Source organism: Pithys albifrons, chromosome 1, assembly GCF_047495875.1.
Source record: "Pithys albifrons albifrons isolate INPA30051 chromosome 1, PitAlb_v1, whole genome shotgun sequence".
Lineage (NCBI taxonomy): Eukaryota > Metazoa > Chordata > Aves > Passeriformes > Thamnophilidae > Pithys > Pithys albifrons.
The window spans coordinates 117,501,668-117,570,682 of NC_092458.1; the positions used below are offsets into that span (position 1 = coordinate 117,501,668).

At 48.3% G+C, this 69,015-nt stretch overlaps 2 protein-coding genes and 2 long non-coding RNA genes across 9 annotated transcripts; 1 reads left to right on the plus strand and 3 right to left on the minus strand.

Annotated features, from left to right (window-relative positions):
- Positions 1–1,425: 1,425 nt before the first annotated feature.
- On the minus strand, positions 1,426–5,770 carry LOC139680591 (uncharacterized). Its single transcript, XR_011699380.1, has 4 exons — positions 5,706–5,770; positions 4,791–4,903; positions 3,276–3,395; positions 1,426–1,448 (listed from the first exon to the last, which is right to left on the minus strand). It is a non-coding gene; the product is annotated as an uncharacterized lncRNA (long non-coding RNA).
- A 2,043-nt stretch (positions 5,771–7,813) lies between these two features.
- LOC139680595 (uncharacterized) lies at positions 7,814–11,803 on the minus strand. Its single transcript, XR_011699381.1, has 4 exons — positions 11,683–11,803; positions 9,849–9,942; positions 8,777–9,034; positions 7,814–7,904 (listed from the first exon to the last, which is right to left on the minus strand). It is a non-coding gene; the product is annotated as an uncharacterized lncRNA (long non-coding RNA).
- Positions 11,804–11,932: 129 nt separating this feature from the next.
- THAP12 (THAP domain containing 12) lies at positions 11,933–18,655 on the minus strand. 3 transcript variants are annotated; one of them, XM_071573377.1, is made up of 6 exons: positions 18,360–18,655; positions 16,816–16,936; positions 15,469–15,576; positions 15,086–15,122; positions 14,301–14,785; positions 11,933–13,907 (listed from the first exon to the last, which is right to left on the minus strand). In XM_071573377.1, the coding sequence occupies exons 1-6, from the start codon at positions 18,446–18,448 to the stop codon at positions 12,837–12,839; spliced, it is 1,911 nt and encodes a 636-aa protein (XP_071429478.1). In that variant the 5' UTR covers positions 18,449–18,655; the 3' UTR covers positions 11,933–12,836. The 3 variants fall into 3 exon arrangements, with proteins under 3 accessions (XP_071429478.1, XP_071429468.1, XP_071429459.1); XM_071573367.1 differs by having other exon boundaries at positions 13,980–14,785; positions 18,360–18,654; XM_071573358.1 differs by having other exon boundaries at positions 11,933–14,785; positions 18,360–18,654.
- Positions 18,656–22,729: 4,074 nt separating this feature from the next.
- Positions 22,730–59,569, plus strand: EMSY (EMSY transcriptional repressor, BRCA2 interacting). Of its 4 annotated transcripts, XM_071565021.1 has the most exons (22): positions 22,730–22,860; positions 23,653–23,761; positions 27,240–27,339; positions 27,970–28,044; positions 29,994–30,169; positions 31,327–31,479; positions 34,742–35,001; positions 35,244–35,384; positions 38,827–39,079; positions 40,985–41,239; positions 43,513–43,662; positions 45,017–45,190; positions 45,879–46,015; positions 47,509–47,682; positions 48,561–48,759; positions 49,986–50,150; positions 50,415–50,570; positions 52,152–52,211; positions 53,279–53,415; positions 54,514–55,077; positions 56,048–56,389; positions 57,931–59,569. In XM_071565021.1, the coding sequence occupies exons 2-22, from the start codon at positions 23,692–23,694 to the stop codon at positions 58,123–58,125; spliced, it is 3,936 nt and encodes a 1,311-aa protein (XP_071421122.1). In that variant the 5' UTR covers positions 22,730–22,860; positions 23,653–23,691; the 3' UTR covers positions 58,126–59,569. The 4 variants fall into 4 exon arrangements, with proteins under 4 accessions (XP_071421122.1, XP_071421130.1, XP_071421138.1 ...); XM_071565029.1 differs by lacking the exon at positions 35,244–35,384; XM_071565037.1 differs by lacking the exon at positions 31,327–31,479.
- Positions 59,570–69,015: the final 9,446 nt, after the last annotated feature.

Sequence of the window (69,015 nt, forward strand, 5' to 3'; positions counted from 1 at the left end):
CTCTCCAGCCCAGCCCTGGGGGAGGCAGCAGCTGATGCAACACAGCCACAGAATGTTCTCAGCTGGAAGGGACCCACGAGGGTCATGGAGCCACAGAGGCTGCCCACAGGTACCTCTCCATCACACTCAGCAGCACAAGGCAAGCTGAGCCCTGAAGGGGAAGGCAGTTAAAGCAGGTCTGGGGAGGTCTAGGCTGCAAAGATGCAGCGTGTCCTTCCCTTAACACAGTGGTTTGATTCCCTTCATTATGTTTTTTTGCAGCCTTGGAGGGGAGCAAACAAGCTTGCTGACCTGATGAATGTGGTGGGATTCTTGGGGTGGTCCTGTGCAAGGCCAGGAGTGGCACTCAATGATCCCTGTGGGTCCCTTCCAGCTGGGGATAGTCTGTGATTCCAGGATTTTATGCCTGTGTTCCCAAGTGTTGTGTTGAGTGGGCAAAGCAAACAAAGACCCTCCCAGGGCTCTGCACCCCTGATGTCACCACCTCTCGAGGATGCACCAGAGGGGACAGGAGCCCTTGTGTTGTCCTGCAGATCCTTTTACTTTTTTGATCCTTCTCCACTGAGTTACAGTGAAGGCTTCCTGTTTGTGGGTCTGCTGAGATGAGATACCCACACATCTCCCTCACTTCAAGCAAGGGAGATCCAAAATGAAGAGAAATTTGGATTTTGTGGGACCTTGGCCAAGAAACTCTTCCAAGTGCAACGGCACCAATCTGTTTGAAGCGTGTAAAGCAGCACTAACAAGGAGAGGAAGAAGGTTTAACCTTTGTTCCAGAAGCCATAAATCACCATCCAGAGGGTGAAAAATGAGTAGCAAGTCTACAGCTGTAAAATCCACACACTGTGCTAGGCTGAGAAAACAGCAACGTTGGAAGTAGCAAATTCTCAGAGTCCAGAAGGAGCTCAGTGGCTTTCCAGAGGCATTAAAGTGTCCCCAAAGCCTCTTTGGCAGCTTTAGTGAGCTGCCTTTCATCCCTGAGGGCAGGAAAGGGGCATGTTTTCCCCATGGTGTCCCCCCACTCCTGTCAGCTCAGAGGAAGGCAGAGGCTCCAGCCCAGCTCCTCGACACACAGGAAAAGTGAGAGCCCATGAGGATGTGCCTTTGCTCCCATCCTGCACATGTCCTGCCCACCATCATCAGTGCAAAGCAGTTTCTCTCCTGATCTCTTGGTTACAGAGCCACACTGTCCTCTGGGATGTTCCTGCTACCCGTAATGTGGTCCATGATTTAATGCCAGTTGGAAGCCCCCATAAAGTCTCTGCCAACTTCAGGGGAGGCTTTTAACAAGGGACAACATGGTCCATACTGCGATTCCAGTCTGTTGCTTGCAGCTTGTGGGAAACAGCAGATCAGCCTGTCCTGCAGCACTGAAGGGCTCTGGCACTTCCCCAGGTTTGGCTCTCCAAAGATGGTTTTGTTGGAGTTGCACTTCCCTGTCACAGATGCTCAGGGGAGGGAGAGGAGAAGGACAGGAGGTGCCTTAAACATTTCAGGAATGGTTTGACTGGGTGACAAGAAGGACTGCACTTCATGAACCATCAGAGGCTGGGGAGGACAGAGCTGGAGAGGGCAAGGGGAGGGAGAAAGGCCTGCCAGTGGGATAGGGAAGGCTGGCAGGTGGACAAACATCCAGCACCCCACACTGGGCACAGGGGTGGTTCCATGGCTTTCCCTGTCTGTGGCAGCCACTCTTCAGCTGACTGAAACTGTATTTGTCAGGGCTGTTTCCTAAGATAACGTGATGGTTTATACACCACTCACTCCCGAGTGCCCTGTATGGAGCTCAGGAAAGGCACAAAGACCCTCAGCGGTTCCCAGGTGTGTATGTGTTGTGGGAACATCCAAACTGGGTGCAAAGGGAGCAGCCACTGTGCCACTGCAACACAGAAGGTGTTTAACCACTTCAGGTCCACGCCAGAGTGGAATGGCACAGACTGGGAGTACCCCTGGGAGCAGCTCCACTGACAGGACATGGCTCTGTCCCACACAGGCCGTTTTGTGACCCTGCCCACAGTGACATCAAAGGTTATCTCAGTTTCAAGCTCTGGCACAAAGATCTTGCCAACCATCACCTCCAACCCAGGCCATGCTCATGTTCTTCCAGCAAGATGTGCTGGAACCTCCCCACACCTCTCACAGGCTGGTTTTATTAGTCCAGGCACGTGCAAACATTCTTCTTTTTCATTTTTTTTAACCCCATGTCCTACATGGTTTTGAACCTGAAAGGGAAGGACTTCTCAGCTTCCCAGGTTTGGATTTGCCCCTCTGGATTTAGGGCTGTATCTCTTAATAAAAACAAAATGCTGAAGTCCAATCTGACAAATTAAAGCAAAGATTTACCAAAGGAAAATATGCTTACAAAGTAAATATAAATTAAATTAACTGGTTCCTATTATCACTTCTATTGGAGCCTGCAAGTGCAATCTGGTGCTGAAGTAATTAATTGGGTGTGAAGTAGCTACTGTGCCAAAACTTCCTTGTAGGGAGCAAAACTCGCAGCCCTTCTGGCCTGGCTGTACCTGCAGCGTCTTGGCTTTGTTTTTGCAGAGGGGAACGAATCTCAGGGCCAAGCTCTGCAATCAAACACTCAGATAAATGCCTTGCTTGGTGTTTTCCTCACTTGCTGTGTGCTCTCCTGGCAGGGTGGTTACCACTCCAGGCGTTTCCCCCCCGGGTCAGGTGGGGATTGCCTTTGGAAGGGGAGTCAGCAGGCAGGTTTAGCACTGCTGGGATTGCAGGCACTTCTGGTTGTGGTTTGCTGTGCCTTAATATAGTCTGGAGTTTAATTGCGCTGTTTTTCCCCTGCCTGCCCTGGTTGTGCAATAAAGGAGCTTTGTGTGGCTGCTGGTGGAGAGAATTGGGAGTGGTGCCGAGGGGAGGATGCTGTGATGGCACAGGGCTGTCCTCAGCAGCAGCAGAGCCACCACTCCTGCCCTTTCATTTCATTTTGCCAGGATTTGCTCATGCAAGCTGGGAATTAGCTCAGGCAGCCCCTCTGGATCACAAACAGCCCAGGCTCCAGCCCTGCCAAGATTCTGAGTTCCTGACATGTCCTGAGAGGATGCTCAGCTGCTGCAACTGCAGCAAACAGAAGACATGAGGTTTCTTCCCACCTCCTGCACTTTGAGCCCCTGGGTGTTTCTCCCCATGCCTCTCCTCAGCCTCCCGTGGCACTTTCCAGCTACTGTCACCTGCCACTTCAGGCAAGTCCCTGTTCCTCAGCAGCAGCACCCACCAGTGAAGCTGGGACCACTCTGCCCTTTGTCACTCACCTCAGCTTGCAGCATCTCCTCATGTTCACGAGCCCCTCTTCCCTGAACTGGATACAGATGGAGCTGAGCTTGGGGACCCATCCCACACTTCTGCATTTGCTTTGTCTCCACGGTGTCTCCCTGGGAAGGGAGGAGTGAGCCTGGGATGGTGCTTGGCAGGAGGTGCTGCGTGGCCATCACGGGCCAGGCTGTGCCTCAGGTGCAGGAACAACCCTCAGCTCTGAGCACACCTGCCTGTACCCCCTCCCCTGCACCTCCTGCTCGCAGGGCTGTGGTCAGGGGGCTTTGGGGGGCACTTTCAGGACTGTGGGGAGATCACAGCCCACCCAAATTCCTGACCAAGAGAGAAGGGAGCTTTGGTGGGGACAAGCCTTTGCATGCAGGACACCAGCTCAGCTCCCTGGAGCCTTCAGTGAAAACAGCCAAGACTAAAGAAGTGCTGCTATTATTAGAGCTAATGAAAATGCTGATAAAATGGGGCTTTCTGAGCAAGAGCCCAACCTCAGCAGGAACAGCCTGATCACTATTTTCCAACCCTTTCCCTCAAGGGAAAGCAGAGACTGACCCTTATCTTACATCCTTTTTAAGTAGCATCAGTGTTCTGGTTTCTATTTACAGATTTGATTTGTTTAAAATTGTTAAGGTTTTGGGTTGTGAAACTTATTTCTTTCCACCTCTTCTTTTCTCTCTTTCTATAAATATTTATATGCATATTTAACCAAAAACTTATTCTTAAATATGGGTTTCAACAAGGGTCAACATCTTCTGTAGGTGCCTGAAGATTTTTGTTCAATTCCCAGCCCTGCCAAGGCCTCCTTTGTGCATCCTTGAGACCCTCCACAGTTTTGTTGTACCCACAGACTTGGCTGATTCAATCTGGCAGCACTGGTGGGACAGAGGATTACAGTAATTAGTGCTTGCAAACCAGTCTGATTCTCCTGGGTGCTCAGGACCAAGACAATCCTGTGGGCTCCATGGTCACAGGGCGCTGTCTGATTGTAGGGGAGCAGTCCCAGGCCCCAGAGGAGTGAGCAGGAACCAAGCTGGCCCAGGATGGTGTGGGTGCACCCTGAGAGCTGGGTCAGACCCCCATCCAAACTGCCCAGGCCTCACAGGCTCCTTGTGGGTGTTTTCCAAGGGCAGCACTTCCCTGCAGAGCCCTGATAGGCACTGTGGGAGGGAAACCACCCCAAGCTCCCCGTGAACTGCCGGGCTGCGAACAATCGCAACTCCCGGGCCAGCCCGGGCTGGAGGAACTCATAAATCACATTCAAGTGCAGAGTTAGGAGTTTGCTCAGACAAACAGCACTAATTGCAGCATGCTCTGATTGCTGGTGCAAGGGGAGGTGGTGCAGTTTCCATGGGGGACACACGCACTGACACCCTGGGAGGGACAGGGCTGGAGCACAGCTCAGAGGAACCTCATTCCCTGCCAGCTCTGTCCAGAGTCAGCACACTGAGCCCTGAAATTGCCTGAATGTGCCCAGTTCTGCTCCTTTGGAGTGTGGCACTTACCAGTGAAGCAAAAAGCAGCTCAGACTGGGAGGGAGGGCAGGCTGGGAGGCATCAATGGGAGCTCTGTCTGCAAAGGATGATTACTTGATGGTGCAAGTGCTCCAGGGCTGGGTCTGTGGAGTAAAGCAATCCCTGTGATCACTCCCCACCCCAGCCAAGTGACTCAGAGTAAAAATAATTAAATATGTTAATAATTATCAGGGCCCCCTTTGATTAAAACAAACAAAGCCTGTGGGGTGTAAGCAAGGAGGAATGTGTAGGTTTGCAGGACTCGCCCACAGCAGAGGCAGATGTGGTGCCTGGGTTGGGCATCAGAGGGGCCTGGGGAAGCCCCAGAGCAGCCCAGGGGTGTGAGGGCTGGCCAGGTCCCTGCTGTAGCAGTTGCCCCCACCCTTGATCCAAACACTGTCCCAAGGCCAGAGATGAAATGGGGGAGTGGAGGACTCACAACTCCACATCTCAGCCCACCCAAGTAGGAGACCCAGAGTTTGGGTGACTGCTCTGGGAAGCAGCATCACATGGACAGAGAGGGTGAGGGGCAATGCTGGAAGGTAATAACCTGTGAAATATAATTGCACCCTGCAGCGTGTTCATTCAGGAGCTCTGGGCACCCAATGAGTGGAGGAGAGCACCCCTGGAGGGAGATTCAGGTCTCCTGGGGATTAGCTGGGCTTCTGAGGTGCCCAGAGGAATGGCAGGTCCATGGCTTGGACACTGCACAGCACTGCTTGGCACTTGAAGCACTGCCATGAAAGGCTTTGCTGGGCTAACCCCTGCCAAAAAGCTGGTGCTGCTGAGGTGGGCTATGATCACCACTGCACTGAGCCTGGCAGGCCACTGCAGAAGCCCTTCAGCAGAGGTGGGTGTGCCCAGGCAGGTGGCCCCTCTGGTCCCTGCTCTATCTGGGGCACTCACCCCCTCTCCCTGGAGCCACAGGCAGCACCTGCGACCCTTGGCTGTGGAGGCCAGCAGTGGTCCCTGTGAGAGTCTGGAGATGTGCACTTTGGGCCAAGAGAGGAGATGGTGTCGATGTGGTGCTTGCCCAGGACAGTGTGGGCTCCTCTCCTGTGCTGGAAAGTGGCCAGGGGCAGGCAGGGCACTCACAGCAGAGTCAGGAGAAGCCTTTGCAGGGCTGTTTTGATCTCTGGAGTGTACAGGTGATAAGAATCAGGGCCTGACAGTGCTGGGAGCGCATTTGCAGACAAAGCAAAACACACCCATGGAGAAGGAGAGTGAGTTCTCATCGTATCGGGCTCGGGATCAGCGACGCTCCAGGGCACAAATCCCAAAACCCACCGCCAGGGCGTGTTCCCATCCGGAGCTCACACAGCACCACTGCAGCCTGTGTGCAACACCCCCAGCATGCCAGGGCCGTGCTGAGTGCCAGCAGCACCACCAGAACATCTGCCTCGGCGTCACCACAGCTGTGGAAGGCAAACCCCAGGCTGAGTCTGAGGCTGCAGCCACTGCATGAGCAAACACGGCAGCCCAGGGCAGAAATGCTTCTGTATCCCTGAGTGTTTTATTCCCAGCATGGAGCTCATGTGAAACACAGGACTCAGGCTGTCCCCTCTGCATGGGTAGGGTCCCAGTCCATGGGCAGATGCACATTCCCCAACTCTGGGGCAGTCTGTGAGAACACAGCAAGGTGACCCAACTGCTGGGAAGAGGCAGCAAGAAAAAACGCAGCTCTGGTTCAAAGCAAAGGAGAACCTGAGGGAGATACAGTGCATCCCTTCTCTCCAGGAATCAGCCAGGGCACAGGACCTACCCCCACTTCACAAGACCAGAAGGGACCCAAAGGCAGGCAGCAAATCACCCTACTTGCAAACAGAACACAACTCTCCAGCCTTTTCTTCCCTGTCCCAGAGATGGGGCATGGAGAGGGAGGGAGGCACCCCCAGCACCCTCTGCCCTGTGCTCCGTGGCTCTGAGTTTGCCCCCCCTGACTCACCAGTAACACAGGCCATGTCCTTGTAGTGCTTTCCAGAGGGGAAACACAAAATGTGTTTGGAGTTGGTTTATTTTTTTAAAGCTCTGTTTTAAGAAAAGGAGACAAAAGGGATCCCTGAAATGGACACACATGCTAACAAGAGAGCACAACACCTTGATTTCTCCTTCTTGTCCTGCAGGACCTCACTGGTTGCCTGGGAAGGCAAACCAAAGAGAGGCTGGGTGATGTAGCCTAGCAGTGCATAAAGCAGCAGCTCCCTAACACACAGCTGTAGTTATGCAGCTGGGAGCAGACACTTTGGGAAGATACCTGGCCAGTGTGCAGCCAGCTGAGAGCTGATATCCAGGGGAACTGCGCCACCTCATGGGCCCCAGAGTTCGGGGTGGGAGCCACGGGGGACTCCTCAGCTGCCTCTGAGGAAACGGAGCAGCTTTGTTCACTGCAGTGAATTCACCTCCTTTAGTAAGGCCAGGGGGCATTTGCTCCACGGATTACTGCCTTCCTTGGACAACACTCCAAATAACCTCCAAAGGAACTGCTAGTCTTGTAAAACAATGACAAAACAAGAGCTGGAGATGACTCTGGGCATAAAGTCCCCTGCCTGCTCTGGGACTGTTCCTCAGCGCTCACTCTTCTCCATCCAGTCTCTGTGGCTCCAGCTGCCTCCCTGCAGGTGTGAGCTCACAGCCCAGCACATCCCATCCTGGAGAAGGACTGTCCCAGATTATCAAGTCCTGCTTCACTGCCCTTTGATCCACTCGAAATAATCTCTCCCTTTTGGCACCCCAGGCAGCGCTGCTTTCAGCCTCCTGTTCTCACCCTTCACACTCGCAGCTGATTGCTGGCCGTGTCTCTCACAGGCTGTCACTTGGACACCCACGCCCGGATTTTCCCTGTTTTCCCTCTGTAAGGGGTGTGTGTAGGGGTTAGTTTTCACCTACTTAAGCCCAGCAATAGATAGTCACCTAGTGCTCTCCCACACTACAAGGGACAGGGGGTATCACCAGGGTTAAGCAAACCCACCCCAAGCAGGAGATCCAAGGAAGCCCTTCTGGCAATGCCTCCCTTGTCCCTCCTGCTGTCTGCTCCTTCTCCATGTGCAGCCCTGCAGATTGACCTTCCATGGGTGACTCCCCTCGTGGATCCAGCATCGGGCTCGGCTGCAGTGGGGGAACGACAGAGCTGCTGTTAGTTATGGCAAAGTCACACAGACTGTGTCCACATACCACGGACTGCCATGGGCAGTTCTTGGCATGGGCAGTTCTTGGCATCACAAAACACATGGATGCAGCAACGGGCTTAGAGCCATTTTAGTTATCATTCTGCCTCACCTTCCCTGTTCCCTTTGCCTGTCACAGAAAATCAGTCCCAGAATGGTTTGGGTTGGAAAGGACCTTAAAGCTCACCCTGTTCCAACGCCCTGAATGAAAATCAATGAGCTGGATGATGAATTGGATCAAACTAGATAACTAAGCTAGATAGACCAGACTTCAAATAGAAGGAAAAAGACCCCATGTAACTCCTAAGGTTATTACCAATTCTCCAGGAGAAATCACAGATAACACCATTTAATTCAGTGGATGCAATCACACGCTTAAGGCAGGGTTTCCTGGGATATTTGACTATTTGATTCCTGGAAATAGTCTCTGTGCTGGAGCACAATTTGCTCATAAAACCTCCCTAGTCTTCTTCAGGGTGCCACAGAATCTCTTTTCCCTTAGTGGGAGCAGGCAAAGAGAGGAGGGACCCATCCGTTCTCAGGTCTGTTATTTGGAGATACCACACCAGACTCAGGGACCTGCCCAAGCTCTGGATCCCACCTTCCCTTCCAGCAGCTCCTGGCACTGAGCTCAGCCTGAGTGTGCTGTCCTGTTTGTTCAGAAGATATGTTGGCCATTTCTGCCAGCCCTTGAATTTGTCATGCAGTTGTTTGTCAAAGCCCCACCTATCCCTGCAGCACTTCCCTTCTGATAATTCCTGCAGAGATACAGAGCTAAATAATGGAAAAGGGAGAAAACTCTCCAATTCTCACCCTTATCTTGAGGGAAGGCTGTTAAAACATGAACTGATTTTTCTTCCAAGCTCCTCCCCGGGGTTACACTTCTGAGCATCCCTGGAATTTCCTTGCATTTGGACACTGCCCTGGCCAGTCTTAGGAACACGGTGAGATTGGGAAGGTGTCACTTGGTGTTGAAAGCTCCTCAGTTTTGTCAGGAATTAATGGAAACACAGAGTGGGGAGCTCAGTCCACAGCACTCGGTGCACATGAGATCCAAGGAGAACAAATCCCCTGTAAACAAGCAAAGAGACCATCAGGGAGATGGGACAGGGAAGATAATCAAAATGTCAGAGCAGGAAAGTGAGTGCTCTGAAACAGAACCAGTGATGGGTGACAGCAAGAGACTTACTCCTATTCTGACACCTGAAAAAAGCAGATAGGTGAGGAAGTTATCACACTCTTTGTGTGAAGAAGGTATTATTAATCAGAAACAATTCCCCAGGAACTGAAGTCACAAGCAGGTTTTGTCACAGCTTGATTTCCAGCTTGGTCTCTCCTGTTCACCATGGAAAGTAGCTCAGCCCGTGCACTGTGAGGTCAGCAGGACATCTAGTGGCAAAAATAACACTAAAACATGCCAGGGAATGTACTGGAGTGAGGCTTCAGACACCTTGCTTATCACCTCCTTTCTGCTGCACATAAACAAGGCTGGCTGAGAGCTCGAGGCTGTATTTTTGAACTGATCTGTCAAAAAAATAAATTGAAATGATGCTTTCCTGCAGCTCCCAAAGCCCAGCTCTATGGAGAGAAAGCACTGCTACAGCCACTGTGCTTCCTGCCTGCCCTCAGCCCCCAGGACACTGCTCACCCCAACTCTCCTGGTTCTGGAGGAGTGGGAGATGTCACCATCCTGTCTGGTTCTGGTTATGCTTTTGGCTCATGTGTGAAGGTTTCTGTGTGCCGTCGCTGCTGGGATGATGGATGTGATCCTGCTATACAGCTCAGATTTTTTTTTCCATTTGTTCTCTGCAAATATGTTTTTTGTTAAGAGCTTTTTGTATTTTGGCTTTGATGGCACTGGGTTTTGTTTCAGGACTCACATTACCTATTCTGTTGAACAGATATCTCTGTGCAGCTGTTCCATTTAGTCCAAGTCTGTTCTTCACTGACACAAACCAGTCTCTATTCAGTTTTGGCAGCTGTTAAAAAAGCAAACAAACATAAAAACCCCACCAAAACAAAAACTAAACAAAAACAAAACCCAACAAAACGAAACTCAACAAAATAAAACATAAAAGGAAGAAAACCAAAGAGCCATGAACCACTCCCCAACCACCCCCAAACCTTTGAGGATATAATACATGGCAAAACTGTATTTCTTAGAGGAGCAAGAAACTCTGCCACTTTACCTGCAGTGAATCACAGAACCACAGAATGGTCTGGGTTGGAAGGGCCCCTGAAGAACATCCTATTCCACTCCCTGCCATGGGCAGGGACACTTTTCCCTATCCCAGGGTGCTCCAAGCCCTGTCCAACCAGGCCTGGGACACTCCAGGGATGGGGCAGCCACAGCTTCTCTGCCCAAACCGTGCCAGGGCCTGCCCACCCTCACAGGGAACAATTCCTTTCACAGGGAAGAATTCCTTCCCAATCCAAACATCCTCTCCTTCAGCTTGAAGCCATTCCCTGTCACTGCACAACCTTGTCACAAGTCCCTCACCAGCCATCTCATAATGCAGTAAACCAAATTATCACCATCTTTGGTAGAGGGTCCAGAAATCTGAAATTATGTGAAAGAAGACATTTTAATGGCACCTGATTTTAAAGACACCAGCCATGACCACATGGGTGGGGGCTGCCAATTAACCACCCTAAACCTGAGGCTCTCTGCTCACCAGCCTGGCTGGGAACTCTGGGTGCCTGTGCTGGTGACAGTTGCTCTCCCCCCTGGTGTTCCCTGCACATCCCCACAGCTCCTGAGCACCTTCAGCTCAGCACAAAGGGGGTATCTTTAACTGCAGGTGCTCCCTGTGGTGGGCAGAGGACCCTGCAGGGCCATGTGAAGGTGCCAATCAGCAATTTAGCTTTGTCTCTGTTTGCACAGAGGGACCTCAGTGACTTGGAAAGCACTAGAAGGAAATGTTTTCCCCATGACACGCCATGGGCTGCCCAGAATCTGCATCCTTCCTTGGCAGCTGGTCTGGATAAATGTTGTCACAGCCTGGGAGGCCTTTTGGGCTGTCAGTGTTAGTGATGAACCTGAAAAAATCATGCAGGGACAGACACCCTGAGGCCACCAGTCACACCAGAGTCCCTGTGCAACTGGGCTGAAAGACTGGATTCTCCAGGATAAATGCAATTTCAGCTGCTTGTTGGGAATCAAAGTCTACTGATCTAGTCTTTCAGTAAGTTATCCAATCCTATTGTATCTGTCACTTAAAACCTAAAGGAATCCTAATATGCCTGGCTTGCCAATGGGGAAAAGAGAGTAAAATAATCACCCTGCCTGTCTGCTAGAACAGACTACACTGCCAGACAAATAGTGATCCCAATTCTGCATGCTCTTACAAGTGCTGTTCTTTTGACCTGGTATTTTTAGCACAGTTCCTGAAAGAAAAAGGATTTAAAAACCCATATGAAGGTGCTGGGGTGTCTGAGTGAGTTTATCAGAATTCCACGAGCACCTCTGAACCAACTGGCCAATGCCACACAAATATGGAGAAGGAAGGGGGTGCTGCAGAGTGACGAGGGACAGACACCCTGAGGTTGCCCTGGCTGTGGCACATGGCTGGATCTGGGCTTACCGTTATCAGACATGACAGAATCCACACTGGGTGGAATGAGATGATCTTTAAGGTCCCTTTCAACCCAAACCAGTCTATGATTCTATAAATAAGTTATAAAATTGGCATGCATCAGGATAGCTGCAAAACTCTTACCTTCCAACCATTTCAAATTCCATCTTTCTCCCTGACTGACAGAACTTCCATCAGTAAAGGCACAGTAATTAATGCTCCTCAAAACACTTCACAAAAGCTTCGGCAGAAGATCAGCAAAGCTACCAAAGTTTCCTGTGGCTTCAGACAATGCTGCTCACTAGAACTGCAAAAAATAATGGAGAAAAAATTGCCAGAACTGAGAGGCACCTTCACAGAGGAATATCCATTCCCAGAAGCACAGCTTTACTGAGAAGGTCAGTACTATGTACAAAGCAATTCACATTTTATTTTAAATTGCAATAAACTGTACAAAAATGTTTCATTCTTGCCAAAAATAACAGCAATATTTTCAGTCTTACTTCTAGACAAACAACCAATCCTTATTTTAATCTTTCCTGGGCAAATTTACAAATAAACATACAACAGGATGCACGGGCTTGTGCCAGAGTTGGGAGGAGTGAAACAATTTACATGTTTGTAGGATACATTTTTAGTGTCTTTTAGGAATTCCAATACTCCTGCCATGCCTGTTAAAGGCCCAGAGAAATCCAAGTTTTCTGTGTCACAGGAAGGAATGTAAACAGTCACTGAGGGATTCAGTCACTGACTCTTCCAAGGAACCCGTGAGGGTTCCCGTGTGTCACTGACACTCACCTCACCCCCAGCCCCGGCACGGGCTCTACCACAGCTGAGCCACCCTCCAAACCGCCACTGACACACACACCAAAGACTCTTCAAAAAACAGTTCTCAAAAAGAATAAAATCCTAAGTAACAGAATTGAAATGGATTATACTCCCTCAAATCTTTTGAGGGTTTTCTCCTCATCCTAATTCATCAGCCAATACGTAACAGCCCCACCAGACCTACAATCATAATGTATTTCTCCATGATGTAGTAAATGAGCACCTGGGTAAGTCAGACAGCCCCTCTACCAAGAGCAAGGGTTTGTTTTCAGGCTTGATTTTGTTTGCCAAACACATTTAGTGTGGACTAACACCACATAATGTAGGTCACTGATCACAGTTTCTTCAGTCTGAGGCCCAAAATGGAAACACAAGTGCAGTGATTTTTTTAATATTTCACATTTTCCCCCCAGCTTTGAAACTTAAATTAAGAACAAGCTGTTTCAACAGATTGATTAGAGCTTAAAAAATTAAGCATTTTCTGTTACTTCAGAATTGTTTGGGCGAATACAGTTTTCTTGGAATTCTACTTTATCTGGATAGAGTTTCATGTAGGTGTCCACCATCAAATCCAAGTCATGTTTGATGTCCAGGTTGATGTTGAGCAGGGCGAGGTTGCTGGACCTGTGCTGTGTCAGGGTGTTTCTCAGGTAGGCCTTTAGGCGCTGCCGTCCCAGCCCGTATTTCTCATCCTCCACCTTCATCACTGGCAGCAGGCACAGCACCTTCAGCAGTGCATAAACATTGGGGAAAAACTTGATGTCCGGCAAGTGAAGGGCTTCATAAATAGTGGCTGGCAGCTCAATGTCTTTCCCTCTGTGCTTCCACTTGATCCTCCAGCAGTGTAGCTCAGCAGACAGCGTGTCTGGATTGGGCAGGTCGTTCCTGAACATGTCAGCGTGATGCTCCTCAGACGTGTTGAATTTGAGCTGCCCCATCACTGAGGGCACTAAAGATAAACACTTGAGAGCCTTTATATGTTGTTCTGAGAATGTATCTTTTAATTCTTGAATAACATGCTCCACCGTGGGGACACTCAGGATTTCTCTGTAGTAGTTTTCTGATGTCAGATCAGGGCCAAAGTTCCCCTGTTGTGCCCTGCAAAATTTGCCTGGCAGCTTAATTTGTACATCCAGTTTTGCAGCCAAATTTGTTGCTTCCTCGAACCAAAACTCGTGGTAAACCTCAATATTCTCCATCACTTCATTCAGAGAGTGCAACACTGCTGTTAAGCTGCCAGCTGCAAAGAACACATCTGATGTTTGTCCTTGGAGGTTTCTCCCGAATGCCCTTGTGAAAGTCAGCACGTTTTTCATGATCACAACAGTGACAATGAAATCAAAGTCTGTCAGTGCACTCGAGAGCACAAAGGCCCGGCCGGCAATGAGGTTGTTCCACCTGACAGAGGAGTCGCTGCTCACGGCATCCAGGCACAGCACCAGGGCCTGCAGGAGGTCCACCAGCACCTCAAAGGTGTCGTGCCTGCCTGTCCACTGGGAACGGCAGATCTCCTTCAGCTCATTGCCCTTCTCCTCATTGCCCTGAAAGAGAGCAGAAATCGTGTTGTCCAGCTCTACCAGTAACTGTGGAGACTGGTTAAAGAGACAACAAACCTCTTCCATTGTTCCCAGGGCAATGGAAACTCCAACCACGGGAACAGACTTTGCCAGCCAGACATTTAAGGCACAGGAGGAACACAGTGTATACACAGCCTGGGGATACTTCTCCAAGAATCTTGTAGCCACAAATTTCATTTTAGAAGCAAACCCGCTGGAGACAATGTAGGCTTGACCCCGACAGTACTCCATGTTTAGACCCCACTTTTCAGTAATAGTTTCATGGAATTTAACAGTCAACATTTCAGGATCAGCCTCATATGGTAAAAACCCTATGAACTCTTCCCTCAGGTTGTGAGAGTCGTCCACAAATCTCACCAGCACCGGCAAATGCTCCTCTCCCGCTATGTCCACCACCTCATCGGTGACAATGGAGAAGAAGTGCGAGTCTCTGACCTCCCTCAGGGTCTCCTCTCTGACACAGCTCTCACACACCTCCAGCATTTGCTTCTGCTGGGTTTTGGAACAGTACTCCAGGTTGACTGCAGTCATCTCAAACCGCTTCCTCAGCACTTCATCCCCGCCATTTATTCTGTACTCCAGCAGGGCCTGGAAGTTGTCTGAAGCAAAGACTCCTTTTGGAAGCTCAGCAACAGTGTGGCCATCCAAAGGAATGTTTTGTTTGCCCATTAGGATCAAGACTTCAAACAGTGATTTAAGGTAATCCTTGTTTTCTCTTTCTTCCAGTGTTAAGGGGGCAGCTTTTTCCTTCTCTCCTTCCCCTCCTTGCTCCGAGACAGCATTTTGTGCATTGCTCTCATTGCACTCCTGAGTGGCCCGTTCCCGTTCAAAGGCTTCATTAACTGCAGGGTGAGAAATACCATAAGTGCCAAGAACAGAACACACCATCTACCTCTCCCTCACTACACCCATTACCTTTAAGGTACCAGAGGCCAGAGAAGAATGTTCCCAGTTAAAAAGTGAGGGAGTATTTTGGAAAGATTTCAGACTGGCTGAACCAAGCAGGATCCCCTTTATCATCCTGATATGTATAAACTAACAGTTGTGTGTCCTGCATTTCCTTGTCAGCTTTAGTAAATAAAGATTTTATGATCACACTGATTTTGCTGACTATGATCTCAATCATTCATCATCTCACTTACTCTTTTGTTGCTTCAGGGTTCTTATTTCATCTTCACTCTTAAAAAAAAACAAACAGGAAGAACTTACACTGATGACAATGTCTAACACATGATCTTAAAATATTAACACATCAAGATCAGATACAAATATTGTGGATAAGACCAAACAGTATTTACCAGAAAGTGCTAGAAAATCTAGGGCAAGTTTCCTCAGGTGGTTTTTGCTGCCATGACACGTGTGTGCAAACTACATGAGGACTGGCTGTGAGCCCCATCCTTCTATCACAAGTTTCTTCAACACGTATTTTATAATTATGAGTAAACAGATTCTCTTTTCACAATAACCTACTTGGCTTATTTTTTCCTTTTAGTATCACACTGACAGTTTTACATGCCAGACTCACCAGCTCCTTGATCCTTTTCCTGTGCCTGCTGTGGGGGTTGTTGAGGTGGCTGGTGAGATCAAATATGGTTGGCACAGCATTATCCCGGAGCACCGTCCTGTAGGGGCTCTGCAAGGACACACATTCCATTAGGGACCTCTGGACAACTCTCACTCAAAAACAACACCCCAACAAACTCTTTTCCTCCTTCTTTCCTCCTTTCCTTTTCTGTTTTGAAGTATTTTTGCTTCCTGATGCTACCAAAGAGGAAGCTGTTCTGTGCAATTCCCATTGCACGGATATCAGGGGAACACTGAAAAATGAGAAACCAGGGACTAAAGAAAATGCCAACCAAAACCACAAACACCTTCTTTCTCCCCATTATCTGCACATCTAAGACCCTGGATGCAGTAATTTTAATTTACTGCAGTATTATGGGGTTTTTTTAAAACAACATTCTGGATAAAAATATATTTATGTATCAGAAAAGAAACATTTTGTTACTGTTGTGCTTTGGTTTTTAACACTTCTTTTCACAATTCTAGAAACAATCAACTAAACATTTTCATAGTGAAAATGTTCAAGTGCTTCTTTCTGCACAGCTTGAATTCCACAAAACACTGCTGTGAAAGATTTGAAAGGAAAATGTATTTGAATAGAGCAGAAAAAAAGAAGACTCCTAGATGGTCATGTGTTCCCAGATAAAAAAATTATTTTAAGTAAAAGTTTATATTTGAATATATTGTAAACTTGTGCTGTCTAAACTGGCTAATTTGCAGTTAAAAATCAACATTATCTTGTTAACAGGAAAAATCAAAACCTATAACTTCATTAACAGAAACCAGTACCATGATCTTAGCTGGATAAAAACATAATAGGGACCAAAATCTTGACAGATGTAAAGAGTACGTAAATCTCATGGCCTCAACAGTGTAATTTAACCAAATGACATGAGCCAGACCCTTCAGTAACAGCACACTAATGACCTGAAACAATCAGAGGCACAAAAACCTACCTATACACCAAATAAATGTATATAATGCTGTGACCTCTACTGAGAATACACAAACTGAGCACTGCTTTGCATGAGGGGAGAACTGCAGAGAAGGCCAGTGTTCCACAGACCCCCAAAGGCAGCAGGAGCAGCTCTTTCTCTCTCCCCAACTGTTCATTCCCACCTCATCCCTTGTGCCAACAGCTGGGAGCCTGTGGTGCCCCAGACCATGACAACGATCTCAATTAACACCAAGAAATTAATCTTCCCAGTGAGGAATCACCCAGGAGCTCAGGGATTAAAAGGCAGCATTGTGATGAAGAACATGAGTCCCGTTTTGCAAGATGCAATGAATAAATGCTTGTTTTACTTACACTTCTGCATATCATCGAAGTCTCGAAGTGTTTAGCACACAGCCTGTAATGTTTGTTCAGCTGATCTGGAGTTTTGTCTTCCAAGTCTGCCCTTCGACAGTTCTCTACCCATCTCTGGCACCTGAGCAAAACAATCAGAACAACCAAATCAATTACAATTTCAAACCATACTCAAAATTGCAGCACAGCAAGTCTTGCCCGTGGCGTGAGGCTCAGGATAGTTTGCAGACCTTTGGTTGGAAGGTCCCATCAAATCTTTCAAAAACCTTATTTTTCTCCTTTTGTTCACCACTCAACAGCACCCCAGCAAATTTGAGAATCTTTTCCTTACTTTATATGTCCTTGCCTTTGTCACACACACAGAGCAAACTGAGCACAGTTGCTAACCTACTTATTAGCTGAAATTTAAGTATTTGAGTCTAAAGAATTTACTCACAAAAAGAAAAGTTAAAAAAGAAAGAGATGTGCTTGCAGTCTAAAGTCATAAAGTTTCTGATGGCAGTTTTTGAAGTAGATGTATTGTTCAAAATACAGCATTTTTCTTATTTATTGTGGTCCCTGGGTAGCTTAGAGTACATTTCTGGAAAGTAAAACAACAAAATAAAAAAGCAACCGTTCTACAGACAGTTCTTCCACACCTGAAGTAAGTTTTCCTTAGACGTGTATTGCACAACACTTACTTCTGTTTTGTATTATTAAACCTTAAGAACGTGTGGTTAGGAAAGAGGTAACTAGAGGTCACCAGTATTGCCCTGTGCCTGAGCACCTGAAACACTGTGAGCATCAAGTTAAATCCAGCAATTTGCAGACTGCCACCCCGATGTAAAGGGGAGCTCTGCATGGGGCTCAAGAGCATGGTTTATGTTTCATGCTGTTTTCCACAGCCTTTCATTCACACACTTCTTGCTCTACCCTAACCCCTGCTCTGCACCCACAGGCACACATCCCATGGATCCCATGGCTCTGGGGGCCCAGGAACCCACAGGCACACAGCCCATGGCACCCACAGCTCCCACAGCCACACAGCCCACGGCACCCACGGCCACACCGCCCACGGCACCCCACGGCCACACCGCCCACGGCACCTACAGCTCCCACAGCCACACAGCCCATGGCACCCCACGGGCACACAGCCCATGGCACCCCACGGCTCTGAGCCCCCCCTGCCACCCCCAGCTCTCCCAGCCACCCGTCCCTGGGCACCCCTCTCACACAGGTACGCTCCCACACCCCTCAGTCAGGCAGCCCCTCAGCCCCCCATTGCCGTCGCACGCTCACCCCCGCTGCCCTCCCCGGGACCATCCCCGTCCCCGTCCCCGTCCCCATCCCCGTTTCCGTCCCCGTCCCCATCCCCCTTGCTCCCGGAGCGCTCCCGCCCCCCGGCCGGCGCTGGCGTGGGGCCTGCCCGCCTTCCCCCGCCCGCGGGCGGCACAGAGCGCGGCCGGGCCCGGCGGGAGGGCAGGAGGGAACGGGGAGAAGGGAGAGGGGCTCGGGCAGGCTCCCGCCGTGCCGGGCCGCTGCAGCGGCGCTTGGCCGGGGCTCACCGCGCCGGGTCCCGCGGGAAGCGGAAGAAGGCCAGGTCGGACTGGGTGCTCTTGCAGGTGCAGTTGGGCGCGGCGCAGAAGTTCGGCATGGTGCGGCAGGGCCGCGGGCCGGCCCTTTAAACGCGCGGGCCGGCGGCACGGGGCGGCCGGAGCGGCGGGGCGGCCCACAGTGCCCTGAGCGGCGGGGAGGAGGCACCGCCGGCCCCACAGTGCCGTGAGCGGCGGGGAGGAGGCACCGCCAGGCCCGCAGTGCCCCGAGCGGCGGGGAGGAGGCACCGCCGGCCCCACAGTGCCGTGAGCGGCGGGGAGGAGGCACCGCCGGGCCCGCTGTGCCCGGGGACACGCTAGCGCATGCGCGCCGGCATCGACACGCACCGTTGCGCCGCGGGGCCGCGGCACATGCGCGGCGAGGACCGGTGACATTGTGTGTCAGTTTCTGTGTGTCTGTCTTTGTGTGTGTGTGTGTGTGTGTCTGTGTGTGTCTGTGTGTCTGTCTCTGTGTGTGTGTGTGTGTGTCTGTGTGTGTCTGTCTGTGTGTGTGTGTCTGTGTGTGTGTCTGTGTGTGTGTCTGTGTGTGTCTGTGTGTGTCTGTCTGTGTGTCTGTCTGTGTGTGTCTGTCTGTGTGTGTCTGTCTGTGTGTGTGTGTCTGTGTGTGTGTGTCTGTGTGTGTGTCTGTGTCTGTGTGTGTCTGTGTGTGTGTCTGTGTGTGTGTCTGTGTGTGTGTGTGTCTGTGTGTGTGTGTGTCTGTGTGTCTGTGTGTGTGTCTGTGTGTCTCTGTGTGTGTCTGTGTGTGTGTGTGTGTGTGTGTCTGTGTGTGTGTGTGTCTGTGTGTGTGTGTGTCTGTGTGTGTGTGTGTCTGTGTGTCTGTGTGTGTGTCTGTGTGTCTCTGTGTGTGTCTGTGTGTGTGTGTGTGTGTGTGTGTCTGTGTGTGTCTGTGTGTGTGTCTGTGTGTCTCTGTGTGTGTCTGTGTCTCTGTGTGTCTGTGTCTCTGTGTGTGTGTCTGTGTGTCTGTGTGTGTGTGTGTGTCTGTGTGTGTGTCTGTGTGTGTGTGTGTGTGTCTGTGTGTGTGTGTGTTTGTGTGTGTGTGTGTGTGTGTCTGTGTCTGTGTGTGTCTGTGTGTGTGTGGGTGTGTGTTTCTGTGTGTGTGTCTGTCTGTGTTTCTGTGTCTATGTGTGTGTCTGTCTGCGTGTTTCTGTGTGGGTGTGCCTGTGTGTGTCTCTGTGTGTGTCTCTGTCTGTGTGTCTGTCTGTGTGTCTGTGAATGTGTTTCTGTGTGTGTCTGTGTGTCTGTGTCTCTCTGTCTGTCTGTGTCTGTGTGTGTCCATCTGTGTGTGTGTGTGTTTGTCTGTGCCTGTGTATGTGTCTCTGTGTGTGTGAGTGTGTCTGTCTGTCTGTGTGCCATGTCCAGGCTTTGCCTAACCACCCCCCCCCCCGAGATGGTCACTCCACCACAGTAACAGCAGCAGGACTGTACAGTCCAAGGCCCTTTGCTGTGCCCTTTGGGGCTTGAGCTGCACCGTCTCCGTGGGTGTGATTGGGATGCCTTTATTTGCTGCCTGTCCCGCTGCACTCCTGCAGCTTTCCTGCTGTTAAAAGTTTATTTCCACGAGAGCACTTGAAGTGAGGTGCTCTCCTGGCTGGTTTTACTGCTGCATTCTCTTGCAAGCCTGACAACCCCATTGGTGCTGGGGTTAATCCCACAGAGCGGATTTGTAGATTTGTATCCCAGCTCCTCCCTCCAGGTTCACTTTCTGCAAAGTAAAGTTAGCAATGCCTGTGACATTAAAAGGTTGTCAGACCCAATTCCCTTTGCATTTTCCCTGTTTCACTGGGAACTTTCTCTGGGTCAGATTCAAAGAATGATGATTTCCATCAGGTCCTCCCTGTGGAACAGCCATATCACCATGAAGGAGTTAAGAGTGAGAGCCTTAGTCATTTTCTTCTCCCTGTTTGCCTGCCCAGGCTGGGTTTGTCTTTATTTGTCTGCACAAGCCCTGCTAATCCCCAGTGGTAAGATCTTTAAGCCTGTGAACTTTGCCCAAAGCCCCACTGAGCTCTGCACAGTGACAGCAATATCAGGCTCTCTGCTCTGCTTGTTTTCCTTTCCCAGTGCTGTTCTCACCCTGCAACAATGTCATAAGTTCAAGTCAACTTTCGTTTCCAAGCTGTTCCAGGATCAATGTAATTTCTAGTATTTGTACCAGGATTATTTATATTTCTAATTTTCACCATTCACTTGCTTCTCCAGCATCCACTGCACATCTAGCCTTGTGAAAACAATAAACCAAAATCAGGAGCAACTAATTTGCTGGTGTGTTGATTTGGACTTGAAAGCAACAATCTGTTCGTGGGTTAAAAGTGCAGCTTTGAGAGAGAAAATTTAAGCTGCCCTAAAATACCAATCAGGCCCCAGTGGGGCTGAATTCTGCTGATTGTATGTTCTTTGAGTGGCAGAGGTTTGTTAGAGATAGCCCGGGTTTGTCGTGTGGCCGTAGATAAGGACTTGAGTGGCTCAGAGGAGCAGTAGCCTTAATAAACCCCCTTATCCCGAGGCTCCTGTCCCGGGGAGTGCCTGTGCTCCCTTCCCAGCAGGTTTGGGTGCCCTTTGCCAGCGCAGCACTGCAGGGAGGGGGCAGGTTTGCAGCTGCCTGCCCAGATTGGAGAGGGACCCGCCTCTAACCCCTGCTGATGGGCTGCAGTGACACAATGGAGGGATTTGTGTCGTTATCTGAGGTTACATAATCGAGGTTTTGCCTCAGTGTAGCAAAGTATTTAAACAGATGCTCAACGTGATACACAGTGGCATTTTGGTGCATGTTTAAGCCTCGCTGAATTTAGATACTTTCAGCTCAGCAGCTGTTAGGATTCTGAAATAAAGGAATTCTTGAACACAATATGCATTACTTATAACAGAGAGGGGAAATATCTATTAACTGGCAACACAAAGCTGTCTCTAATGGAAGTAGCTGAATATCTGTGTGGATTTAAACACGAATAGCCCTGGATGACAACCAGTGTCTGACGAGGCTGTGCAGAAACATTGACCGTGGCTGGGGCTCCTGCTGCGCTCAGCCAGGAGCAGAAATGCCACGGGAGGGTGTTTGAGGAGCAAGAGAGAGTTGGGCAGTGGTCTGAGGACAACAGAGTGAAGTTAAAACAGGGACGCCGGTGTCGGGAGCTCATCGGGGGGCACTGACCGCGCTCTGGAGACTCCGGTCCCGCCGGGAGGGCCCGGGCGGGTTTTCCAGCGCTGTCCCTGCAGGCGCTCCCGGGAACGGGGCCGTGTCCGCGCTCCCTCCCGGCCGGCGCGGCCTCACCGGGCCCTGTGCTGTGGGTACCCCGTGCTGTGGGTACCCCGTGCTGTGGGCGCCGCGGGGAGCTCCGGCTGCTGGAACGGCCCGGGGCCCGTGGGATGGCCGGGGATAGGCTCACCCCTCGGTTATGGGACGCTGCTCTCCCCTCGGTTATGGGGCGCTGCTCTCCCCTCGGCTGTGGGGCGATGCTCCCCTCGGTTATGGGGCGCTGCTCTCCCCTCGGTTATGGGGCGATGCTCCCCTCGGTTATGGGGCGATGCTCTCCCCTCGGTTATGGGGCGATGCTCTCCCCTCGGCTGTGGGGCGCTGCTCTCCCCTCGGTTATGGGGCGATGCTCTCCCCTCGGTTATGGGGCGATGCTCTCCCCTCGGCTGTGGGGCGATGCTCCCCTCGGTTATGGGGCGCTGCTCTCCCCTCGGTTATGGGGCGATGCTCCCCTCGGTTATGGGGCGATGCTCTCCCCTCGGTTATGGGGCGATGCTCTCCCCTCGGCTGTGGGGCGATGCTCTCCCCGGCTGTGGGGCGATGCTCTCCCCTGGGTTATGGGGCGATGCTCCCCTCGGTTATGGGGCGCTGCTCTCCCCTCGGTTATGGGGCAATGCTCTCCCCGGCTGTGGGGCGCTGCTCTCCCCTCGGTTATGGGGCGATGCTCTCCCCTCGGCTGTGGGGCGATGCTTTCCCCTCGGTTATGGGGAGAACGGAGCGCGCGCAGTGTTCTGTCCACTCCGGGTGTCCGTAGCGCCCGCCGGGCCCGCGGCGGGACGGCCGGCGCGGCTGAGCTATACCCCCGACAGAACTACAGCTCCCGGCGTGCCCCGCGCCGACGCGCACGCGCACTGCAGCCCCGGCGCCATGTTGGCATCCGCTACTGCCTCGCTCTACCGCTCAGGTGCGCCAAAAACTACAAATCCCGGCGTGCCTCGCGGCATCTACGCATGCGCACTGCAGCCCCAGGCCTCCAGTTGGCACCCTCTCCTGCCTTTTCCCCACGGGCGCGGGGGCGGCAGAAACTACAACTCCCGGCGTGCCGCGCGGTGTCCGCGCATGCGCTGCGCGGCGCTGCGCCATCTTGGCTCGGGGCAGCGCCGCCGCCGCCAAACAAACCCGAGCGCGGCCCCGGCACCGGCAGCGGGTCCGGGTCCGGCAGCGCCGCGCCCCTTCCCTCATGCGCCAGGCACGGCCGGGCAGGTGGGTCCCGCTCCCCGCACCGCCCGGGCCGCCCCGCCGCGGCACAGCCGCAGCCCTGTTCCCCCGGCTGGCCGGACCCGCTGCCCCCCGGCCCGCGGCATCCCCCGGGCCCGCTCGCCTTTCCCCGCACACAGGGCCGCGCAGGCCCGCGGGACGGCCCGGGAAGCCCCGGGGGGGAGGGCAGCCCGGCCCCGCTGCCCCAGCCCCGCCGTGCCCGGCTTTGTTCCCAGGCCGGGCCCTCCTGTCGGCGGCAGCGCGAGGGGACGGGCCCCGGGAGCCCCGGTATGGAGGGCAGCCCTCAGCCCCGCCGGGCCCGGCTTTGTTCCCGGGCCGGGCCCTCCTGCGCCCTCCTGTCCGCGGGGGACGGGCCCGGGGCGCTGCCGGCGCTGCGGGTGTCGGGGACAGGCTGTTCAAGAGCGAGTTTTCACGCCGGCTCTGCCCGAGCCGCCCGCGATAGCCGGGAGCGAAACGCGTGCCCCGGGGGAGCGCCGGGACAGCGCCGTTAATGGGCACTGCGCGCATCACGGGAGGGAGGAGATTCGGGGAGCGCTCGGCTGCACGAGGGCTCGGGAAGGAGGTGGGAGGCTCGGTGGAAAGGCTCGGGGTGAGGGACAGCGTGTGGGCAGCCCGTGCCCTCGCTGAGCTGACGATTCCCGCGAGCCATGGCGGGGATGGGGCAGGGATGGAGCCAGTGTGCCCCGGGGGCGTGAGCGGGTGAGAGGAGATTCCATTCACCGCTTGGGAAACCAGCAACTGGGGGCTTGAGCTCACAGCGTGTCTGTTCTTTCGCAGCGAGGCTGAGCTCCGAGGGGGCACAGACAGGAGGGGAAGATGCCTGTTGTGTGGCCAACCCTCCTGGACCTCAGCAGAGATGAGTGCAAGAGGATCCTCCGCAAACTGGGTACAGTAAGATACGATCTGTGGGTCTATGTTTGCCCCCCGAGGGTCTGCCTGCCTGCTCCCTTCATGGAATGCTTTCCTATGGCTACAGGCAACCTGCAAGTGATCTCCTGCATTTCCCACGTGTCACTGGTTTGACAGCCCGGGCTTGAAAGGTTAAAGTGATGTTTGGTAGATGCTCCCAGACCCAGCAAAATGGACAGAGAAGGATTGGTTTGGTTGGATCAATCTCTCATGGATGTCCTGCTTGCAGTGTTGCTCTGCTGGGGTTTTTGCCTCTGTTAACATGCAACGAGATGCTCTGTGAGAGGAGAGTCTTTGGGGGTTTTTTGTTTTGTTCCCCTTCCAGTTCTGTGTCAGACACCTTTCTGTACCCCAAAATGTGTTGTAGTACCCTGGTCTAGCTGGCACTGTAGGACTGAGTCTGAAGTATTAAAGTTACTGTTGTGCAGACTTAGGAGGGCAAAGGCTGGCGCTGTTCTGTGATGTGCAGTTGCACAGATTGTCCTGGCAGAGTCCTGGCTCAGCTGCCACAACACGGGAGCTCTTTGCTTTGTTTCCAGTGCAGCTCCGTGTCTGAGCCCCCTGCCCAAGACAGGGATCCTGGGAGGTGTTTTTGTGCTCTGTCCTTGTAGATCTGAGTGTATGAAGAGAGATGCTTTTGTGTTCTGGAAAGTAATAAAAACATTTGTTCTTTCCTCAGGCATCCCCTTTTGGCTGCCACAGGAGAGAGAATCCTTTGTTAGACCTTTGATCAGATCCAGAACAGTTGGGTTTGAGTTCTTGGGGCTGCATTTACTCAATTAAGGTTGGGGATTTTGCCCCTTAAGTGATGCAGAAGACTAGAAGGGGAGAAAGAAGGCCTTGGATTTCTTTTCAGACTTTATTCTGAGGACCATAATGTTGGGGATGATGTCAGGAAGAAAGTTGAGGCTCCCTCTATCTTCCTGTGACTGTCAAGTGACAGCTTTTCTTGTTCTAGTTTTGCCTGAGTGCTAAGAGATGATGTGCAGTGTCTCCTGACTGTGCCAAGGCTCTCACACCTTGGGAAGCCATCCACCTCATTCTGTGAGAGTGTATTTTCCCTCCCTTTGCCCTTTTCTCTCATTTCTGGGGAGCACAGGATGTGTGTGGCGCTGAAACGGTGCTGCAGATGTTGTGCCCAGCCCTGCCATGAGCTGCACAGCTGTTCAGGGACAGCTCTGGGGGTTAAGCAGGGCTCAGGAAGCCTGGAATGCAGGAGAAGGTGCAGCATGCCAGAGGCTGGGCCCGTGCTCCGGGGTGTTGTTACAGGAGCTGTGCTGGCTGGGAGCACAGAGAGCCCTGCCTGGAGCTGGCACAGCCCTGTGGGGTGGCTGAGCCAAGCAGGGCTGCAGCTGCACCTGCCTCAGTGGCACAGCTGGGCTGGCAGGAAGGAAAAGGGAAAAAAGGATCCCTTTTTTTGTTGTTCTGGCACGAGGTGTGTCCCCACGAGGGGCAGGGCTGAGGCAGTCACAGAGCAGCTCTGCCTGCACAGCCTGAGGCTGGGGAGCTCGGGCAGTGTCTGAGCCTCACATCCTGCAGGATCCAGCTGCTTTGCAGAGCCCTGCCTTCCCAGCTCCCAGCACAGCTCCAGAGCCCTGCCTTCCCAGCTCCCAGCACAGCTCCAGAGCCCTGCCTTCCCAGCTCCCAGCACAGCTCCAGAGCCCTGCCTTCCCAGCTCCCAGCACAGCTCCAGAGCCCTGCCTTCCCAGCTCCCAGCACAGCATCTCCCTTGGCCCAGGGCTCAGCAGCAGCAGGGTTACTCCAGCAGGAGTGGGGCCCAGAGGTGATCTCTGAGCTGGGCAGTACCTGCTGCTGCTGCCCGTGGTGATCTCTGAGCTGGGCCGTGGTGGTGGCAGCTCACTCTAGGTGTGATGGGGCTGATCTGTGGAACCTTTTTGGCTCTCCGGTGTTTTGTGTTAGAGAGAGAACACCCAATTAGTGGCTGTTGCCCAGGCACAAGCTGGTCACAGCTCTCTGTAATCCTCCCTGCCTTCCAAACAGCAGAACGTGCATTTCTCAAGCTCTGCTGTAGAGGATCTCTATTTATAATGCAGGAAGGAAAAACAGTCTATCCTTGCTAAATAATTATATGGTTCTAGCTGAGAATTACTTTGTTAACAGAGGGAAATCATTGGGATCTTAAATATTGTAGCATGGTTGTCTAAATAAATGTTGATCTTAGTAATAATCATTGCATTAAGTAGCCAGTGTTTTATAACTGAAGCAGTCAATGCTTCTGTGGGTCACTCAGCATCCCTGTGCAGGATGCATAGTGCACCAAAGTGACTCTGCTTTGTGTTTTGTCTGCTTGATCTGGACAGGAGGCAGAACTTCTTTTCAGCACATTTCCCTGATTTGATCTGTACATTAGCCCCTTGGAACCCTGAACTGAAAGCTTTTCAGAACAGCACCAGTCTTTTCTTTTGCAGCAAACTTCAGAGGTGCTGGCTTTGGCCTGCACCTCCTATTCCTGGTTTTGGTTAGATGGGATCTGTTCTGGGGTTGGTTTGGGTTGGCTGCTCCAATGGGGGTGTCAAGTGAAAGGCATCTCTGTAAGGATCTAAAGAATTTGTGTTCTTGGTTTAAAGAAGAGTTTGATGAACATTTCCTTGAGCTGTGTGAAGCTGGGAAGAGCAAGTCATCCTTTGGTCAATGAGCAGGCTCCATCATTTGCTCTGGGTGTATCTGCTCCCTGCTCAGTGGGACAAGATTCAGAACTCTCAGGAGCCTTTTTCTGTTGTATTTTTTAAAACTCCAGTGGCATGACATCCCAGGCACCTGGAGTTACAGATTCCCAGGAAATCAGTTGCCTTTCTGTGGGTTACCTTTGTGATGGCCCTGAGTTTCAGCAGGGCTGGGTTGTTTCTTTGAGAGCAAGTTCAGTTCAGTGTGTTGCGTCTTCTCACACTCAACCAGTTGTACATATCAAGTAAAGGGGCATGAAAGATTATGATGATGGCATTTAACAAAGTGGAGCTGATGTTCTCCATGCTAATTAAGGAAAGGCATTACCTAAAAAACAGTTGCTCTTTTGATAGTGTGTTTTCTTTTCCAAGCCAAGCTTTTTCATGGAACTCTTAATAATGATACGTGTTAAAAGACTCTTCTGCTGCTTCTAGAGAATACTGAGCTTCTCTCCAAATTGGGGGACAGTTTCTTCAAGCTTCCTACCTGAACTGTCAGCTCAGAGAGAGCTTGACATACTCATTTGGGTTTACAAACTAGATAATCCTCTGTCATGAGACAGTAGCTTCATAGCAATGCTTTGTGCTGCAGAGTAATTGACTGAGGGAGCTCTAAATCATTAATCTCTTTTGAATAGCACTACATAATTGAAAGACATGTTCTTAATTATTTTGAAAATTAATAGAATACTGTCAGTAATGAGGAAAACAATGTGTGTTTTTCTTCCCTTTGCTGTGAGCATTAAATGGAAATACTCTGCTCTCCCTCAGAACTGGAGGCATATGCAGGTGTCATCAGTGCCTTACGTGCACAGGGAGACCTTACCAAGGAGAAGAAGGACCTTCTGGGAGAGCTCTCTAAATTGCTTAGGTGAGTAACCCTGACCTTTTTAAACTCAGGACCTTGACCTGCTTTCATTTAAGGTCTTGCATGCTTTTTTCTATCACCCGGATCATAAAGCAGATCTGAATTTGGAGGAGTAATTCTCCATGTTACAGAGGTTTAATTCCTGTTCTGCCTGGAGTTTTTAATACAGAAAACAAGGATAGTTCTGGGTCGAGGCTTTGCTGATTTGCTGGTGCCTTGTGGGAGTGTTGGTGGCTGCAGCTCATGAGTGTTGGTGGCCTGGGGGTTTGTTGGGGTGCAGCTCCAAGGTCTTGGAGCCCAGGGTACCTCAGGAAAAAAAGCTGTGTGTTCCATGTGCATTTTCCTGCCATATCCTTTGATTTATCCCTCCCATTAGCAGGTTGGATTCCAGCTCTTCTGCAGGGATACCCTGTGAACAGAAATGTTCTTTTTATTCCTCAGTAATATTTTTGAGCAAGAATCCTTTTCATTCTTTCTCACTGTGACAGCAAAAGTGAAGTGACAGTCTCTTAAGCATAGATGCTTGTTCCCTTTCCTCCCTGAGGAAGATTATTGATAAGTTTAGTGTCAGCTGGAAGTGCTGGATGAATGTTCATGTCCCCCTGACCTGGCCTGTGTGGCTGTTCCCAACAGCATCTCCACGGAGCGGCACCGCGCCGAGGTGCGGCGGGCGGTGAACGACGAGCGCCTGACCACCATTGCACACAAGTGAGTTGTTATGGGGCACTGCTGCCCTGAGTGCCACAGGGGCCTCTGGAGAAACCCACTGTGCCACTCTGGAGATTGATGGGGGGTTAAAGAACAGTGGTTAGAACAGTGTAGGGGTGAGGGGATTACTGTATCAGAGCACATCCAGCACCCAGAAACAGTTACATAGCACAGTTACACTCTGGGACCGGGCCATCCCATTCACATACTGGTACAAGGAACAGCCTGTTGGGCATGTCAAGCTCTCTCTAAGACAGACCAGAAGAGACATGGACTAGAGAAAACAGAGTTCTATTTCCTATTCATTTCATGTCATTTCTAGATCATGTTTGCTTTATTACTTTTTGTTTTGCCTTTAGTTTTACTTTAATCCATTTGGTTATATTATGAGGGACTTAACTACATAGAAAAGACAAAGGGAGGGGAAGAGATGGCAGAGATTAGTGGAAAGCAAAATGCCAACTGCCCAACACAGCAGTGTGTCAGCAGAGAGGGGAAAAATGGTCAGAGCAGAAAAAACTACAGCAAGGGTGACATCAGTGTCCCCTGTGCTGTGACAGTGCAGCTGCTGGGCTGGTTCCTCTTTGCTGTGCTGTCACTGACTCTGAGGAGTGGGGAGGAGCAAGAGATCATGTGGTTATGTGTCTTTGAGAGTTACAGTCTTAAAGAAAGGAGGAAAAATAAGGAAAAATAAGCATGTACTTGTCAAGTCAGGATTCTTTTCTTGAATCAAGTTTTCGTTTTAAGGTAGCAATTCTGGTCTTAGCATTTTACAGAGCATGCACAGGTTGTCCTGAGGGATTGCACTTCAGTGAGATGCTGTAATCCAGACAAGGTGCTACTGTGAAGTGCTGCTTCTCTTTATTTTTCCTGTGGTAACTCCTTGTGAGTCAGGGTTAGTAATACAGTATGTGACTTCTGTCATCCTCTAACTCATTAGGAAACCTGACTTTGGTAGCCTTACTGTCTGCAGCATTTGTACTGTCTATTTTTTTTGTTTTTAAAAGGTATTTTGTCCTCAGCTCATGAAGTTCTTTTCGTACTACATGAATATGTATTACACAATATAGTATTTTGTACTGTGTGAATGCTGATTTAACAGCAGAGCAGATCTGTGTGTTTTGCAAACTGCTTTGTAGTGGCTTTTGCAGCAACTTGCTCACAGTATTTCATGTGACAAGTTGTTCTTTATACACATTCCATTATACACATTAAATGGATTGATTTGCTTAAAAGCACTGCAGCATTGGAAAATAGTTTACCATTTTGGTTTTGCTGATTTGGTGAATGACTCGTGTAAAACAGTTGTAAACAGAAACACTTCTCCATGCAGAAGAGAACAGCGTTTTTATCTGACATTTATGTGTGTGTGTAAGTTCTAAGGTAAGAGCAAACCAGAGCAGAGGATTGGTTTCTGCTTAGGAAGATGCTCAGGGTGTACTTGAATAACGTTGTGTTCTGTCACCTTGTTTGAGACTACTGAAGTAAGTCTTGATCTCTTCTGTTCAGGTAGAATGAGATTTCTATTAGAAGCTGAGGGGTTTTCCCTGCACCATAATCCTTTTCAGTAGTCTTTATGAAATCCACTGGGTTTCCAGGCATTGTTGTCACCCAGAAGTAGAGAGTGTCCCAACTCCACCTGAACAGCAGCTAACCGAGTAAGGGAGGCTGGAGTTGGACGTCCATGCACATCTGGCCCTTGAGGGGCTCTGCAAAACAAAACAATAAAAGAAGAGTCAACTCTTCAGTTTAATGTGAGGGGTGCTCTGTATGAGGTGAGAGGGGTGAGGGCCCTCATGTGGTGAAGAAAGTTGGATATTGGTGCTGGGGTATGTCTGAAACTGCATTTTAGACTCTCAGTGTGGGGGGGCAAAAACAGAGACTGAAATAGGAATGCTGAGTGTTTGGAAGCTGGTGGGAATGCTCACAGCGTGTGCCTCTGTGTTCAGCATGTCTGGGCCCAACAGCTCCTCGGAGTGGTCCATCGAGGGCCGGCGCCTAGTGCCGCTGATGCCGCGGCTGGTGCCGCAGACGGCGTTCACCGTCACCGCCAACGCCGTGGCCAACGCCGCCGTGCAGCACAACGCGAGCCTGCCGGTGCCCGCAGACACGGGCAGCAAGGAAGGTGAGCGCCGGGGCGGGGAGTGGGACACAGTGGGACAGCAGGAACTGCTGGCTCAGGGCTAAGGTATTAAAGGTATTGTTGGAAGGTCGTGTTGGGCGGGACTTGGAGCGACCTGGGGTGGTGGCTCTGGGTGGGCTTTTTCCTTCCAACCCAAACCCTTCTTATTATACATTATTCATAGAAACGTATAAACCCTTTTTTAAAAGATACCCTTCCAGTATCTCCAGCGTAAATGGGGCGTGTTTGTCTTGGTGTGCACACGAGTAACTGCAATACAAAATCCCCAGTTTGTCAGGAAATGAGGGCAGCATTCACTGATTCACTTCTTCAGCTCTGTGAGCTTTCAAAACTTGAACCAATGACTTCAGATTCTGTAAAGTTCTGTAAGTGATGAAAGGTGCTTCACACTGGTTTAAGAATGGAAGTAGGTTTTGGTGGAAGTCAATAAAATACTGTTTTGGGGGTTATTCTTGTTCAGATCAAACATACTAAAGTAACAGGTTAAAAGTTGCTTTCTGCTTTCCCTGTGCCCTTGAAATGTCCACATTCCAGCCTGCTTGGCTGAGCAGGCCTGTGTGATGCTTCATGCAGCTGGAGAATGTGTGACACCTCTTGAAACAGGTTGGTTTACCCTGTTTTTGTGAGATGCTGGATCATTGTACTGTTACATGTAAGAAATGGTTTAAAAAAGCTGATCAGCAGAATCAACCTTCATTACTGAAGGAATATTTTGGGTTTTTCAACTGATGTGCTGTTGAGAGGCAACAGCACTTTTCTATTAGTTACAAGTCTAGATATGATCATTTACAGAAAAGCAAAAAAACCCAAAACATTGAATTAATGCTAAAAGTAAAAAATAACAAATTATAAAATAAAACATCAGATTAATACCAGAACCTCTCACATTGGCAGCACAAATTTCTGGGGATGGGGGGAGGAGGGGAGGTTGGGTTTTTGTGTCTGTCTTTGAGGACCATGAGCTCTGTGGCCATGCTGAGCTCCAGCTGGGGAGTGTTGCACAGTACCAGGATTGCAGAGGCAAAGGTGGGGGTAACGATCCAATGAGGCTTTGGCTTCCATTTCAGTTGTTAAAACAGTGATAGAATAATGGGATTCTGCACTTCAGTTATATGGAAGGTGTCTTTTCTCCTCTTCAGTGGTGGTTTGCTATTCCTACACCAGTACCACTTCAACCCCAACAGCCACCCCAGTTCCAAGTGGCAGTGTAGCGACAGTGAAGTCCCCCAGGCCCGCCAGCCCCGCCTCCAGTGTAGTCGTCCTGCCAAGTGGAAGTACAGTGTACGTCAAAAGTAAGTGCTGCCAGCGCCTGCTCAACAGAGGGAGACAGAGGGACAGGCTGAGTGAGACACCCTGACCTTGGGCAGGTCCGTTAGGGCCGCTGTGCCTTCATTTAGTCTGAATTTGCTGCTCCCCTTTTCCAGAGAAATTGTGTTCAGGGTAAATCCACTCCCAGCAAAACAGTGCAAGGAGCAGTCATGCTGCAAGGGCAACAGGAGGGGAAATATTTTGAAAATAAAGTACAGAAATTGCTTTATACCAGTGGATTTCTAATCCATCTTGCTGAGAGCTTGTCTTTAAGGTGGCTCTGCTGGCTGCTTCTGCAGAGGCCTTCCCTCTTCATTCTGCTTAAATAATGGACAGTAGTCACTTGAGTTAGAAAAGGTCCCTCCTTCCACTTTCACAGCTGACACAGACTTTTTTTGGTTTAGAATGCAGTTTGGTGAGCATTTATGTGCTTACATTAAGGTATGTCTGGCCACTCAGTGATTTACTTGGAAGTCAGTCTCAGTGAGACTTGCATTCCTGAGCAGCTGTGAAAGCTTTGTATGAATTCCCACCCAATTCCCATCTTCCTGTATTTAAATTTGGAAATTACACTTCTAGCATCGAGAAACAGTCTTTTTTTTTTCTGTTGTGTGTTTCTCCCCTTCTTTGTTTGGCTAATAAATCACCTAGTTCTAAAAGCAGAGTACAGCCTCAAATATGTGATAGGTATTTTATTTGACTAATAATTAAAAATGTTTCCTTTAGTCCTTGCTTGGTGTCTATCAAAACGACAAGGAAAGATTAACACTGAAGTTGATAAGTGGTATTTTTATGCTTGCTGTGGTTATCTTTAATATTTTAAAAATTATTTTAGGTATTGTGCTGTGTGTGTACTTTGGGTTAAGCTGAAAGCTGGAGGGAAGTGCCACATTGTGCATAAATACCATTTGACCTGCAGACCCCCATCCTTACTGGCTGTGTCAGCCCAAGGAACCCACTCTGTTAAGGTTTTTCATTTTTCTCATTTATGCACTAATCATTCAGCTTCAGTTTATTTAAAGACTCAGAGGAGAATGTTCTTAACATCTTAAAAATTTAATGTAGACCTCTATTGAATTATTACACAGTAATGAGTATCAAACCAGTCTAGACACAGGGTAGAGGGATGATCATTTTTATTCTGTCTGTCCCCAGATTTCATTTTTTCCCCACTTTGTGTGCTTCATTTTTTATTGTTTGGGTTTTTTGTATTTTTAAGGAATCCTGTCTTTGGGAATATGTTCCATCAGGCACAATAACAACCTGCTTGGGAGCGAGCTGGGGAGGTCTGAGTTCCAGCTCTGACTCTGGCCACTGGTGTGTGGTGTCAGAGCCTGGCTGGGCCATTAATCCCTCAGTGTCTCTGCTTCCCCACTTGCCTGTGCAAAACTTGGTACCAGTGCAGTTTCTAACATGACACAAAAGGAATAATGTTCCTGCAGAACCCCAGCAGTGAAAACAGGAGACAGAGTGAGCTGTGCTTGATATAAACTGATGTTCTGCTGGTTTAATCTCACTTTCTTACTTGGTTGGTTGGTGGGGTTTTTTTGTGGGTGAGGACCACAAACAGTTTTCTTTTCTGTAATTCTTGGTGCCCCACCAAAGTGACAGCTGTGTCCTCCTAACATCCCAGCTGCATGTGGATTTTGGATTCCGAGGATTCTGAAAGTTGGAATTCCTGCACGTGGTCAATGGGGTTGGTGCACTCACAGTGACAGGTTTGCACTCACAGTGATGCTGAAAAGCCTGTCCATACCAACCCTCAGCCATGCAGGGGAGCTGTGCTTTGTGGAGGGAGGACACCACAAGGTTCCTTCAGCAGGTTGGTGAGCACCCTGAGATCCAGGCACACATCCACCCTCCATTTGTGCTGCTGCAGCCAGCCAGAACTGAGCTGTGGGGGTCAAACCAGCTTCAAACAGAGCCTGGCTCCTCTGGTTCCGTTTCCCATCCATGTGGATTCAGCTGCTGCCCTTGGGGATGGACCTGCACCTGAGCTGGCACTCCTGCTGAGGGAGAATCCCATTTCCCACAAGTTACTTACTGTGCTACCAGGCACTTTCCTGTCCATGTTAATTCCTGCATCTTCACTCCTGGAATGCCAGATATTTTGTGATTTTTAATTAGAGATTGGCCATACTTAGATTCTGACCCTAATTGGAGGTGCACTGCCAACCCACTTTGCTGGGGTTACCAGCAGCAAGGCTGCTTTTTTCTGGGATGGTGCTTTAATAATCCCCAGGCATATGGAACAAGATCTTCAGTTGTTTTCTGCATAGTCAGGATTGCATCTCTTCAGCTTATCTCTGCTTGTTTGGGTTTTTTTTAACAGTTTAACACTGGTTAACATAAATCACAGAATCACTGCCTTCAGTGCTAACCAACAGCTGTAAGAGGTTTTCAAGGTTATTCAAATGTGTCTTCCTGTAATCTAGACCAATTTATGAACCTCTTGCCTACTTTGAAAAATTTCATTTGGATTTAAGAGCCATTAATCATGTTTTATCCTTTGCTGAGCTGAACATTCTGCAGCAGATTTTTGTTAATGTGTGTGCAGTAGATGCCTGGGAGGAAGAAGGAACCCTTTTGAGCCTGGACTTTTGTTTTTCATGATTGTGGTTTAGGTGCCTTTTTATATCTGTTGCACAAAAGGCATCAAAGAAGGAAAAAGCTGATAAAGTGAGGTTTAATCTTCATAGCTAAACCCTATCTAAAAAAAGGATCTCAAGATGCTGTATTGTGGTGAAAGGGAGAAGGGTATGTAAGGATAAGCATGGCATGAAGGTGGTGCAGAGGCTGCAATCAAGAGGCCTGTAAGAGGATAAACATTGGTAGTCCAGTTGGTGTAAACAAAACCACCACCAATACAGTGTGGAGTTTTAAACTGAAATGTGTGTGACATTATTCCAATTCCCTCTGTGTGTAGTCTCATTAGTCAGACTTGTGGAGACAGAATGAACTCCCTGTACTGGCTCTTACATTCTTTTAATCTCTCAAACTGAGTGAAGTAACCCAGTAACTGAGTACCCTGGGTATTTGGGGGGTTGTCTCTGATTCATGGGCTGTGTCAAGGACTGGGAGCATCTGAGGTGTGATAAAGGTTGGTTGTGACCATGAGATGCGATGTGTCCTCTCTTTATCTTCCTTGAAAGAGCAGCCAAGACTCAGCAGGTGTGTAGTGTTTCAGGGAGCACTGGGAGCTGCAGAGAGGGGAGACAGAGTTCAGCCACAGTGTTTCTCTTGCAGGTGTCAGCTGCTCAGATGAGGATGAAAAGCCTCGCAAAAGGCGGCGAACAAATTCCTCCAGTTCCTCCCCGGTGCTCCTGAAAGACGTCCCCAAGGCAGTGACTCCTGTCACCAAAACTATCACAGTGCCTGTAAGTGGCAGCCCCAAAATGAGTAACATAATGCAGAGCATTGCCAACTCCCTGCCACCACACATGTCTCCTGTGAAAATAACCTTCACCAAGCCCTCGACACAGACAACAAACACCACCACACAGAAGGTATGTGGGGGAAGCTGCCAAATGTTCCTTTATTTGGTTTTATCATTGAGTAAGATGTTATGTTTGACTCTTCCTTTCTATGAACTGTCTGGCTGTTTTTTATGGATTGCCCTTGGGATAAGGCAATCCCTGTTTAAAATGAAGCAAGAGAACCCCAAGCTCTTGTGTGCCTTTAGTTCAGCTGTGTGTGAAGGGACCTGGATTGACAGCTGTGGAGACTGAAGCCCTGTTTTTATCCACAGAACAGGTCCAGCACAGGCAGCGGGAGTGCAAGCCTCCCCCAGACTGCCCCAGCCATGTGCCTCAACCCTGGCCTGAAGGGACCACTTCTAGGGATGAGAGGGGATTCAGTCTCCATGCTCATTCAATTCTTGGCCTCTCTGGTGAGCTGCCAGCAAGGTTGCCAGTTAGTACCATTTGTGGTGGTGGGTTTTGTGATATGGACACTAGTCCACTGAGAACTGGATCACATAGGCCACTGAACAGCCTTCAGATGGTAACAACTATTGGTCAAAGGTAATCTTTCTTATTTCTATTTTCCTTATTTATAAGTATTCTTTGCAGTAGTAGAATTCCAGGAGAGGTGGCATGGGCTTTCCCTTTCCAGGCTTTTTACCTAGAGACTAGTTTTTTTGGGCTCTATAAAGCTTATTCTTGGAGCTGATCAGAGACTGGGGGGCTTTGTTTTCCTTTCAGTGCTGGTGTGCCATTTCTCATTCTGCATTAACAGTGTGACAGTGTCAGAATCAGTCGTGTTATTTCAGCTGGGTGTGCCCAGCTTGCATCTCAGGGCAGTGTGTGGAGAAGCTTTTCCTTGTGTGAGTTTTGTATTGGACTCAGATTTTTACATGCCTAATCTATGGCATGACTATTTTCCCATGCTTTAGGAAGCACTTCAGATGTGTCTATTTTTCTGTTCTTAAGATGTGAAGAAAAGATGAATGTCTCAGACCAAGTTCACTCTTGGCAGTTACTAATTAAGGCAGACTTCAGGGAGGGGGTGTCTCCGTGGAGTTAATTTGGCCTCGATGCTGACAGACTGGTGGTGGGCTGGCCACTAACAAGCAATTCTTTCCAACTCTGAGAGCTTGACTGTTGAGCTCAAACCTTCGCGTGGTATTTGTTCTATTAATCTGAATTGTTTTACGACTCTCTTTGGCTTAGCAGGTTCCCATGTCCTGATTTTTGGAACCTTTAAAACCAAGTAAGATCCCTGAAGTAGAGTGCAACAAAGATCTTGCCCTCTGACCTTTTCCCACTCCGAGACTCTCTGATGCTTTCCTTCGATTCACTGTTCTTTAACAGTGTCCTTAATCAAATCTCATCCTGAATACATGTACAGAAACCCAGCAGGGAGCATAAACCATCCAGTTAAATGTCCTGCATTCAGTGCAGCAAACCCACAGCTCCTGCAGGGCTTAACCCATTGTTGCTCTTCAGGCTCATCTTTTGTGCAGGAGAATTTTATTGCCTTAAATCCTGTAGGGTTGTATTAACTATGGGTGTTGTATTTCATGGTAATTAAAGGCAGAGAGTGTTAAATCTCCAGAATAATGGACTGTCAGTAGAGTCTGTGCTGCAGTTGTGCCTCTGCTTGTTCTGACATGGGAATTTTAGTGTTTGCTTTGCTCAGTATTATCTGACTCTTACTAATCTGCAGTGACAGGAAACTCAGTGCTTGTTTCGTGAGGCAGCCAGAGCAGAGTTTGTATCTGAACTTGTCACCCTGCCCTCCTGTGCTGGACTTGGGTGTGCCAAAACATGTCACTGGATCGTTCTGGTGGGAGAAATCCCCTTTCTAGTTCTCAGTGAAATGTCAGACTTGTTCCCTCCTATCCAGCAGCACGTTTCCCAGTGAGCTGTTGGATGTGAATGAAATCCCTGTTTTTGCATGGCAACTTTGGGGATTGCTTTGACATTGCAGTAGGTTGGAGGAAGATTTGTCATAGCAACTAATAATGTCACAGCTCTGATTTCTGGATTCCCTTTTGTAGTGGAGTCCCCTGTAGGACACAGAAGGAACCAGCTAGTGGAGTTTCTGACAGTTAATGCCTTTATTTTTTCAGGGACCAGGTTTGGATGTCTCTCAAAGTAGAGCTGACAGGAATAATTTCAGTGTATGCTGGGAATTAGTTTTTACTGTAACAACAACAGAAAAACCAACTTGACTTTGTGTGTGTTTCCACAGCCAGGCAGTCTCTGTGCTGTGAAACATGTGATGAGTTCTGGTCCCCACCACGAGATTCTTTTGATCATATGTGAGAAAAGAGTATTTCAGAAGTACAATAGTTGTGATTTGAGCTGTAATACTGTTATATTTTTATCTCAATTGTATGTTTTCTGGATACACTCCATACAGGAAGTTCACCAAACTTTGTTCTGCTGTGTTGATTCTGAAAGATGGACTAGAGTAGACCTTGGAGGATGCAGGTGGTAGAGCAGCAGGCTGTGGAAACCTTGTCCTGCAGGCCCTGGGCAGGTGTGGGCAGCTGCCCCTGGGGGTGCTGAGGTTCTGCTTTTCCCCAGATCAAGATATTGAAGGTTGAGCTGAGGAGCAGAGACCATGAAACAGGTCTGGGGCACAGGGAGAGGCAGCAGCAGCCATGGGGGTGAAATCTCCTGCTTTATTCCATCCATGTGGTTATTTCCTTTATTGTCCTTCATTTTTCTTTAAACAAATTATATGAACTCTTTACTCTTACTGCTTGATCTGTTGCTTAAGTCTATTTTTGGTGCCATTATCATATTGTTTCTTTAACCAGGAAGGTTTTAGGAGTCCTTGAGTAGCAGTGTAGGGTTTGTGAGCTGACCCAGGTTTTCTTTGCTCCTTCTGGACCTTTCTTTTCTGCCTGCTTTTATTACATGGAATAATTAATAAGTCTAAATTTTCAAGGTTGTAATAAATGAAATTTTTACTGGGACAATTGCTTTATTGAAATAATTTCTCCACATTCTTGCATGGTAAACTGAAGATATGTTGTATTTCTGTGCTTTTTTGCTATTTTAACTGTGTAAGTACAAGAAGGTACATATAAGTAGAATAAATACATAAACGGTCCCCCTAGTCAATAGTAAATAATAATAAAGGCTTAGTTTTGTAGGTCAGTTGCATAAGGACAAACCTCTTCCAATGTTGTCAGGAATTCTGTGGCTTTCTGTGTCAGATCAGATTCATGGAGTTCTAATTATAACCTGCACTGGGTTGATGTTTATTCTCTTCGAACAAATGGTTTTCAGATAAAAAGTGAAGAATTTCTAGTTACTGAGAGTTCTAATTTAAGCAGAAAATATTTCAAACTTAAGCTGTTTTTCTTGCACTGATGAAATATTGTTTACAGCCTTGTGGATCAAATGTATTTGCTATTACTGGCTGAGCAAGTGCTGGTTAGTTGTTAAAGAGAAAAAAACATCATCTCTTTTTTCTCACTGCTATTTTTTGGTATTTGTAGAAGTTTTGGGAGAATGGTGCTTAAATCTTGCTGGAACTTCATTCAGTGTCATTGAAAATGGGCTTCAAACTTCCTGGCCCAGTTTAATGAAGGCAAGCAGTTCATTCCTGTCTGTTTGCCTTCAGACATGAGAGAATTCTACTTTAATTGGATAGGAATTGTTTTCCTGTAAAAAAAAGTCCTTCTAATTGTAGGGAATTTATTAGCACTGCTTCTTCAAAATAATTGTAGGTTTTGTTGCCAGAAAATGTGATTGACACTCTTAATAATCATTTATCCCTAAAGCTAAACCCCAGACAGACATGTTACTGAAATATTATGCTTCTAAATAAACACAAAGAACAAATGAATTTCCTGTTGCTTTTCCTTCTCCCAGGTGATAATAGTGACCACCTCTCCGAGCTCCACCTTCGTGCCCAACATCCTCTCCAAGTCCCACAACTACGCAGCGGTCACCAAGCTGGTGCCCACGTCGGTCATCGCCTCCACAACGCAGAAGCAGCCCGTGGTGATCACTGCTGCCCAGCCCAGCAGCAGCTGCTCCCCTGCCTCCTGCTCTGCCAGCACCGTGGCTGTCACTGCCGTGGTGTCCTCCACCCCCTCCGTGGTCATGTCCACCGTGGCACAAGGTAGGGCCATGCCCCGCGCTCGCCCTGCTCGGGGGTGGCACGGGGGACTCCCTGGGAGAGGAGGGAGGCAGAGCAGGTGTGGGAGGGGCTGCCCATCAAACCAGGCCAAGGGGCTCCACTGACCTGCTTGGGGAACTCTTCTCCTCTTTACTTCAATTAGTGTACAGGTCCTCTGTTTAGAGAGACTGTGTGAAGTGCTGTGACAGCTCTTTGTTTTTGAACTGACTTGCATCACTAGAACCCTGTAACCTCAGAATGACTGGCTGTAAGAACTCCATCTGATGCTTGGAAGTGGATGTTTCCAATACTGGAAGGTGACTCCTTCTCTAAAAGCCTGATTTACAAAAATATGCAAAGTTAACATCAAATAAATCCAGCTTACCCTCAGCATGCCCAGATGGCAGTTCTGAAAGGCAGAGAAGCCTTCACATCTTTTTGGCTGTATTTTATCAGCATGTCAGTTTTAAAGTCCGTTATAGTTAAGACCTGAGTGGGCCTGATTAAAATTCCCAGGTTTCTGATTTCAAACTCCAGCTGTGTGTGCCAGCTTGACTTCTCCAGTCTCACAGCCACCACTTAACACAAAGGGAAGCTCTGAACCAGTGAAGGGGCCTTAATGAGCAGCACTTCAAGCAAACCTGCCCAACAGTGACCAGTGTCACATGGCAGGTCTTGCTGGCTCACGTTGTCCATTCCACACAATGTTGGGGAGCCACATGAAGGGTGAGAAGGTGTTTTCCTTCCATATTGCTCCTATTAGTACAGTCATACGTTACTCTGCAGAGCAGAAGGGCTCACAGCAGACTTTCATATTGTTGGAACTGTTGAATTTTAGTTGGGTTTGCTCATGGAAGAGGCTGTAACCCTGAAATACAGCAGGTGGAGCATCTCTGTAACAGGTTTTTTCCAACACTGTCAGGGTCATTGCATAAGATGCTGGTGAAATATTTGGGGACATAAATTGATAATCCCTCCAAATGTAAAGAAAGTTAAACTCAGGGATGAAAACAGCTTATTTACATTGCCAGAATTGTAGTTTATTATGATTTCTGTCATCACTGCCATCTCTAAATGTAGAGAAATAAGAGAGGAGATTTTTTTTGCTGTTTTCCACTATAGCTGGGATTTGGTTAAAAATTTCCTTCATAAGGTATAGACTTTGTCTGTTTGGTGCTTATGGATGTGCAGTTTAGAATCAAATATGAAGACATTTTGCTGGAAATGTTGTGACAACAACGTAAGGGAATGAGAGAAATAAGTAATAATAGTAAGTAATAAGAAATATTTGGGAACTTTCTTCCCATCTTGCTGCAAACTTCTTTTAATCACTTTATTACTTGTGGGATCACGTGAACTGGCAACACAAAACTTGTCCCACAGTTTTCTAACTTACCATTACTTGATTTTTTTAAAATACCAACTATGTTGCTAATAGATACTGCCTTCTAATGTTGATGGGTTTGATATTTGACATCCTCCTGTCCCCAGCTTTTTGTCATCATGATTTCAGAATCATAATGTCACAGAGTGTTTGGGGTGTTTTGTTCCACCCCCTGCCGTGGGCAGGGACACCTTCCACTAGCCCAGGTTAATATTTATAAATAATACAAATATTTTCACTAAGTATTTTGCTTTCTTGGAACTTAAAGATCAGGCTTTGAAAATATTACTGAATAATTTGTGCTGCACCAGGTGCAGGGAGCAGACTGGGGTCGTGGTCTTGCCATTGCTGCTGTTGTGCTGCCACGTTGTACATCTGTGTAACGGCTCCTCACCTCCCAGCAGGGCAGTTCTGCTGCTGGAGCTTTATTCTCTCACACACACCTTTCCCATGCCCAGTTGGTTGTTGTGTCCAGCTGTTTCCAGGCTGTGCCCCCCTCTCAGTGTCCCCTTTGCTCTCCACAGGTGTGCCCACGTCGGCCGTCAAAGTGGCTTCCGCGCGGCTGCCGTCACCCAAGGGGCTGGTGGGGAGCCCCTCGCAGCTCCTGGCACAGTTCCCCAAGCAGCACCAGCAGGCCCCCAAGCAGCAGCACCACCAGGGCCAGCAGCCCCAGCCCCAGCAGCAGCAGGTGGTGCCAGCCTCGGGGGCCCAGCAGCAGCCCCAGCAGTCCCAGCTGCCTCCCGGCATCAAGCCCACCATCCAGATCAAGCAGGAATCAGGTAGTGGAGTCGGTGTGCCCGTATTGGGGAGCTCTGGCTGCAGCTCAGGGCAGGCTCTGTTTGGGGAGCTCTGGCTGCAGCTCAGGGCAGGCTCTGTTTGGGGAGCTCTGGCTGCAGCTCAGGGCAGGCTCTGTTTGGGGAGCTCTGGCTGCAGCTCAGGGCAGGCTCTGTTTGGGGAGCTCTGGCTGCAGCTCAGGGCAGGCTCTGTTTGGGGAGCTCTGGCTGCAGCTCAGGGCAGCAGGGCAGGCTCTGTTCTGCCTGGAGTGTGCATGGGGAGCTGTGGGGTTTCCTGAGTGCAGGACTGGGCTGTGAACCTGAGCCCACGGACACAGTGAAGGAGGTTTCAATGTCTTCAACTAGCATTACTTAAAGAATTTGGTTCCTTCATTCTTGTTTGGTTCAGGTATTGCAGACCATGCTTTAGGAATGTGTTTTATCTTTAGAGGCTGAGAGGTATGTAAATAACTTCAAAAGTAACGTGATTGGCAACCTGGAGGACACCAGTTTTCTGAAGATCCAAGAGCTGTTCAACTGTATCAACTGGAAAAAGAAGTTAATAATCCATGTTTTATTCTATTATTTGGTCCAGAAATCAAAACCTACTTTTGAGGTACTTGTCAACACAAATACAGTTAGATCTGGGAGTTGGACTGGATCCTTTCTGTAATGTTGATTCATTCAGCCGACTTTGGGCAAGTCATGCAATCCTCCTTCCTTGGCTTTCTCTGCTGTAGCACACAGTTCTTACCTCAGTAAGAAGTAATGCTGGCAAGTTACCCAGTTCTAAAGGAAGAAGTGCTATAAAAGTGCAAAGTATTTTTATGTGTATTAATACAAAATTAGTATTTTATATTAATCGTGTCAGTAACATTATGTCATAGCCATACTATTTAGATGAAAGAATTAAAATAGACCTTAGAGTGAAAAAATAAACAACCCTACTCCTGTCCTTTGAAAAAACTTCCTTTAGGATTATAGGACCATTGCTTAAGAAAAAATTAGCTACTAATGAAGGCAGATAATAGGCCTTCATCCCCCAGTCACTGAGTAATATTGGCTCAGTAAGAGCTTCCCTCTCTGCTTTCTCTTGTGGGTTTAGGATCAGTGTACTTTTTAGTTAAAAGTCTCTTTGGAAATGCCATCTGATACCAGTTCTTTCTGGAAGATGAGAATCAAGTTTCATGGAGATTTTATTTTTTATCCAGTTTTGTGTCTGGATGATGCCAAGGCTTCAGTTTTAATTTCAGTTTGGAGCTTGGTTGCTCTGTACTGCTTTTGTAGTCAGCGTAGAGAAGAGGAAGCATCTCTGGAGGATGTTCCACATCTCCTGTGGGCGAAATTGTTCACACAGAAATACTTGTGTGCAGGTGTGAGTGGCTCCATCTCAGTGGGATTCATGGCCTGTGACCACCACCTTGCCCTCCCCTGGAGCAGAACACAAGATGCACATCTGCGTGTGCCTTTGAGCAGATGAGCTGAACCTGCTGGTTTGCAGCTGAGCAGTGAGTCTCACAGAGGTCCCATCCCATTCCCCAGCACAAGATGGAGAGGGAGGGGCCAGGATCCTTGCAGGGCCCAGGTGCCCTCATCCTTCATTCTCACTGAGTCTGCTCAGAGCTCGCTCTGGCTCAGTTTCTTTGTGGCTTCAAGATAACCAATAAATCAAGAGGAAGGGGAACAGTTTACTTAAAACAACCTTCCCTAGCCAGTGTCTCAGTTGCTTCCCTACAGTCACCAATACTCCCTGTGCAGGAGGCTTATTTTTAAATTTATTCAGGCTGATGAATTTTGTCTAGACTAATTAAGACCTGTAAGGATTTAAAGACTAAATTGATGAAGAATTACTTCACTTTTAGATGGCTCATTGTGTATGTACCTATTCAGTCTTTTTTGTAACCTGTTGGCTCCTGGGAAACACTCTATTTTTTTGACTCATGGATCAGGATAAGTTAAAAATTGCATCAAACACAGCAGTGATGGAATGGAATCCTGTGCCTCAGTGGGAGCAGCTAGGAGTTGAAACAGGCACTTGAAAGGCAAAGATGGTGACTGTCCTGGTATTAACAAAACAAACAGAAAGAAAACAAACCCAAGCAAAAAAAAATAAAAACCAACACCAAAAAATTCAATAATTTTTTTTAGGATCAAGAATACATGGGCTCAGAATTGAAGCCTTATGGTGCTACTTGCCCACCAGGCCTTGGTCTGAGAAAGCATTTCAGGAAGTACCTTATCGTGCCTGTGTTTTAACAGTGACCTTTCTCCTTTCCTAGGTGTTAAAATAATCACTCAGCAGGTGCAGCCCAGTAAAATCCTTCCCAAACCAGTTTCAGCGGCCTTGCCCAGCAGTAGCAATTCACCCCTTATGGTGGTTAGCAGTAATGGGACTGTCATGACAACTAAACTGGGCACCACTCCCACGGGTAAGTTCTGGCTGAGAAGGGAAGGGAGGGGAACCCAGACTGCAGGTGACCCAGCACAGTTCAGGAGGGCTCAAACCCACCTCTCCTCTGGGCAGGGAGCACAGCAGCACGTTCACAGTCCTGTTGGTACTCATTCTAGATCAGGGTCTTTGCTTTGAGGGCTCTTTTATTCCTCTCCCAATCTGTTGGAATTGGAAAAGCCCCACTGACTTTATTTTGAAGGAAGTTTTCTTTCAGCTGATACAGATACTTTGCACTTCTGTAGCACCTTATATTGCAAGACTTACACTGATATGACTCCAGCAGATAGGTCAGCATCATTCCTGTTTTACATACCTGGGCTTTAAAGGACAAGTGACTTGCTCATAGTCCTGCAGGGAATTTGTAAAAAGGCCAGCAAATTGAAATGCAAACTCCCAGTGTTGTTCTGGGCATCTAATTGTATTTGTGTTTCTGATTGATTAAAGATCAATAATAAAGACTGTTCAGACTGCAAACTTGTATGAGGAAAACTTGAAAGGAGCTTTATCCTGGTTTTCAGAAAACTCTTATTTCCTGATATTTTTAGTGTAGGTTGGGAATATTGGACTTCTAGAAATGTTAAGGCTGGAAAAGCCTTGTAAGACCCTTGAGCCTGACCCTTAACCCAACACCACTGTATTCACCACTGAACTGTTCCCAGGGGCCATATCCACATGCTTTTGGAGCAGTTCAAGGGTGGGCATTCCAGCACTTTCCTGGGCAGCCTCTGCCAATGCCTGACCACCCTTTCCACGAGCAGTTTTTTCATGGTATCCAACCTGAGCCTCCCCTGTGCAACTTGAGGCCATCTCCTTTTGTCCTCAGCATAAACTAATGGTTAATGTTCTTGTTATGAGTTTTGAAGTACCTCACTGATACATTCTTAAATTAATTGTAAAAATAGCAGATTTGCAGTTTATTGAGTTGGTAAAACATGTATTGTGCTCTCTTGGGTGGGAACATGTGTCTTGTTATAACAAACTGTCTTGCTCTGGGATCTTTAAGTGCACTGTCTGCAGCAGCACAAGCAGAATGGAATCAGAGTGTGACAAACATACAGGCAGAATCTAAACATCTATTGAGAACTGCAATCTTAGGCACAAGGACATAAAATAAGGCAGTCATGTAACATTTGTAAATGCTTCAGAAGACCATGATGTTAATATAAAGTTGGTGTAAAAAAGTACCAGAGGAATTGTAGAGGGTGGTAATAGACTGCAGGATGGGCTCTCTGAATAAATCTGATGCTTTTCTCCTAAACTGAGTAACTTTTCCACACATACTGTAGAGGATGATGCTCTAACAGTGCCGCTTGTTCTCCCCTGTCTCCCAGGAACTCAGGCGACGTACACGCGGCCCACGGTGAGCCCCTCGCTGGGGGCTCGGGTGGCTGCAGCCCCAGGGGCTGCCACCTACGTCAAAACCACCAGTGGCAGCATCATCACCGTGGTGCCCAAGTCCCTGGCCACACTGGGAGGCAAGATCATCAGCAGCAACATTGTCTCTGGTAGGCACATGAGTCCTTTGGTGTTCAGACTTACTGCAAAAGTAGCTTTAGGCTTGTTCTAATTGTTCAGTGTGTTCCATGCTGAAATAATTATTATGCACTTATACTGAAGAATTCAGAACAATAGCTGAGCATGAAAAGGATGAACAAACTTCTAAACTTAACTTTTAAGGACTGGCTGTAAAACAGCAACGTGTGTTTCCCTGCTTACAATCCACTACTCATCACTTAGACTGCAACAGTGCAAGGCCAGAAAGAGCTGATGCTTCTCTTGACTGGAGATACATCCTTGGTAGGTTCTCCTACAGAATGTCTGTGCAAGGAGAACCTTGAGCTGAGTGTTACTGATGTCCTTATCCCACGCTGACTCCAGCCTTTGAACAGTTCCATGTTATCCTGAGAGGGCTGACTTGGTCTGCTCTGGAATGTGTGAGAAGGGACTGCCTGTCCCAACACAGAATACATTCTGTGCCCCTGGGCAAACCTGCTTTTACTGCAAGGGAAAGACTGGGCATCTGATCCTAACATGATGAGTTGGGTGGCATGAATTCCCATTCCAGATGCTGCTGGGGTTTTGTTGTCAGATTTAAATACAGTGATTCCTCTGTAGCTCCCCAACTTCCATGCTGAAAGGGAATACACAGAATGGGATAAACTGCACATTATTTCTTTTCCCACAAAAATTTAGGAACTACAACCAAAATCACTACAATTCCAATGACATCCAAACCCAACGTGATTGTTGTGCAAAAAACCACTGGGAAAGGAACTACAATCCAGGGGCTGCCAGGCAAGAATGTTGTCACGACGCTGTTGAATGCTGGGGTAAGTGAGAGGCTCAGGTGTCCCCCCCAGGTGAGGGCTGTGTGGTGGCTGCTGCATTCCTTCTGCTGAAGGCTCTCTGGAAAGCAAACTCTGCATGAGCTCCTTAACAGATCCAGCATGCCGTGATGTCAGGGGGTTTGGAGAGCCACTCTGGGTCACAGGGTGTGATTCTGTGCTGCAGCAAACTGGGAATGTTTGCAAAGGTGAAGGAAAACAGAAATTTTGCCTTTTTCCTTGGTTAATGATTTTGTAATCCTGGAGTGATTAAGTAGATGAAAATGACTGGAATCTTACCCTGTTTGTGCTCTAGTGAGAACCAGGGTCTTGTGTTTATAAACTTGCCTCTCCAACTGTTTGCATTAAAGGGCAGAAATAAACTGTCCCTTCAGGGGACCCACCTCTCAGTGTCTGTGGTGTGTAACACTGTCCCATCCTGTACCTCAGCACTGCACAGTGCTGAGTTGGTTTTTGGATAACCTGACGTGTCCTAACAATAAATTCCACTTTCCAGCATCACCTGAGTTCACCTCTAAGTACTAGTAAATAAAAGTGCTGAATGGTCCTACATAGAACTGTGAGATTTAGTGTATTAGTCATGTAACATTCGAAAGGCTGCTTGAGTAGCAGAACTACAGAAGGGTTTTTCTAAACCTTGTAGAATATTTTATTTTTCTTTTAGATTTTGAACTTTCCTAGTTTTCAAAATTAAAGGTGTGTTTTCAGACAAGTGGAAATACTATTTTGTTACAGAGTAGGAGCTACCAGAAGGGGAGGATGTTTCTGAAACAAGTATGTTTTGGGGGATTGATTTCCAGCTATTTGATGGATATTGGTAGGAATATTGGGAGAAGTGGCAACTAATGTTGTTACACATTTGGTTTTTCACTCTGCAGAGCTTAAAAAAAAGCCTATTCAATGTGTTTGCTCTTCTTAAGCCATCAGGAGTCTACTCATATGCCAGCACTATTCCATAGCCAGATGATGCTGTGGAGCAGCTGTGAATCTGCATTTTTTCATGAAGTGAACTTTTAGTTTGAAAAGAGCCATACATAATTAATGTCTTGGTCCTGAGGATAATACAGAAATCTACATTTGAATAATTTCTCAGTTCAAGTTTTGCAGATGTCTTGCAAAGTTATTTAGAGGTTTTAAAAAAATGTGTGTGAAAGATTTGAGGAAAGTTCCAACTTCTGTAAACTCTTTGAAGCAACTTCAAAAAACTTCTCAGTGTCTTTTAGAGACTTCTTTTTATTCACACCTTCAGAGCTGTTCAAAAGGTAAAGTGATGGAAAAGGGAATTTTGGTAGCCTTTTCCATTCAGAGCTGTAGGTTCTTTTGTTGTATTCTTCTGATGTTCTGTCTCAAGTAAGTCCAGTTGCAGCAGGTTTATTTCATGGTACACACTCACCTGTAACTGTGTTGTTTTTTTTCGAGAAGTGGGTCTCACTGAACAATTTCCTTAAGTTAACCTGTAAACTTTGACTTCTCTACAGGGGGAGAAAACTATTCAGGCAGTGCCAGCAGGAGCAAAACCTGCTATCATCACTGCCACAAGACCCATCACAAAAATGATTGTTACTCAGCCCAAAGGAATAGGGTCCACGGTCCAGCCAGCCACCAAAATCATCCCAACTAAAATTGTTTATGGGCAGCAAGGGAAAACGCAGGTACAGTGAGGACCCATTTCTGTCTTGGAATGTACCCCTCCATTGTAATGGGAAGTAAACCATTTTTCACTGTGTTACATCATTTGTTGCAGGATTGATACATGTCTGTGGGGAACGAGACTCAGGGGTGTGATGAGGTGGCCTTGACTCTGGTTTCTCAGGGCAATGTTTGCATTTTTTATCACTTTCTGGAGGCCTGGAGCAATCCAAAGGGATTTCCTAAGCTTTTCCATAGCTGAAAGTGTCCTGTCATGGCTCTAGGTGCCTGTTTAAGTCTTGCAGATAATGATTAGATCATGAGCAGCAAAGATGCACAGTCTGGGCATAGGTCATCCATCAAATCTGAGGTTTATTGAAGTTTATTTTTTGCTCCGTGTGTGTTCAGGTTATCCCCCAGCCTCCTGTGGTTGGTGGGGCTGAATGCAGAGGATCTGGCTCATTTCTGGGTGCTTTCATTTCAGCTTTTTCTCTGGCTGCACTGAATATTTAAAAGAACTAAACTTTTATCAGATGTAACATGCTGTGTCTCTCGACTGTTCAGGACTGTACTTATGGTGGAGGTGCTTGTCCTTGTCAATGCAGTGCATGTCCCAGCTCACTTGTGTAGCTTTCTCTTATCACACCAGAGTTGCATCTAGTCCTGAAAAGTGACTTTTAGTGGTTTATTGTGTTAAGATTTTGAATTACATTCTTGTGCATTGCCATGTGCTTGGGCTTTGTGGTTTAATGATCAGTTGCTGAATGCAAAGGTAGACTTTGAACTGAGATGGGTGTTGTGCAGGTGCTGCTCACAGTCTGTGAGTGGCACCCTGTGCTCTGATTGCTCCACTGTCTTCTGGAGGGCTCTCACTGTACACAAACTGTGTCTGCCTGCTCAGGTGCTCATCAAGCCCAAGCCCGTGACGTTCCAGGCCACGGTCGTGAGTGAGCAGACGAGGCAGCTGGTGACAGAGACACTGCAGCAGGCATCCAGGGTGGCAGAGCCAGGGACACCAGCCCTGCCAGAGGTCAAGGAGGAGCCACAGACCTACACCGACAGCAGCTCCTCATCCACAGAGTCCTCCCAGAGCTCCCAAGGTGTGTTGGTGGCACAGCAAACCCCAGGGGCCTGTCCCCAGGCAGCCCAGGGGTCACATAACTCAGTGGCCCCTTTCAGCAGATTTTCACCCAGTCTGTTACAGCAAAGTGCACTGTTCCCTTATTTACCCTTTCTTTTGAGCTACTTGCTGTGCACTTCCAGGTCTCCCAAAAACAGAGACTGATTCCTTGCTGGGTTCCAGCTTGTCTCAAGGGCCCCTGTTCCCTGTGTGTGGGAATCTGCCAGAGGCAGGTGGGGTGGCAGGTTTGGGGGTTATTTGGGCATCCTTGCCCTGCCACTGCCATTCCTGGGTGTGTGGCAGCACCTCTGCTGCATGGCTGGGAGCTGCCAGGGCACAGCACAGATTATTCTGGCCCTTTTCTAGGATGTGCATGTGCACCAGGACATGTATCAGACAGTCCTGTGGGAATGTGCCATGGCTTCAGGCCAGGACAGCTCAGTGTGGAAGAGCAGCACAAATAACAGGGCACAGACAGCACCCAGCCATTGGTTGGGTGACCACAGAGTGTGTCACTGCAGCAAATGTCTCAGTCAAACCTTCGTTCCTCTTCTCTGTAATTCTGTAACTGTTACTCTATGCTGCCATTTTAAGTAAGTTTTAAAAAGTTTCCACAATTTAAACAACTTACCAAAATTGAGAAGCCATTAATTCAGAATGCTGAATACATGTTGATCACTGAAACTGCTAAAACCTTGTGAAAAAACAGTTCCATCCAAGGCAAATTCAACACACAAAGAAACCTGCTGACCTTTGATTTTCCAAACAAAATCTTTTTACAAAAAACTAAGATACAGGACTTTTTTTTTTCTAAATTCTTCGTAACATCAGCAGTGTTTATTTCAAGAGTCAATTGTAATAAACTCCAGTGTTTCAGAATCAGAGTGTGCACCCTTGGCAGCAATCAAAACTCTAATGAATGACTTGGCATAATTTTGAACTATAGCCTTGCTTTAAAGCAAGGAATTGGATAAGAGGTCTCCAACCCAAAATGATTCTGTGATGACTTGAACTGGCACAGGTTGGACAGAGCAGCTGTGGCTGCCCCATCCCTGGGAGTGTCCAAGGCCAGGTTGGAGCAACCTGGGACAGTGGGAGGTGTCCCTGCCCATAGCAGGGGATGATGGCCCTGGATGGGCTTTGAGGTCCCTTCCAGCTCAAACCATTCAGTGATTCTGTGATGTGCCTTTGCTCTTCTGCAAACAGATTCCCAGCCTGTGGTCCATGTGATTGCTTCAAGAAGTCAGGATTGGTCAGAACATGAAATTGCTGTGGACACAAGCCCTACAATAATTTACCAGGATGTATCCAGTGAATCTCAGTCTGCTACTTCCACAATAAAAGCTTTGCTGGAACTTCAGCAGACAACAGGTCTGAATACCCATGAGATTATTATCTAGAATAACTGCAAAGGTTATTTTTGCTTATGCAGTCCTTTGTAATGAGTTTTGTAATTGAAAGCACCCATCTTGAATCAGCTTGATTCCTCTCTTCTTGTCCTCTATCAGTTTGTTTGCATCTATTCTACAGTGTTCATTATGTGTTTCATGAACCTGGTGCATTTGTACTGGAGGTTTCTGTTATTGTGGAGGTTTGTGTGTGGGAGGTTGATGGAATGTTTCTTCTGCCAAGCAGTGAAGGAGAAGCTGGAGTCAAAGCCCAGGCAGCCCACCATTGACCTGAGCCAGATGGCTGTGCCCATCCAGATGACTCAGGAGAAGAGGCATTCCCCGGAGAGCCCCTCCATTGCTGTTGTGGAGTCGGAGTTGGTGGCTGAATACATCACCACTGGTGAGTGTGGGACTCAGGCACTGGGAGGGGGAGTTGCACCTGAAGTCTCAGGACTTCATTTTGAGGGTTCCTTACAATAGGTTTCACTTTAGTGTTTTTACTGTAATTTTCTGTAGAGGAAATGAGTCTCTTCTTCCACTCTTGAGACCCTGTGCAGGGGACAGAGGTGGCATCTGCTCTGCTGGGGCATCAGGGAACGTGTTCCTGACTGAAACAAAGAGCGGTTGCTTCCTGAACTGTATCCTGGTTTTTGTACATATTGAGAGGAGTCAAACCTTGAGTTAGTTAAAACCCATTTAATCCTGAGTTAAAGCCAGGTGTGCGTTTAGCCTGCTAATGTGGTCCCCTGTTCCTCCATTTGCCAGAAAGCTTTGAACTGATAAATTTGCACTTTAAAAGTAAATAAATAATTCAAATTCTGGTTGGAATTCAGTGCTTCACTTTTTAAACTCTTGACTCCTCCTGTCTGGACATCCCTGTTCTGTAGGTCCTTCTCTCCCTGTCTCTCTGATGCTCCCTCCTATCCCAGAACATCAGGTGTGAGCCACTTCATGAAGGGATCAAATTACCTATTGTCCATTTTAGTTTAAGTCCACACTGTTGGGCTCCCTACTTTCTTTGGAAAATTAAAGTAAAAACCTGTTGAAAATCCATATTGGAAAGAGGAATAAAACTTAATTGTGTTAAATTGTTTAGGTACATCTCTGTAACTTCAGTGGGTTTAGTGCTAAGTGTCTCATCTGATATTTACATTTTGCTCTGTACCTCCTCCCTCACTTCCATCCCTGTGTGGCCTAAATTTGTGTGAAACTGGAGCTGGGGAGAATGTTATTGTTACCCTTTGAAATAACACTTACTGTATCTGCCTCAATTCTGAATGTTTGAGTCATGCTTCCTCAGATCTCTTTTAAAACAAGCTCCAAAGCACAACAAATAAAGGGATCTCCAATTACCAAGCAGTTTTCTTCACTGGCACAGTTCCTGTGCATTGAGCTGCTGGCCAAGGTTCCGCTTTCTGATGGGTCTTGCTGTGAGAGTTGATGCAAAATAGGGCCTTTTGCAGGAGGATGGGAAATTACAGTATTTGTCCTTTGCTGCTGCTTAGAAGCCATACAAAGTACAAAAGCCTAAAATGTCCTGGAGATGTGGTTACTGTTTGAAGTCCTGGGAGTTTTGTAAACACTGATCTGAAATCTGGGAGTTACCAGAGGAGTGCAGGCAGCTTGGGCTGAGTGGCAGCAGGTCCTGCTGCAGCACAAACCTGGTTTTTTGCTCTGGGATTTTATGTGTCCCTTCCCCCCAGTTTCTGTGAGCTCTGCCAGGGAATGCAGGTAATGAGTGTTTCTCTTTTTATCTTGTGCTTCTCTGGGTTTATAAGAAACTCATGTAGCTGCATTTTCTGCTAAAATTCAGTAGTAAGACAGTGAAGAGCCTGCAGTGTGGTGTGAGCTGCCCTGCTGCCCTGGCTCAAAGCAGTGTCACCCTGGGGTGGCTGTGGGAGCTGGAGTTGGGGTGTGCCCCCCTCTGAGGGGAAGGGACCAGGGCACACCTCTCAGTATCTCATTTCTTGTCTCTCTGCAGACTCAGGAAGACAACACTGTATTGGTTCCCATTCGGAAGAATATCTGCACAACCATATAGGTCAGAAACTTTGGTTTTAAGTTAAGTTTTCAATTGTGTAGAAACTGTTGGGGAAGATATCCAGGATGAGTCTGGCACAGCATGCAGACTGGTATTGATGTAATCCAGCTCCTGTCTTGGAGTGAGAAAGTAGAATTGCCATATTAATTCAAAATATGACCTTGCTTTTAACATTCAGGAAGGTCACTAGAAACTTTAAGTTATGTTATAACTGAATTTAAACTTTGCTTGCTCTCCTTCAGTTATTAAATATTTTGTAACTAAGAAATTATTAAAGCAAATATTTGCATATTAATATGGACAGGTATAAAGCAATTTGGATTCATATCTTATCAGTGACTGCAATATAGAGTGGTTTGGTTTGGTTTTTGCTCAGCAGCGCATGGTTTTTCTGTTGACCCACTAGTTAATTACAGACCCATCACCATAGCTCTGTAACTCATGCTGGATCTGTTCTCAAAAGTGGCACAGACCCATGACAAGGTCTCCGTTGTTGGATCTATCATTTCTGATCAGCCTCACTTGCTTTCATTATACCTAAACATTTTCTGTGTGCTAATCCTCCACATTTGGCCTGTGCTCTGGAGAGTCTTTTGTGCAGCTTTTCAGTGGTAGAAATTCAGTGAGCAAGGCTTGCTGTTCTTAATTGCAGTCAGTTGTGGAGCTGCTTTAACAGTGCACAGGGGTGGCACTGCCCTCTCTCTCACAGGGAGCTGGGCAGGGGTGGCACTGAGCTCTCACAGGGAGCTGGGCAGGGGTGGCACTGCCCTCTCTCCTGCCGTGGGCTGGCAGGAGTGGCACTGCCCTCTCTCCTGCAGTGGGCTGGCAGGAGTGGCACTGCCCTCTCTCCTGCAGTGGGCTGGCAGGGTGGCACTGCCCTCTCTCCTGCCGTGGGCTGGCAGGGCTGGCACTGCCCTCTCTCCTGCCGTGGGCTGGCACTGCCCTCTCTCCTGCCGTGGGCTGGCAGGAGTGGCACTGCCCTCTCTCCTGCCGTGGGCTGGCAGGAGTGGCACTGCCCTCTCTCCTGCCGTGGGCTGGCAGGAGTGGCACTGCCCTCTCTCTTGCAGTGGGCCATCGGGCGCCGGCGCCACCGCGGGCACTGCTGCAACATGTGGCACAGGCACAGACAGCGACGCAGACCTCGGTGGTGGTGAAGTCCATCCCCGCCTCCTCCACGGGCACCATCACCCAGATCATGCAGCAGGTTGGACCCTTTCCTCTCCCAGCAGTCACAAACAGCAGGAGGTTCTGTAAATCGGGTGGGAGCAGGGCTTGTCCTGAAGGAATGTCATGTTGCTGCTGCTGAAAATGTTCCGTGTATGGGCAAACTAATAATTGGAATATTACCTTGGTGGCCTTAAGTCGAAGGAGGGCAGGTTTAGATTAGATATTAGGAAGACGTTTCTTTACTATAAGTGTGGGCAGGCCCTAGCACAGGGTGCCCAGAGAAGCTTCTCTGATTCAGAAAGTCTAATCATGTTTAGATCAGCACCATGAGGATCCCAAACACTTCAAATAAACAGTGCAGCTTGTGGTGAAATCCCACTGAAGCCGCTGCAGTGGCTTTGATCAAGACAAGCTCAGCTCTGCTTTGAGTTCTGGGCACTTTGGCTGTGCTCCAGTCAGCTCCAAAGCCCTGGCTGGGAATGGGTGTCCTTGGCTGTTGGGGGAGCTGCCTCACCTTGCTGAGGCCATTTGTCAGTGCCTTTACACTCTGGTGTGCACAGCATAGGACTGTAAGTCGCTCACCACTCAGTCCCTTAGAAAATCAGATGTTTGTGTGATGCCCAAGAGAAATTGCAATACAGTTTTGAGAAAGGAAGGGAAAGGAGGACCTCTGCTGATACAGGGGTAGGCTGTAGGTGTGTGGGGACCTGCAGAGGAAATCATGGAGAAGACAACTAGGCTTTCAAGAGGCAGAATGAAAACTGTGCAGAGAGACTCCAGCTGTCATATGGAGCAACCAGTTCAGCCCCCCACTGCTCCCTGCTGCTTCATATCCAGCTGCCAGGCAACCCTGGGGGGCTTTGAACCTCAGTCTGACTCAAGTGAGGGCTACGAAATCCCCCTGAGGACTAGTTAGGCAGTTACTGTTCCCAGTAGAGATGTATCACAGGTCAACATGATGGCTGTTTCTTGCTTATGTACTGTGGAATCTCCATGTAAGAGTATCTTTTTGTACATGAATTGGGAGTCTGTAATGGTAACTTAAAGTAGTCCATTTAAAACACTAAAAACTATTTCCAGATTGTGTGTTCCTATATTTCTCTTCACTAACATGCTCTAATCTCTTCTTCCTAAGGCCTTAAGCAGTCACACGGCGTTTACGAAACACAGTGAACAGCTTGGAACTGAGGAGGGAGAGGTGGAAGAGATGGACACCTTGGATCCTCAGACTGGCCTGTTCTACAAATCTGCCCTGACACAATCACAGGCACAAAAGCAGCAAAAACTGAGTCAGCCACAGCTGGAACAGACTCAAGTGCAAGTGAAAACCCTGCAGTGTTTCCAGACCAAGCAGAAGCAGACAATCCACCTGCAGGCCGACCAGATCCAGCACAAACTCCCCCAAATGCCCCAGCTCTCCATCAGGCATCAAAAGCTACCCCCCCTGCAGCAGGAGCAAGCACAGAGCAAGCCAGAGGCACAGCACCCCCCCCAGCACACGGTGGCCAAAGAGAGGCAGCTCCCCACGTTAGTGGCACAGCCACAGCAGACTGTAGTGCAGGTGCTGGCAGTCAAAACCACGCAGCAGCTGCCCAAGCTGCAACAGGCACCAACGGCACAAAAGCTCTACGTGCAGCCCCAGCCCCCCCCGAGCCCAGGGCAGCTCCCTGCCTCTTCAGAGAAGCAGCCAGCGAGCCAGGTAACGGAATACTGAGAGCATGCACCCCTGCTGGGCAGGCACAGCACCCAGCCAGCCCCGGGGGCAGCAGGGCTTGGGCCTGGCACCACACGACTCCTCATTCCACTGCTGTTCCTTGTCAGCAGGTTGGCACTAGCAGAGTGAAGCACATCTTAGAGGGGAAAGATCCATAGATCTCACAAACGTGTTTTGTTGGACAGTTCTTACTAATTTAAGCCACCTCTGGTGCATGGAATTTGTCCCTAGTTACTTTCTTTTAATTTGTAGGCATGACACGTTATTAATTTCCATTCCCATAACACTTTTTATTTCTCTGGAAAGAAGGGTGGACACACTGCAGTTTCCTAAGGCCCTCCATTGTTCCTCTTCCTTTGTAGTTTGCATCTTCCTGAAGTTACATGGCTTTCATGTACAGGAGTAATTTGATTTTCCTTGGGAGGGAAAAATGTAAAGACTGAGGAACATGGAAAAAAAATGTATTTTAACTAACTCCAGAAAGGTACAATTTTTTTTTCCCCTTTCAGGAATACATGTGAAAACTAGAGGCTTTAGCAGACATTTCATGGGGCTGTCAGTCCCCAAGGAAAATGAGGCTGCTGTGGTATTTATACTGCTACAAACCTTATCCAGCAGCCAAAAAGCTGATTTTCCCCAGGCTTCAATTAACTGTTGCCCCATCATTGCTAATTCCTTTGTTAAAACACTGAGTTTCAACTGTCTTCCTAATAGCAAGTATGTTGTTTGTGCCATTCTGTCCTTGGAAGTACTGATTAGGTTTTCAAGTAAAGAAAGATTAACTGTGATATGCACAACAAAAATTTGATTTTCAGGTGCACCATCCAAGTGTAACGCAAGGATGCCGCGTTACAGATAACCTGTGAGGGGCGCCAGCCCCCGCGGTTGCAGAGGTGGCAGGTGGCAGTGGTGTGCCCCAGGGGCACTGCTGGTTACCAGCCTGTTTCCCACGCAGGCACCCCCGGAGGCAGCAGTAGCAGACATTTTGAGAGTGTCTCTGGTGGAAGCAAACATAGAGCAGACGGTAGTGGAGCCCCCAGACACGGCCACTAGCAAGGTGTGTAGTGAAGCAGAGCCGTCACCTTGTCCCCAGGTGCCGCGGGCGGCTGCACTGGGCACGCCGGCCCCCTGCGCGCCCCAGCCCCGGGCAGAGCCCAGCCCAGCCCCTGCCGCTGCCCCTGCGGGCACAGAGAAGAGGCCCGAGGCACAGGGAGCGCTTCCAGCAAGCCAGTTCCTGCACATCCAGAACCTTGCACAGAAGAAAGCTGAGGAGAGCCCCTCAGAAATCGTTGTCCAGGTAAGAGAAGGGCAGAGCAAACCCCTGTCTGTGTGGGGGTAGCCACTGAACGGTGGTGGCGTATTTTGGGGTGTACTCCTCAGTTTGGGGGTCCCTTTCTGCTTCACACTTGTAATGGATTGCTGCTTCAAAGGGTTTCATTGTTCATACCTGGAGCTGGAGTCTCTCCAGCAGTTTGTCATCCACTGTGTCCTCACAGCATCTTCCTCTCTTCTGTTAAACAACCAAACTCATCTCATGTTACAAAGTACTTCCATTTGAAATGCTTAAAAATGTCACCTTCCATACCTAGTATGGAACTATATTCTAGAATCTTCTGTAATATCTGTCAGTGTCACCTCTGGGTATAAAATTAGTACAAAAATGGCATAGTGGAGTTTTACTTACTAGGAAAGTTTAACAAATAAGGTGTGAGTTCAACAGAAAGCTTTTTAACTTCTCTTAGGACCAGACTTACCACTGGTCTGAATGGCTTGAGTTATTGCCTGACTGATGTTTGATATTTTCATTGACTCTGCTGTCCTAAATATGATGTTTTATGTTGTAATAAGTCGTCAGAATGTCAACTGAGGAAGTATTGAAGTGTTCTGAGTGGTATGACATGGATATAAATAACAGTTGGCATGGTCTGTGTTCACACAAATGATAGAGGGGATTGAAATGGTTCTGTTTATCAGATTTATGTTACAGTGCAAATGCTTCTGATGTGGAAAACAATTTGTGTTTCAAATTTGAGGTTTCAAAATGTCATGCTACTTGGTAAAGTTTTCCCTGGGACTGACTTCTCTTTTGTAGGAATCATCATTTGTGTACTCACTTTTAGTCTTCCTTTCCCTAAATAGACAGAGGTAGATTTCTGTTTTACTTCAGACCTGTATATTTTGAGAACCTGTTTATCCTTGTGGCATTCTGTGAGCTGTTCAAAAGTCAAATACTGCCCAGAATTTCAGTTGTAAAAGTTGTAGATTTTGCTTCTAGAACCTGTGAAAGTATAAACAGAAATAAAATGCTTAGATATAAATAATAACAGTAGCTTAGAAATAAATAGCTGTTGTGTTTCCAGAGCCTCTGTGCTGCTTCAGGGCTGGAGTCTGTATTGAATGGTGTATAAAAACTATAGTTAGTCCTCCCAGAGTGCCTGGGCAATGCTCACCTGGCATTCCTAGGGCTGTCTTGTGCAGGAGTTGGGCTCTGATCCTTGTGAGCTGCTTCTAACCCAGAATATTCTCATGTCAGAATGTCTTGTCTGAAAAAGATAAAGCTGAAGGAAATACTCTCTCTGCTTTGGGCTTGGGGAGTGGTGGATGGTGGGCATTGGTTTTGCTGTCACCTTTAGGGAAGGTCACAGGCCAGGGTCGGTGCCTGAAGAGGAAGATCATTCAAATCTGGCCTTTCTCAACTCAGGGAAAGGGTCTGTGAGGCCTTAGCTGGGGGAGCTGCCCCTGGAACCCAAATACCCTTTGCCACAAGCTCCTGTGCTCGTGCAGGTGCCTTCACCTGTCCAGGCTGTTTGGTAAACTTGGGTGTTCTCTTTCTTGCAGACTCTCCCTCACTATTCCATCCCCTGTCACTCCAGCTCCAATGTGGTGGTGGAACCCAGCGGGCTCCTGGAGCTCAACAACTTCACCAGCCAGCGCCTGGATGAGGAGGACACGGCGCTGGAGCAGGACGGGGACAGCGGCCCCGAGGATGGCCCTGAGCCCAGCCCCTCCCGCAGCTCTGCCGAGCAGCCCTGAGGAGCTGGGGCCCTGCAGTGCCCTTGGGCTGTCCTGGGGTTCTGAGTGTCCAGGATGCCCCTAAACTGGGTGTCCTCGAGCACTTTGCCTGGTGGAGCTGTTCCCTGGCCTTGCAGCTTCCATGTGTTTAACAGGACAGGGCTGCAACAGCTGCAGCTTCAAATGGTTTCCAAAAAACACAGAGAGAGAAGAAAATATGTATTTCCCAAGATTTAGTAAACCTGTGACAGTGGAATGTCCTCCTGCCAAACAACCAACCTGCAGAAATCCTCCAGCTCGTGCTGTGGAAGGCCCTGCCCAGACACAGAAACAGCTCTCACTGAAAAGGGATTGTTCCTTTCTGTGTCTTTTGTTGAGCAAAACACCACCCAGAGAAAAAGACAAACATTTAATAAATATTTGTATTTTCAAATAGCATCTGAGAGAAAAAGTGTCTCTGACAGTGCTGGAAAAGCCCCAGGAATTTTGGAATTGGTCAACTTTCTTGCACTCGTGCTCACTTAGAAGAATTTTTTTTTTCATAAGCCTAAAAATATATTTTTTTTTAATTCTTGTTCGTGAATGTTTGGAAGTAAGCAAAATCACTCACTGGTAGCAAAGTTGATTTGCTAGTGGATTTTGTTTTCATCCTTTACAAGAAGTAGGGTGATGGAATAGGAGGCATCTCTTTGTGCCATAAGTGCACAAAATGCTCATCCACTCAAGCTTCAATTATTTATTTAAGTGAGGCCAAGTTGTTGAAGAAGTTCCTGTGAAACAGGCAGTTTTGTTAATTCTGATATAAAGTGGGGAGGGGAGGGGGAGTGTCTTTTGCTATAAATCAGTTTTTCAAAACTGGGAATAAGTGGTTCAACATTTCCAAGTTGAACTTGGGAACTCAGATGTGATGTAAGGCTTTTGAAACTCTGTCTTTTACTGTTACATGCTGGTGTTGAAGTTGACCACTTGGGGAGTTTGAAAGCTTAAATGGGCAGACAGTGGTGGGTGTCCAAAATGAGCCTTTTGCCTTGGCTTGTTCAAGCAATACTTGGGGTTTTGTGATAGTTACAGGTCACAGACAGAGGTTTGGGTTCAGATGGGACAAAATGGGACAAAACTGGGTTCAGATGGGACAAAACCAGTTTTAATACATTCTGGTAATTGAGACTTTTTTCCAAATGTGTATAAACCCACGTTTTTAACTGTTTTGTATAGATTGCATTATAAATAACGAAGCATTTTATGACTTTGCCATATCATTTAACTGTATATACATCTCTAAGCCCAACTGCCCATGGTTTGGTGCTCAGTACTACTGTAAGTAGATCTCATCCAAAGTCTAATACAGCTCTTTGCCTCAGTCTTTTTCTTTTTTTAAAGCTGTGATTTTACTGTTGATATTGTAGTTAAGGTTAAATTCCAACTGGAGTAACTCAAACTAAAAAAATACAAACCCTGAAACCCATTTATCTCACTTGTCCTGAGTATCCACCTGTGTTAGAACTCGCAGTAACCCCTAGATGGGGCTCTTGGTTTTCATCTAACTTCAGTTATCTTTATGTCGCTGTGACTTTCATATACTTTTTTTTTCATTCTGTTTTCTTTTTCCATCAGCGTTACTTCCTAAGTAATATAGTTTATTATGGTGGAGAAGTGTCTTGACAAATTCAACATGAAAATACTGGAATAATGGGTTATGGAGCTAATTATTTTTGTGTTACCTTGATGTTGCAGTAGGAGTTGGTTTGGTTTCTCTGTGCAGAAATGGGCTGTAGTTTTCCATACCCAGCTGTGAGAAAGCCAAGGGGGGTGAGACACACAGTTCTGGCTTGGATCAGGTTGTCACTGTTACCTGGGCTCTTGCAGTGCTTTGAGTGTCCCTGACAAATCAAGGGCTGGAAGGCCATGAAAGTGTGAGAGAGAGAAGAGTTTTCTGAAGTGCTTGTGCCCAAGAACGTTCCTTACATCATCAGTTTAGTGCTAGTGAAGGTGTGTGCTCTCCCCAGACAAAATGGATACAAGAAATGGCCTGAGCTGAATTAACCCCTGATGCACTCACTGTGTGTTGAGTTCTGGTCCAGTGTGTTCTGTGGTTTCTGTCAGGCTTTGCCTCCCTCCTTGGTGACTGAAGCACAGACAGGAGCAGCTGCAGTGACCTGTTTGGCAGCCCCTTGCAGGCAGCAGGTCTGTTAAACACTTGGAGCTGCTTGTGTTGCTGGGAGCAGTGACTGGGGTTGGGCTGGAGTCCTGCTGGCGTGTCTGGGGCTGGTGGCACAAGTTCAGAAGGAAGGACTTTGGTAATTAGTGTGTTGATCCTTGAAACTCCTCTCTTGCTGCTTTCCCAAACTGGAGCAGCAGTTTTGGGATTGCCTTTATCCAATTTGCCTGTTCCAGCACTTCACCATATGAGTGCCTTTAATTATAAGCAATATACAAGAGGAGCTAAAATTTAGGGTCAATGTGTTAATTTTTTCTGAATTACTTGATTTTTGATAATGACTCTAAGAAGACATTCGTGGAGCATTTGGCCTTCTCCCCTTGCCATGAACTCCAGGCATCACTCCGTGCTCCTTGCCCTGCCTGGCAGAGGGGCAGCTTTCTCCTGCCTGCCCCTGGGGTACTGATTTCCTCCTCCTGCAGCCCCAAGCCAGCCCCTCACAGCCCTGGAAATACCCCTGAGCTGCTCAAAGTACAACAGCAGTGTGGAAGGTAACATCCCAATATCCCATCCCCCTGGTAAGCTGCATCTTCATTCCTGAAACAAATCTGATGTTCCTCCTTGGAGGAGGAGAAAGGGTGAGGATGGTGGGGATAATTTTGGTATCAGGTATTTGAACAGAACACGTGACTAAATAAATGGGATTTTTAAAAAAATCGACCAAAACCTTCCTAAGGTCTTTTAAAAAATTAGAACTCAGGGAAACTTTCTATGCTTTTGTTTCTGATGCAGAAATAGTTCCTGAAGTCCAAGGGTTTCCCAGGAGGTGGGGGTTTTGCATCCCCACAGGTGCACTGCAACGGCAGAGTTCAATCCAGAGGAGACTGGTCATAATTTGAGATCATGAACTAGAAAAATCACAATGCCTGTACTGGAACAAAGTCTGTTCAGCCTGTGTGTGTCTGTGCTGGGCTCAGGACTTTCTCCCTTCCTGGGTTTCGTGTGAACCCTGAGGAATGTTTGCCAACAGCCTGTGCAGTTTCCCTGTAAATAGGAACGTGGGCACCTGGAACTTGCCCACTATTTCTAATCAAAAGGGTCTCTGAATTATTTGGTGCAGCAAAGCTATTAACAAGGTTTTCAGCACTGTGGACTGAAGAATAACCACATGGTCTTGGATCCTTTTGGAAGCCCAGGAGTGCCCACTGCAGGGGGTTGGAACAAGATGATCTTTATGGTCCTTTCCAGCCCAAGCCATCCTGTGATGACTCTTAGAATTGTCCAACACGTTCTGCTCCAGGTCAGATCCTCCTCACAACTTCCTATGGTTTTAGTTCTGCCCAGTGCTTGGCCTCTTTTGAAAAGCAGAGGGGTTTTAAAATAATTTTTAAATGGTATCTCACTGTTTTTGTCAGCTTTCCATCCCTAACTTCCATGGAAGGGAAGGGAAGTTCCTCACAAGAATCTTCTCAGTGCCCAAGACCTGAACAGAGCCCAGGGCTGTGAATGGTCCTTCATGCCCACACGTGGTCTCTGAGGTTGGCAGGAACCTCTGGAGATCATCTGCTTCCAACCCTTTTGCTCCAGGCAGGGTCAGACTGCTCAGGACTGTGTCCACCTGCGTTTTTGGAAGTCTCCCATGATGGAAACTCAGCAACCTGTTCAGTGTTTGACCATCCACACATTCTTTTTTTTCCTGGTCTCTGCTGCGCTTTCTGTTTTTGCCCTTGGTTTGTTTTGGACATGAAACAGAAACACTATATTGGTCTGAGAAGAGGTTCACAACAGCATGAGAACAGAGCACAAGGAAGTAGCACAAATTTAGTGAGGAGCAAGTGTTGTAGCTGCAGTGTTCCCAGAAATAGGGGTGTGTTTTCCTGTCCAGATTGTGACTTGTGCTTTCTCCCTGCAGCCCCTTCTGGACTGCAGAGACACGAGACACTAACAAGGCACTGCCATCAGCTCTCACTTTCTAGTACTTCTTAACATTAAAAACTAAATTGCTTTGCCAAAATAATAGAACTTGATTGATTATAAGGGAGTGAAGACAGACTGCTGTCTGGGAAGGACTGGCTTGTTTAACTGAGTGCTTCTTTCTGAAACATGAGCCCCTGGTGTTGCATGTTTGGGTTTTTGTTCGTGGGTGCTGAAGGACTGAGAGGGCAGAAAACGTGTGTGAGCTTTGAGTGAAACACCTGATTCCACCCTGTCCCCCCAAAAACATGTCTCTGACATCAGAGACAAACCCAGGGCAGGTGTCTGTGCTGGAGACCACCTGCATGCAGCTCCAGGACTGCAGCTCCAGGACTGCAGCTCCAGGACTGCAGCTCCAGGACTGCAGCTCCAGGAGTGCAGCTCCAGGAGTGCAGCCAGGCTTCTCCAGCCATGCTTGGGAGCCCCTCCTGCTCTGCACAGCATGAACAACTCTGTGCAGGTGTTTCCCAGTGAACCTCAGCTGGAACAGCCCAGACTGCATCCTGCTGGAAGCACCATCCTGGGAAGAACAATCACTCCATCACTTTTCTATGCTGCAGCTTGGGCTTGGTGGCAGGATGGGCTTCTTCAGGATCTCCTGACAAAGGAAATGCCTCAAAAAAATCAAGTTGCTACCAGAAAACTCCAAAATTCTTTAATCTGCTCATGCCATGTACCATGACATTATAAATATGAATTCTTCACTTGGAATTGGATGATCTTTAAGGTCCTTTCCAACCCAAATGGTTCTATGAGGAGTCAACTGGAATAGAAAACTTACGGTTTTTACCAGTCTGTATTTAATACCTTACTCTGCTGTTCCTGTGTCTCCCTTGCTCTGCTTTTACAGGTGGCCTTTTGTAACTGAGCCTCTAAGCACAAAGCCTTTTGCTGGAGCAAGGGAGGCCGTGCTGGACCCAGTGATGGAACATCACCCAGCAATGGTCCTTTACTGGTGCTGAACAGCCAGGCTGGAAACCACAGGGAGTGCTTTGGTGGGGGGAAAATGCATGGCCTTCCCCAGGCTGTGCAGGTGGAGGGAAGCACAGCTGGACAACTGTGGCTTCCAGGGTGAAGGAATGCAGGAATCCTGTTTGTGTAGCCTGTGGCAAACCCCACGGGAAAGGCTGTGGTGCACCAGTATCTACTCAGTGCCCATCCCACTGCTCTCCTGAGCTGGCCCAGCAGAACTGCAGTGTGAGCTCTGCCTCAGCTTGGCACAGACACAATAGTGGGGCTGTTCCCAGTGGAACACTCTTACCATGACAAGGTGACAGTGTGTGACACCTCTCTGATGTGGCAGGGGCATGTGGGTTAGTGGTGAGCACTGTGGGGCTGGCTTAGCAGTTGGATCTGATCTCTGGGGTTTTTCCAGCCTTAATAATTCTGTGATTGGTGTTTCTCTCATCCTCAGGCCTTTCTTCTCAAATAAACCCCAGCAGGTTGCTGCTCAGTTCCCTCTGCTGAAGAGGCTGGTGAGGGGTAAGTCATGGGTTAGATGGTGTCTCTGACTCCAGGCTAAGAAACCACTTGCTCTGCTCTTTGCCTTGGCTCCCTGAGCCTTTGGCCATTCCCTGCTCCCCAGGGTAGCATAAAGATAAAATCCATCTGGGAGTCTGAGTTGCTTGGATACTCTGTGGACTGAGGGCAAAATAAAAAACATATAAATAGAAAAATGCATCCCCTGCAGTCTCCCCTCTGGTCTGCAACCCTCCTCCTGTAATTAACCAACTGCTGTGCCTTTCCTTGGGCCACTTTGCCATCCTGAGCTGCTGTTCATCTCATGTCCTGCCTCAGTAATTCTTCACAGGGCCCTGCAACTTCTCTCCCTAATTGGTGGCTTTTAATTGGCAAATCATCACTCTCCTTCAGCACAATTCCTCCTTCCCCTGGCACATCCCTGGGTGGTGCCTGAAGAATGACACCCAGGTGACATCCTGTGCCAGGGCTTTCCCCACACTGGCTGCTCTGAGGAGGCGGCCCACGGTGTTGAGAATCAGTTGTTCCCGTTTTCAACCTTAGTTTGTTTTACTTTATATGTTATGTATATACAGAGAGATTATCTGTCTGTCTATAACCTTTATTGCTTGATTTGAGTCCAGTTAAGAGTAGGGAACTCATAGAAGTCCCAGCTCTGACTGCACAGGTCCAGCCAATGGCAATAATAGAACTGAAGGTCATCCTGAATCCTTCTAAACTTTCAAAAGCCACTTTTATCTTTTCTCATTCCCACTGCCCTGACTTATGGCCATACACATGGTGCCTGTCTGCAGGGGCTGCAGCTCTGCCAAGGGGCCAGGCAGGGGCAGGGCATGGTCCTGGGCACGGCCACATGGCTGGCAAAGCCTTACCTGTTAACAATTAGTGCACAGCGAGAGAGATGCTTATTCACACACCTGAGCATGTGCTCCAGAGTATCTGTGTCCCTCCTGGGTGGAAGTGGTGAAGCGAAACTCAGCTGTTTGCTCAAATGTAGCTGCAGATAATAATTTCTTTATACTACACAGCAAAATCTCGCTTGAAAACTGTACAATCACAGACTGGTTTAGGTTGGAAGCGACATTAAAGACCATCCCATCCCAGTACCTCCCACTCTCCAGCCTGGCCTGGGACATTTCCAGGGATGGGGCAGCCACAGCTTCTCTGGGAACCTGTGCCAGGGCCTGCCCACCCTCCCAGGGAAGAATTTCTTCCCAATATCCAATCTAAATGGATCCTCCTCCAGCTTAAAGTCAAACCCATGTCTTTATGCCATTTAGTGCTTTAAGCTTTAAATGGTTAACTTCACATCTTAGCTGGTCCTCCTCATCCTCTTGTAGCTGATCATAAACACACTGCAGGGAATTCCATTGAGGAGGTAACCCTTGTAGGGCAGCTTTAATGTGAGCAGTGTTTTATAGATTACAGATAGGACACACTCCCTGCATAGGAGCCTTTGAAATCTGGTGTAGTTGAGTCAAACACATGGCAGAACATGAGAAAATATTTTATCACAAGGATTACCTGAGGTTGGAGGGATTAGAAAAGAGTGCTGCTTGGAGAGCTGAATTTCAAGCAGAGCTTTGAAGAAAAGAGGACATTTGACAGATGAACACAGGAAAGGGCAAAGGCACAAGGCCAAGAATGTGAAGAGATAAGTCAGATGAGAAGGTAGAGATAAGCCATTGCACTGTGAAAGAATAGTCTGGCTCTTGGTCCCGGCAGGGAGAACTCCCCTGTGGAGGCTGGGGAACAGTGCAGGTAGAAAAGGAGAGTGAGGGCAGCTGAGTCTGTGACTTCGGGTGTGTGACTGGATCCTGTGCGAGCTGTTGGTCTCCAAGAGGGAAGTGTGGACTTGGGAATGAGAAGAGTAAGTGACGTGATGCAGCAAGGACAGGAGAGGGGGAAACACAATCAAAGGTCTGGGAGTCAAAGGAAGGGGCAAAGGTGGGATCTGGGAGGCAAATGTGTTCATTTCTGAGGGCAGAAAACATGTATTTGAAGTTCAGTCCTAGTAGGGAGAGCTCCCTGTGGGTATGTCAGGATAGAGAGGGAAGAGGGTCAAAGCCATTGCAGTGCCAATGTTCAGCTTTGTGGCAGGGGCAGCAGAGATGAAACCCTTCGGGAGAGTAGGGGAGAGAGGGAAACACAGAGCACCAAACCCTGCCCAGACAGGATGTGAGAAATTCTGTTTAGCAACAGAAATGCAGAGAGAATGAGCTGTGTCCTGCAGCACCAACGAGACAGGGCAGCTACAGGGAGGTGGGTGGACTGGAGACAGAAATAAAGGAGCCCATAAAAAGCAGTCAGGAAGACAACTTTTTTATTTCCTTTTTTTTTTTTTATGTCTGTGCTTGATGCAACAATTCCCAGAAAAAAATGAGGGTAGAAAAATAACAAGCCAGAATTTGATTATGAGTGGAAAAACAAACTCCTCCAACAGCAGTTGCTGTTTTATGTGTTGACCATAAAGCACATAGTATTATGAAACTTGGAATAATATTTAGCAACTACAGTAATGGAGTTAATTTTTGTAATATCTTTTTGCTTACATCCTGTTTATAAGATGTCCCTGAGCATCTGCAATATTGCAAAGATGTGTTGGCACGGCAAGGTGATTAGAGGAGATTGGTTGGTTGGGTGCTGGTGAGTAATTAGGGCTTGATTTACAGTCCAGAAAATGTGTTAACAACCAATGTTAACACTTTGGTTGGTCGGTCTTCAGCTGGTCCAGGCTGACCTGGGTCATTTGAAGCCTAAACTCAGGTCTGCTTTTCTGTTCTTGATTTTAATCAAAATCATGTAATTTTACAGTACCTTGTAATTTATTTCCCTCTCTGCTCCGTGGGCTTTGGTGTCATTTATCCTGTGTTTTAGTTCAGTGACGTTACCCCAGCCATATAAATCAGGTCTGGAATTCGAGTGTTTCTAAAAAAGTCTGGTATTTGCCCTGGGAGGTTGTGACCCAGGAAGTGTCAGGGCGGGGAATCGGGGCAGGGCTGGGGAAGGTCCCGAGCTCAGCGCAGATCCAGCAGGTTCTGGAGTTCCCTCAGCAAACGTTCCCATGCAGGGATGTGCTAGAGGGTGTCTGTGCCTGACTGAGGGATCTTCTGCTGCTGTGGGGTTTGGGGCTGGGCCAGGTGCCTGCACAGCTGCCCGGGGGAGTGCAGAGTGCCCATGGGGGCAGGAGGGAGGGCTCTCTCACCATCTCCTCAGGTGTGCTGGGGGCAGCCAGGTATGTCCCATGGGTTCAGCTCGGTGGGCAAAGCCTGGGGCCAGTGTCCCTGCTGGCAGGGCTGGTGTCACCCACTCCTCACCTGAATGTCCCAGTGTCAGCAGGGACCACCTGCGTGGCACAGAGTGCCCTCCACCCACCCTGCACACAGACAGAGGCTTCTCTCCCAAGAGCCATTTGGCAGCTGCCACCAGCCCCAGCTCTGTTAGCAAAGATCACAGGGGGCTGTGGGGGCTGTGGGACCCCCCTGCTTGAGGTGTACAGTGACAGGAGTGTGTGTGACAGCAGCCACACAGCTGTCCCCCTGTTCCCCTGGGCTCGGGGGGTGTGGGACCCCCCTGCTCGGTGTGTGACAGCAGCCACAGCCTGTTCCCAGGGCTCTGGGGAGTGGGACCCCCCTGCTCGGTGTGTGACAGCAGCCACAGCCTGTCCCCAGGGCTCTGGGGAGTGGGACCCCCCTGCTCGGTGTGTGACAGCAGCCACAGCCTGTCCCCTGGGCTCTGGGGGGGTGCAGGGGAGAGTCCAAACCCAACACCACCAGGAACAGAACAAATAGCACACACAAGCCATTAAACCTCCCTGCCTAAAATACCAACTTGGAGCACGTATTTACCTACTTGTGCTTCCTACTAAAAATAAACAGTGAAGTCACAAACCTACTGTGTGAGTAGGTGGGGGGGAAACGCCACATGTGAAGCACAGTGTGTGATAAAAATGCCTCTGTGCAGCATGTCCAGGCTCCCTCCCCAGCTCACCCTCCTTGCAGCACTTTGGATGGAGCTGCTGGACAATTCTTGCCAGCAAATACCAGGACAGCAAGTCTGGTTTGTGTCTGTGTTGTTATCAATTCTCCACAGCCACTGCAGCCACATTTCCAGGCAGAAGTTATCACTAATTCTTCCCTTTTTTGGTTTTTTGTTTCCTTCTTTGCTTTTCCATTGTTTGGTTGTTTGCTGAATGCACCAGGGGAGGACTCAGATCCCAAGTTTGCAGTGAAACATGTTGGCATTTCTGTGACTCCTTTCCCTGAAGGCACAAGTATTGTTCCTGTTAGGCTCGGGAAATTAATTTGGACACTCCCTTTCTGCTAGGCTGAAGTTGCACATGAGCTGTCCCAGCAAAGAGCCCCAGTTATTTCTGTCTCCTGAGCGTGCCTCAAGTAATTCCTCTCTCCAAGGAGCAATTCCCTCTCTCCAAGGAGCAATTCCCTCTCTCCAGGAGCAATTCCCTCTCTCCAGGAGCAATTCCCTCTCTCCAAGGAGCAATTCCCTCTCTCCAAGGAGCAATTCCCTCTCTCCAAGGAGCAATTCCCTCTCTCCAAGGAGCAATTCCTTCTCTCCAAGGAGGAATTCCCTCTCTCCAAGGTGGAATTCCTCTCTCCAAGATGTGCCTGCACCCCCTGAAGCTGCCCACAGCAGCACCAACACCAAGTGGCTGTGACAGCCCTTGTCCCCCACCCTGGAGCCTGTTTGTCACCAAACCTCGGTGTCTGAGCACCTCTGGCTCCCTCCCAGGCTGTGCTGAGTGGCACTTGAGGCATGGGCTGGTTCAGCCAGGACAGTCTGGATCCTCATAGTGTGTGTTTTACTGGAGCAGATGATGCTTAAAGGCTATATTGGGTTGGATATTCATTTTCACATGGTATTTGCTTCTCTCCCAGAGTTTTCTGATACTCTACACTCTCTTCAGAAATTGGACAGTCCCTTTTATTGTTTTTATTGCCTAGAGAAAAAGGTCCAAATTGATTTGGACCACAACCCTCCAAAGTCCTTGGAACTCCATAAAGACCAAGCTGGATCATCCCACCCTCCTTTAAACTGAGCACACTGTGGAGGAACCATCGATCCTTCCTCGTCTTTTGTGTATCAGAGAGGTGGCTTTGCAAACCATGCCTGGAGAAACCACTGCTGGGCACATCCTCATGTGGGAACACAGGAATGTGCTTTCCAGCTTTGGTTTTTCCCAATGCAATGGTTTGGTAGGAGAAGATGGAGCTGTGAAGGTGCAGCTGACATGGCTGTTCCCTGCAGACTGTGCCCATCCAGGCACTTCAGGGTGCACATGA

What these genes read in the sequence shown, in the direction of transcription:
- EMSY (XM_071565021.1), top strand. Translation starts at nt 23,692, where the DNA reads ATGCCTGTTGTGTGGCCAACCCTCCTGGACCTCAGCAGAGATGAGTGC. An exon ending in AAGTACAGTGTACGTCAAAA is followed by an intron (nt 31,480 to 34,741) that starts GTAAGTGCTGCC and finishes TTTCTCTTGCAG; the next exon opens with GTGTCAGCTGCTCAGATGAG. An exon ending in CCTCAGAAATCGTTGTCCAG is followed by an intron (nt 56,390 to 57,930) that starts GTAAGAGAAGGG and finishes TCTTTCTTGCAG; the next exon opens with ACTCTCCCTCACTATTCCAT.
- THAP12 (XM_071573358.1), bottom strand. Translation starts at nt 18,448, where the DNA reads ATGCCGAACTTCTGCGCCGCGCCCAACTGCACCTGCAAGAGCACCCAG. An exon ending in CTTCGATGATATGCAGAAGT is followed by an intron (nt 15,577 to 16,815) that starts GTAAGTAAAACA and finishes GTGTCCTTGCAG; the next exon opens with AGCCCCTACAGGACGGTGCT. An exon ending in GGAAAAGGATCAAGGAGCTG is followed by an intron (nt 15,123 to 15,468) that starts GTGAGTCTGGCA and finishes TTTTTTTTTAAG; the next exon opens with AGTGAAGATGAAATAAGAAC.